Here is a 60,948-nt window from a genome sequence, read left to right as displayed (position 1 = left end):
AGCCAACAGGCGTGGCACAAACAGACAAATAACCTCGCAGTACATCAGTAGTGTGCAGAATGGCATCTCGGAATTAACAACTGGTCGATCCTTGTCACGGATGGGCTATTGCTGCAAACGACCACACAGGGTTCCACTCCAATCAGTTTAAACCAAGAAGAAGCGGCTCCAATGGGCACACAATCACGAACACAGAACAATTAAGGAGTGGAAAAACATCGCTTGGAGCATGACATTGTTCACTTTACTTGAATGGCCTGCACAGTCCCCAGACTATCAATTAGCCAACGCCCCCCTCCCTTACCAACCATGGCACTTTTTTACACAAGGTGCTTGCAAGAGCTGCCAAAGGTAACAGTGACGGATGTATATTGCCTGGCCAAGACAAGTAGCAAAGTGCCAACTTCCAGGTTGGAAAAAGGATTCAAACAGATACTTTTTCAACTATGAAGGTAAGTGTAGCCAAGTTTCCTATCAGACAAGGACGTTTACTCAAAGCTGTAAAGTGGTTTAAGACATACCTTTTACAGTAAATAGCTAACATTATGATTGTACATTCTTTTTTATTCAAAACAGTTTCGAACAGGGACAAAGTGACAGGAAAGGTCAGCATAAGGGCTTGCTACTATAGGTCCATGAGGAAAAATGAGAAACCACACAATATGAATGTAGGGCAAAAAGTCAGCTGTTTGTGACACACTACACACTTCTTCCCCCTCCCCTCTCTCGCTCTCTCTCTCCCCCGCAGAGGGGAAGAGGGGTGAAGTTGGCCATTTTATGACGGTCGTAAATACCTGCAGGGATACTCTCCCTCCCACTCTTCCAAAAATGGAAGTTAAATCTCTTTGTAACCACAGAGAGAGAAGTTGCAGTACGGTAACATAAAAAGGTTGAATAATTAAACGATATTTCTGTATTCCAACCAGTTGGAAGGGTCCGTGGGTACTGAAAGAACAATAATGTCGAATTCATTACTAATTTGTGATATAACTAACGACAGGAGAACAACATAACTGTATCTCTGAATGTGTATATTTCCCAGTGATCAGATTCACATCTAGATGTTGTGGAACTTGTATGATTAAATATGGAACTATTTGTGAGAAGATGAAATGTGATGTTAGCCTTCTAAATGAGAGAATTGCTTTTCATATAAAGTCTTAACTAGTCAGTGACCACACCCATATGAGCACAGACATTATGTCGGCGTCATGGAATGCCCCTTTTTCCCAGAGTGCATAGAACCCACTTCTAAGAAAATTAACATTAGTCAAGAAAATGTAAGGACTACCGTCCTCACATTGAAATGGCTACCACTCTAGATACCAAGTAGATGGATGGTAGCCAGACGCCATGAATGGTTAGACACTACCAGTCCAGAAAACATGAGGACGGGAGTCCCCACGTTGAAATGGTTACCACTCTATAGACCAAGCAGACTAAGGTGTGAGCCAGATATTGCAAAATGGTTTAAACTCTGAAACTATCGATCACTACAGAAGAAGTGAATCCTAGAATGTAGCCTTTCTCAGTCTGCAGCTAAAAATGTGACGAGAATACCGACAACCGCTGAAGTATCTATTCTAAGAAGATCAACTCTAAGAACTTCAGGGTACGTCGAAGTCTCCATTCTAACCACCTCTGGTGGACAACCAGAGACTTACACAACTATAGACTTCTGAATAACTACTCTCCAAATACTTTTTGTTTGATTTCACCAGAGAGAGACGACAAAGACATACAAGTGTAAACATGTACATTGCATTTCTAAAATCCGAATGAGTGGTTGTTAGGGTGCTAAATATCCATATTTACAATTAGCATATTATTCAAGTGTGTGTACCTTTGATGAACTCCTTTGTCTCTCTTCTCCCACTCTTACTTACATGCCCCTCCATTTTCACTGTGCCGTCATTTCGGGTTAGTCCACTAGGGACTTTTCATGGCATTATGTTAATTATCAATTCAACCTATGTGTGTGCGTTATGTATTTCTGTGTGATTATTTAGTTAGTTAGTAAATAAATAATTAAGCCAATTTGTATATTGCTGATTCATCATTTAGACTAGGTTTCATGCAGATATCCAAGAATTTTACGACATTCAGAATGAGACTAATAGAATGTAACTGTTAATTAATTACTAATTGATGACTGATATGTAAGAGACCTTTAGATCTTTAAGAGTTATTTCGGAAAACGGTAACTCGTTAAATAAACTTTTCCGTGGTGCCCCAGGTTACTAATGAGTTAATTGTTGCATGACTAATTTAATCACGTAATAATTAAACATTAGGAAATCGATTTTATAAAATATCATGTCATCACATTAATGATAGTCAAGACACAACATATTGATGGGAGGAATCTAACATAGAATGTGGCCTTCGTGTTGCATTCAGCCTATATGAAATTGAAAAGCAGATTACATTATAGACCCAGATTATGTTATACACCATTTGAATTGTAAACAGGAATTGTTGGTTGTGTGTGTTGATATTTGAACAAGATACATCTGGAGGGTGCCTCCATGTTGTTTCTCTGACATAGTCAGTGTAGGGTTAGTGATTACATTTCTAGTACTTGGACAACGATCCAACTAATTATAGAAATTTGACAAATAGACGCGTTGGGCCAAAGGTGCTATTTCTGTCTCTCGTATTTCAGAAGCGGGTAGACTCGGTCATTATTAACTTCTCAAGCGAGGACATAGGGCTAGCCGATTGAAATTTGAGTAGATATTAGCTTGACGAAGCGATAATTATCTCTCTGTCTCTCGCGTTTTCAGTAGCATGAGTAGACCATGGTGTATTTCGTTGTTTTCTGCAGATTCGGGTTTAAAACATCGCAAAAATACTGCAGAAAGGGTTTGAACGCAAGACGTTTTTAGTAAAACCATTCCCTTGCTGAAGGGGATCCTATGTTGTGCTGAAAATTAAATTTCTGTACAAATAGGATTAGCTGGGCATGAGATGCTAAGTTAACAAAGAGGAAGCAGACATTTTTCCTATGTTCACAGGGTGAACTGTGCTGTGCTGGCGAAAATGGAAGTTCCTCCTCCTTTGGACTCCCGTTTGATTTCAGCTTTCTGCGATCACTGTGATCAGTGATTTTTAAATAATTATTTCTATGTGACATTAACTGTATGCTCACGTTTATTGAGACGGGATACACTGTATCTTATCCAACCATTTTCAACTCATTGGATATTGTTCTCATTCGATTTTAACTAAAGTTAAAATTGCCAGACTTACCTTTTCAGGTGGACCATTTGAATGATATCCAAATTGATTGGTTTCTACTAATGAAACAATTTAAACTTTTTGACATAAACCTAAATACAGCTACGCTTTCAGGTTAATTAAAGTTTAATTCACAAATAGCCTATATAGGGTTGTTTAATCATTAACATTGATGAATCAATTAAATTTGCATTTGCAAGCACTGAGTCCAACTTCTCACGTCACTGATCCTGTATTGACAAAGTCCTGCATTCGCGGGAATGGCATTTGGTTTAAGAACCTAGGGATAAGTGACCCCTGGTGGTAAAGAATTTTTAAAAAAAAAGTTGAAATAAAAATTCCATTTAGGTCCACCATTGGCTGGATATCAGAACTGTGGAACAATCTCCTCTGATTGGATATCGTTGTCTCGTTCAATTTAACTAGGAAGTTAAAATTGCCAAACAAATCTTTTCAGGTGGATCTTTTGAATAATATACAAATTGATTGCTTCTACAAATTAGACAATTTAAACTTTTCCACATTAACCTAGATACAGCAATGCTGTCAGGTTAATTAAAGTTTAATTCCCAAATAGCCTATACAGGTATGATTAATCATTATCAAAATGTAATCAATTAAATTAGCTTTTGCAAATTACTTCACCTCTTTCTCCCACATTACTGATCCAGTATTGATGGTTCATTAACATATTTTTTTTATATAATGTATAAGCTCTCGGAGGGGGTGGTCCCCAGTCCCCCACTAATTAGTGAACCCTCACCCATATAAGGATTGATCGCTGACCAGGTCAGCGATATAAACCCTAACTGTGCCATTAAGGGTAAAACAGCACAAACTGCGACAAACGCATAACTAGATCTCTGGAAGTGTACATTCCTCAGTTATTAGTTTTCTACCTGAATGTTGTATAAAATGAATGATTAAGAATAAGACTACTTTTGAAAATATGTAATGGGATGTTAGCCTTCTAAATGAGAGAATTGTTTTTCATATAAGGTTTGAACTAGTCAGTGACCACGCCCACGTGAGCACAGACATTACGTTGGCGTCATGGACCGCCACTTTTCTCAGAAGGGTATAAAACCACTTCCAACAAAATATACAGTAGACCAGAAACATGGAGCTGTGGCTTCATGTTAAAATGGTTGGCAATTTAAATAGAAGTCAGAGAACGTCAGGACGGAGTCCTCACGTTGAAATGGCTACCACTCTATAGGCTAAGGAGACCAGACAGCGTGGAGCGTTGGCTACACAGCTGGAAATGGTTAAGCTCTGAGACAATCGATTCACCACAGAAGTGAGAAATCTTAGACTCCTTTTATCAGTCTGCAGCTGGAAATATGCATGGCTGAGGATGAAAATACCGACAACAGCAGAAGCATCTATTCTAACAGATCATGAAATTCAAATTGAAATGGTACTCTGAAAGATCAATTTCTAAAGAACATTTCTCTATGCTGACGTATCAGTTATAACAGATAACAGAGCTAATGAACCAGCTACAACCACGAAAGACATTGTGACTTCTGGGGAACATAACCAGAGACTCTCTGATGAACTGTTCTCCACAGAATGATCAAATGTTTTCAATGGAGAGACAACAAGACATACAAGAGTAAATATTTTGCAATTATTTTCTAATGAGTGGCCGTTCAAGTGCAAAGTATTAGCATGTCCATGAGTATAATTATCAACTGTGTGTGTACGATAGTGAAGGCCTTTGTCTTTCCCGCTCTTTATCTGTCCCCACCCCTTTCCATTGTCTACCAAGCCGTCATATTGGTTTAGCCCACTAGGGACTTTTCATTGCATTGTGTTAGTAACCAATAACTATACTGTTTGTGTGTTTATGTAATTCTGTGTGATTTTATTTAGTTAGTAAATAAATAATTAAGCCAATTTGAATATCACTGATTCATTATGGAGACTAGGGTTCGTGCAGATAACCAAGATTTTTACGACATTCAGAATGAGAACAGCCGAGGTAATAATCATTAATAGAAGACTAATCAATAAGATATGAAAATATCTGAAGCGTCATGTTAAGGAAATCGTAACTCTGTAAAACAAAATTTTCCGGTGGTGCCCCGACTTCCTAGTTAATTAATGTTTACATAATTAGTTTAATCAGGTAATAATTCAACCTAGCGAACTGATTTGATATAAATAAGTCTTCACATTTAATGATAGTCCAGACATGACACAATATTCTATAATAGAATTGTGTTATTTGAAGTGTCAAATTAAAAGCTTATTTAACGCATCAAATAGTGTTATATGATATGTATCTTTTTTGACACATAAAGACCCAAACGGCATTCAATGTGCTTCACCCTAATAATTTGGTCTATTTTCATCTCTTAATTTCGCCTACTGTTCTAACTTCGTGGTGCATATGTAGCCTATAACCTGTTCTAGAGAAATGTAATATTGTAATAATATAATTTAAACAGACCTTTCATTGTCTGTTTATATTGCCCCTTTATTTATCCTAAGGTTCTGATTTTTTGTACAGGGAGTACACTGTAAGAACAGCCCATGTTCTGAATTCTGTCGCTGTACATTTCAAAAGTGCTGAACAAATAGTTAGATTTACTACGTCCATCGTCGCTAGTTCATTAATGTCTTATTCGGAATTACGGATTGCCTCTTATCCGCTTGTCGTCCCCTTATGCCATAATTTGTACATCTCATTTGTCAGTAAAAAACACGTTTGTTTAAGCAAGTCAGCCATATCAGCTATGTTTTTTTAAAGGCAGTGAATGAGGCTGAATGAACTGTTTCGCTGCCAGACAAGGCTCCGCTGAAAGCCAGGTGTAGCAGTGGTAAGGTGTTGGGACTGACATTGGGACTCTGCTGTTGGGACAGCTTTATGTAGGCCCTAACAGTTTGTGGGTACCGTTTGTCACCGTTATAATGCAAATAATCTATTGTTTAGTGTTGTGTTGTGTAGTGGCTTTGCTGGCATGCATCCCACATTTTTTTCATTGCCCCATCAAGATTTACATGCTAAAATCGCCACTGCATATTGGAACCATCTTACAGATCCATGACAGTGAATCATTCTATTGTTTGGTTTTAATAAAATTGTCTGTTTTTTTCAACAACAATAAATACATGTAAATGTAATGATATCATATAATCGCCAGCATTAAAAAGACAACGCATTGCTGTTGAACCAGCCTTCGTTATAGTCAAATCAAATCAAAGTTTATTTGTCACGTGCGCCGAATACAACAGGTGTAGACCTTACAGTGAAATGCTTACTTACAGGCTCTAAGCAACAGTGCAAAAAAGGTATTAGGTGAACAAAATGTAAGTAAAGAAATAAAAACAACAGTAAAAAATAATAGTTGCGAGGCTATAACAGTAGCGAGGCTATATACAGGCACCGGTTAGTTGGGCTGATTGAGGTAGTATGTACATGTAAATATGCTTAAAGTGACTATGCATATGTGATAAACAGAGAATAGCAGTAGCGTAAAAGAGGGGTTGGGGTTGGCGGGTGGTGAGTGGCGGGACACAATGCAGAGGGTAAGGCCTAGGGTAAGGGTAGCCTATGGAGGGCTTGGTTTTTAAAAATATGAAATGCAAAATAAACAATTGTTACAGCACAATAACATCTAAATCGGAGGTTCATCGGTATTCACAGAGGTTCTCATCTCTCCTTTCATGATGGGCATGGCCACATGTAGCCTACATCATGGAGGGGGCTTTAGACATGTCCAACAATGGAGCTGTTGGCTAAAATAATGTAGGCCTGCCTACAAAACCTAGATGAAAGGGAATGTCAGGAATGTCAGATCACTGTTTTGCTCCTCTCAAGCTTGATCTTCTACTAAAGCATTGGTGATTAAGATTTATTTACAAGCGGTCTCACGAGCCAAACACTTTATCGAAGGTCTTGAGGAGCCTACTTGATTTCATTGGGCAGGACAAAAATAAACAACCTTCATTGAGAGGAGGGAAGGCTATGCTTGGTTTTAAAACAAATAAAATACATTTAGGATTTTTTGGGGGGTGTTTTATGATTCTAAATACAAAATATATAGGCACCAAAGCACATCTTGTTCAATGGGCATATGGGCGGTATGCATCGTGGCTGGATAGGCTGCGTTTCCATTGGAAGATTCATGCCATAACCAACTGCCTTACCACTAAAACCAGCTTTTGGTTGGTCTGAAATATCCCTACCAGCGCTACCTGAAATGAGCAATTTGGGTCATGTTTTTAAGGACACACTTAAAATATTTTCACCCCTCCCATCTGTGCGCAAGCATGCTGATGTTAGACAGGTAAACCTGGCTTGAAGGCTGAAAATTCCAATGCGGCAGTTTTTATATGATGAAATTGCAAGCTAACCAGCGTTTAACACTAGCGCCGCCTTAACGCCACCCTAAAATATTGCCCTATGTGTGTAGCAAAGCTAACACTGCTCATGGCTCTGAGAACATGATCCCCACAGATGAAGCATGGTTGGGGATACTATGGGGATGCTTTCAAGTGGGAGAGACTGGGAAACTGGTCAGGTTTGAGGGCAAAAAGTAGCCAAATCCAGGGAAATTCTAGAGGAAAACCTATTTCAGTCTGCAAGAGACCTGGAACTGGAGCAGAGGTTCACCTTCCAGCAGGACAATGACCCTAAACATAAAGTCAAAATTACACTGGAGTGGTTTAAAAACAACAACCTGAATTTCATCTAACGGCCCAGCCCAGACTTCAATTCCATTGAGAATCTGTGGCAAGACTTGAAAATTGCTGTTCACCAATGGTCCCCATCCAACTTGACAGAGCATGCTTGAGCAATTTTTCCAAGAAGAATGGGAAAAAATTCCAGGATCCAGATGTGCAAAGCTGGGGGATGAATAGTTATGCACCTAACATCGAAGCTCTTTCCTGCAGTCATATGACCTAGTGGCCTCATGGGGGGAATGTTAATAATATTTTTCATAATTTCATCATTTATAAACTTTATTATCAGAATATCTGGTGTTTCTACGTGAAACAGTTTTGTTATATTTCAGTCCTCTGATGTATATAAAGTGTAATATTTGAATGCAAACTCAAACTTCAATACATTTCTACTGTATATCTAACATGGTACAGGTATCTTATTTTTTTAAAGCCCATAACCATGTGTGTGAGGTGCATACTTTTGTTTCAAAGTAGATTTTAAGACTACCAAGAAAAACTCTGCGTGACCCTGAATTTGGTCCACTGCAGTAAAAGGTTAATTCCAGGTTGTAACGCAACAAAATGTGGAAAAGTCCAAAGGGGGTGAATCTTGTTAAACAATATTTTTCTGCAAACATAGTTTAAATTATCATTGTTGTTGGACAGTAACCTGGTGAAAGAGGAGATCAAACCCTTCCTCATCAACCGCAAGATCTCCCAGGCTATCGTAGGACAGTTCACAAATAATACATGCAGACAGCTTAAGTTGGTTAACTGTCTGTACTGTTTACATATGAAGTCTGTGATATTACTTGTGATGTAACAGGAAAATGTAATATTTGTATATTGTCTCAAACATTCTGTACAATATATACATGTATACATATATTAATTCAAATAGATATTATAATAAATAGAAAATACATTAACAATTTACAAAAGTTTCCTGGTTCTCATTTAATTTTAGACCTAGAGTGAACTTCATAAGTATATGGATAGTAAACAAATTTTAATCATCAAAGCTGAAAACTTTCAGGTTGGCATGTTTGCATTTTGCCTAAAATCCTTGTGCAAGAAACAGCAGGAACAATGTACTCCCTGTGAAAGTTTAAATGTTTCCCTTTCAGTTTCCCCAAAAGATGGCATCAAACATTAGCCTGACCACTAGCATGTCCTCTACAGTATTTGTAAACACAACAAACTCACTCCACCGTCTGCATCTGTACTTGATAGTAGTAGAAGTGTTTTTGTTTCATGCAAACAATGGTATTGACTTCATGCAGAGGAAATGCCTCCTTACCGTCATTGACCTTAACTGCCTGTTATGGGGATAGGTCTCTGCAGGAGTAGAGACATTTCACCTCCACCAGTCCGTGAGGTTCATCCACACAAGACTCATCCTTCACAAGTCTGTCAGCCTGGCTGCCAGCTGGCCGTTCTCCAGATCAACAAACAAGCCACACTTATACACCCTTACTGCAGCTCCTTCGTCTTGTTTCTGGCTAACATATTGCATCATCCTCATGCTCCACTCCATACTTGATTGTTGGCACACTCTCTAACCGTGATGTCCTGATGTAAATGATGCTCCTGAGTAACCATGCACTCTTCTCCTTTCCTGCACATCTCTTGGCTAAGCTTGCTGATATCCTTCCTTTCTTGTTTTGGAACCAACACCTGTTTCTTGCCTGGCCAATGGTGTCTTTTTTAATCGGATGCCTTTGCTCCCTTGTCACCTATGAATACAGTCAACACAGGGCTGGATTAATGCAGGGGCTTAGTGAGGCTGAAGCCCAAGCCCGTAGGGGGCCAGAGAGGCAGATTACATTTTTGTGTTTTTAGCCAACCAGAGGAGCCCACTCTCACTGTTAAAAATAAACCACAGAGCATAATTTAGCCAGAGGATCAACAGTAAAAAGATATATATATATATATATATAACTGCGAACAGCAGCACTCTTTTTCAAACTAGCTCATCTTGTGAAAGCCATGACGAGCGCATCGGCCATCACCGGTGAGTAGCCTATGGCTTCATCATTGGGTGAGTCATGTGCCATTGTGTGAGTCATGTGCCACGCCCACTGGAAATTGTATTTATTACACTGTTAGAAAAAAAGGGTTTCCAAAAGGGTTAATTTGGGGGGTTGTCTAGACAGGGTGCATCCTGCAGTTGGCCTGTCTCAACAGTTTAGAAGTCAAGATCATCAGTTTTCTTAAACCATAATCCTTCTGTAAGACTTACTTCTTCTAAATAGTGCTTAGACTGAGTTTTCAGTTCTCTAAGACACCAGTCCTTATCTTCTCTTTCCTCCCTCATGCTTCATGGATATGGCCTTTATCTTAAACTTCCACTATTCTTACTAAGATTAAACAAATATGTGTTGAAGACAGCATCAGCTTGATCATTCATTGATTACTAAAAGTATAGTTAATAATTACCCAGTGAATAAAGGTTCTGCTTAGTATATGATTAAGGCATGTACCACCTCTAGTGAAAGTCTACACAACCCTTGCAATCTTCACATTTTACTGAACCCTTCATGAAAGGTTTGGCTTGCATGATTAAATGTAATTCATCTCCTGTGTCCTGGCTAAATTCCCAACCTGCCCCCATTTACATCATGGCCACTTAATCATCCTCAATTGCTAATTGGCATATACATTGCATTCGGAAAGTATTCAGACCCCTTTTCCACATCCATTCTAAAATGGATTTAAAAAAAATCAAATCTACACACAATACCCCATAATGACAACGCAAAAACAGAAATACTTTATTTACATAAGTATTCTGACCCTTTGCTATGAGACCCTAAATTGAGCTCAGGTGAATCCTGTTTCCATTGATCATCTTTGAGATGTTTCTACAACTTGATTGGAGTCCACCTGTGGTAATTTCAATGGATTGGACATGATTTAGAAGCACACACCTGCCTATATAAGGTCCCACAGTTGACAGTGCATGTCAGAGCAAACACCAAGTCATGAGGTTGAAGTAATTGTCCCTAGAGCTCCGAGAAAATTCTGCAGCATTGAAGGTCCCCAAGAACACAGTGGCCTCCATCATTCTTAAATGGAAGACGTTTGGAAACACCAAGATTCTTCCTAGAGCTGCCTGCCTGGCCAAACAGAGCAATTGGGGGAGAAGGGCCTTGGTCATGGAGGTGACCAACAACCCAATGGCCACTCTGACAGAGCTCCAGAGTTCCTCTGTGGAGATGGGAGAACCTTCCAGAAGGATAGCCATCTCTGCAGCACTCCACCAATCAGGCCTTTATGGTACAGTGACCAGACGGAAGCAACTCCTCAGTAAAAGGCACATGAAAGCCCACTTGGAGTTTGCCAAAAGGAACCTAAAGGACTCTCAGACCATGAGAAACAAGATTATCTGGTCTGATGAAACCAAGATTGAACTCTTCGGTCTGAATGCCAAGCGTCACATCTGGAAGAAACCTGCCACCATCCCTGCGGAGAAGCATGGTGGTGGCAGCATCATGCTGTAGCAATGTTTTTCAGTGGCAGGGACTGGGAGACTAGTCATGATCGAGTGAAAGGTAAAAGAAGCAAAGTACAGAGAGATCCTTGATGGAAACCTGCTCCAGAGCACTCAGGACCTCAGACTGGGTGAAGGTTCACCTTCCAACAGGACAATGGGCAAACAGCCAAGACAACCCTGGAGTGGCTTCGGGACAAGTCTCAATGTCCTTGAGTTGTCCAGCCAGAGCCCGGACTTCAACCCGATCAAATATCTCTGGAGAGACCAGAAAAATGCTGATCAACAACATTCCCCGTCCAACCTGACAGAGTTTGAGAGGATGTGCAGAGAAGAATGTGAGAAACTCCCCAAATACAGGTGTGCCAAGCTTGTAGCGTCGAACCCTGATCTGTTGCACCTGTCTTTGTGATTGTCTCCACCCACCTCCAAGTGTCGCCCATCTTCCCAATTATTCCCCTGTGTATTTATACCTGTGTTCTTGGATTTACTGTTGCCAGTTCATTTTGTTTTGTCAAGCCTACCAGCATTTTTCCCTCTGCTCCTGTCGCGTGATTGTTCCTGGTTTCCCTGTGTTGATCATTCTGCCTGCCCTGAGCCTGCCTGCCGTCCTGTACCTTTGCCCCACCTATCTGTATTACTGACCCCTGCCTGCCCTTGACCTGTCTTTTTCCTGCCCCTGTCAGATTAATAAACTGTTGTTACTCAGATGTTGTCTGCATCTGGGTCTTACCTTAAATCCTGATATCCCCAAGAAGACTCAAGGCTGTAATCGCTGCCAAAGGTATTTCAAAAAAGTACTGAGTAAAAGGTCTGAATAGTTATGTAAATGTGATATTTCAGTTTTTATTTATAATAAATGAAAAAAATAAAAATCAAAACAACTTTTTTTACTTTGCCATTACTATTTAACCCATTTTAGAATAAGGCTGTAAGGTAACAAAATGTGGGAAAACTCAAGGGGTCAGAATACTTTCCGAATGCACTGTATCACTCCTCACTTCTCCACCTGATAGCTGATGTGTGGTGAGCATTCTGGCAAAAAATGGTTGACATGCATCGTACAGGTGGGTGCCACCTATTGGTGGTGGATGAGGTGAGTTTCCCCCTACTATGTAAAGCGGAGTTCACTTACCTATATCTTCTGAATCACAGCCTCCTCTTGAAGTTCCTGTTCACCCATGACTGCGTGGCCATGCACGTCTCCAACTCAATCATCAAATTTGCGGATGACACAACAGTGACGAGACACCATACAGGGAGGAGGTGAGGGCCCTGGAGAAGTGGTGCCTGGAAAATAACCTCTCCCTCAACGTCAACAAAACGAAGGAGCTGATCCTAGACTTCAGGAAACAGCAGAGGGAGCACGCCACTATCCACATTGACGGGACCGCAGTAGAGATGGTGGATAGCTTCAAGTTCCTCGGTGTACACATCACTGACGATCTGAAATGGTCCACCCACACAGACAGTGCTTCAGGAGGCTGAATAAATTTGAATTGGTCCCTAAGTCCTTCAGAAACTTGTACAGACCCACAATTGAGAGCATCCTGTCGGGCTGTATCACCGCCTGGTACAGCAACTGCAGGGCAACCGCAGGGCTTTCCAGAGGGTGGTGCGGTCTGCCCAACACATCACTGGGGGCACACTGCCCGCCCTCCAGGATACCTACAGCACCCGATGTCACAGGAAGGCCAAGAAGATCATCAAGGACATCAACCACCCGAGCCACGGCCTGTTCACCGCGCTATTATCCAGAAAGTGAGGTCAGTACAGGTGCATCAAACCTGGGACAGAGAGACTGAAAAACAGATGATATCTCAAGGCCATCAGACTGTTAAATAGCCATCACTAGCCGGCTACCACCCAGTTACTCAACCCTGCACCTTAGAGGCTGCCGCTCTATATACATAGAATGGAATCACTGGCCACTTTAATAATGGAACGCTAGTCACTTTAATAATGTTTACCTACTGCTTTACTCATCTCATATGTATATGCTGTATTCTATTCTACTGTATTTTAGTCAATGCCACTCTGACATTGCTCGTCCTAATATTTGTATATTTCTTTTTTCCATACTTTTACTTTTAGATTTATGTATTGTTGTGAATTGTTAGATACTACTGCACTGTTGGAGCTAGGAACACAAGCATTTTCCTACACCCGCAATAACATATGCTAAATATGTGTATGTGACCAATAACAGTTGATTTGATTTGACTTGACAGAGGGGCTCTGGCTCTGTCTGAATCTCTCCTTCGATGGCAGTGTCAGTGCAGGATCTGATATAAGAAACACATGTTAATATTTCATCACTTTAGTTTAATAAATTACTACATCTTAAACTTAACCCGGAACCTATTTGATGAGACAAGATGAGATAGTAGTCTTACATAGAGTAGTCTGGTGTGATGGTGTTTTGTCTTTAGGATCCTCAACGCCCTTGCTGTTTTGGTCATATTAGGTCTTGGTCATTTAAAGGTGTTGTACTGGCTGTACCCCCTCCCCATACCTCACAGTCCAGCCAACATCACTGTCCAACCACAAACATGTTTCTGCACGACTCTCTCCTAAAATAAAAAAATACAAGATTTTTGTAGAATTAGCATGTGGTACTTCCGTAGGATTTGAGCTGGCCCATCAGTATGACTATATTTACTGTATAGGAAAATCATTGGCACAGGTCAGGAGGTTAGGAGTCTTACCTATTCTTACTGGTCTAGTATCTTTCTTGGCCTTTCTGGAGGGCTGGTGCTACGTCTGCTCCTAGGAAGTGTAGCTTGGTGGTGCAGTGTTTATGCCGGTGCTGGTTGTATCCAGAAAGCCAAACAGAAGTCCAGCCACATGATTGTGCACTTCTCATCTGCCCCAGCCACACGGGTACAGTCAGCCTGGTCTCATAGACTAGACGTAACAGAGTAAACGGAAATCCTGGACACTCAAATTAGTCTGATAACAACTTGAAGCAACCACATATTTCGCCATGGAGCACATTCTGATTGGCCAGTAAGGAGCTAAGCCTGAAAACACCTACAACTTGTTAATTCATACACCAGCAAGTGCGCCGATAATTGTGATATTGAAAATTGCTGAAATATTTCTGACACACCCCTGTCTTCGGACACTGCGTTAACTAACCTCCAGATGAGCTTCAATGCCATACAACTCTCCTTCCGTGGCCTCCAACTGCACTTAAATGCAAGTAAAACTAAATGCATGCTCTTCAACCGATCGCTGCCCGCACCTGCCCGCCCGTCCAGCATCACTACGCTGGATGGTTCTGACTTAGAATATGTAGACAACTACAAATACCTAGGTGTCTGGTTAGACTGTAAACTCTCCTTCCAGACTCGCATTAAACATCACCAATGCAAAATTAAATCTAGAATCGGCTTCCTATTTCGCAACAAAGCATCCTTCACTCATGCTGCCAAACATACCCTAGTAAAACTGACTATCCTACCGATCCTCGACTTCGGCGATGTCATTTACAAAATAGTCTCCAACAATCTACTCAACAAATTGGATGCAGTCTACCACAGTGCCATCCGTTTTGTCACCAAAGCCCCATATACTACCCACCACTGCGACCTGTACGCTGTCGTTGGCTGGCCCTCGCTTCATACTCGTCGCCAAACTCACTGGCTGCAGGTCATCTACAAGTCTCTGCTAGGTAAAGCCCCACCTTATCTCAGTTCACTGGTCACCATAGCAGCACCCACCCGTAGCATGCGCTCCAGCAGATATATTTCACTGGTCACCCCCAAAGCCAATTCTTCCTTCGGCCGCCTCTCCTTCCAGTTCTCTGCTGCCAATGACTGGAACGAACTGCAAAAATCACTGAAGCTGGAGACTCTTACCTCCCTCACTAGCTTTAAGCACCAGCTGTCAGAGCAGCTCACAGATCACTGCACCTGTACATAGCTCATCTGTAAATAGCCCATCCAATCTACCTCATCCCCATACTGTATTTATTTATTTATCTTGCTCCTTTGCACCCCAGTATCTTTACTTCCACATTCATCTTCTGCACATTCTACCATTCCAGTGTTTAATTGCTATATTGTAATTACTTAATCACCACGGCCTATTTATTGCCTTACCTCTCTTATCCTACCTCATTTGCACATGCTGTGTATAGATTTTTGTACTGTATTATTGATTGTATGTTTGTTTATTCCATGTGTAACTCTGTGTTGTTATATGTGTCGAACTGCTTTGCTTTATCTTGGCCGGTCGCAGTTGCAAATGAGAACTTGTTCTTAACTAGCCTACCTGGTTAAATAAAGGTGAAATAAAAAATAAATAAAAACATGTAGCGCTACCGTCTGCACTTAGATTTACCATTGTGTTACCTTTGTATTTTTAGAGCCAAAAGAATGTCTGTTTTGAGTATCGGTTGTCAACTCTGTCAGTGGTTTGTCAATTTCATCACTAGATCATTTTTTTTGCAAATATTCTGAAGTTAGAGGTACACTATATTTAGAAAAGTTTGCTGGAGTGGTGTAAAGCTCGCTGCCATTGGACTTGTGTTCTCTAGAGTGATGAATCATGCATCACCATCTGGCAGTCCGACAGACAAATCTGGGATTTGGATTCCAGGAAAACATTACGTGCCCGAATGTATAGGGCCAACTGTAAAGTTTGGTGGAGGAGGAATAATGGTCTGGGGCTATTTCCCATGATTCGGTCTAGGCCTCATATTTCCAGTAAAGGGAAATCTTAACGTTACAGCATACAGTGACATTCTAGATGATTCTGTGCTTCCAACTTTGTAGAAACAGTTTGGAGACGGACCTTTCCTGTTTCAGGACGACAATGATCCCGTGCACAAAGCAAGATCCACACAGAAATGGTTTGTCGAGATTGTTGTGGAAGAACTTGACTGGCCTGCACAGAACTCTGACCTCAATCCCATCGAAGACCTTTGGGTTGAATTGGAATGCCGACTGTGAGCCAGGCCTAATCATCTAACATCAGTGCCATTGTGGCTGAATGGAAGCAGAAGAGTGAAGGCTATTATAGCAGCAAAGGGTAAACCAAATCCCTATTAATGCCCATGGTTTTGGAATGAGATGTTCGATAAGCAGGTGTCCACATACACTACATCACCAAAAGTATGTTTCTGCTTATAATATCCAAAATTTTTGTAGGCTATTTGTTAGTCAACTTGTCTATAATTAGATACATGTCGGTTCTCCTTTGTCATTATATGTTGCCCTAGAAGACTAAATAAACCTTTGCTCAACAGAATAATGTAATAGATCGATATAATGAATGCTTCAATCTAGTTAACATCAGTAAAGTTCTCTCTGTCATCTTTCACGGAGCAAAGACGTTTAGGGACTGGGGAGAAAATGCAATAATGCAGAAAAAAATTTCCAAATGACATCAGTTTGACCGGTTGATGTCACATCTGCTCCTGCTACGCCCTCTGGTGTTCATCCGGTGTCTTCTTGACCTGCAGTTACTCCCCCTGTATGCTCTCTCTCTCTCCCCCTCTCCCTCTCTGTGTGATTGTGTGGTTGGAGACAGGTATGCTGGAGTCAGAGCTGATCCATACCAGCTGCTACTCGTTCCATAATCAAGACCTCTACTAATACTCAGTTCTGCCACTTCCACTCTGCCAGATCGTAATCTCTGCTCAGTCAGTTCATGAGTCTAGCCATTTATTATTACTCAAGATCCTGTTACTCTGCTGTGCCTGTTTCCCTGCCTGACACCATTTATCCTCTCATTGCAGTTACCACTCTGTCTCTGGCTCCTGTCTCCTGTTTCACATCTCACCATCCAACTACCTTGCTCTGGATTTTACTCACCACCACTACCTTGGATTCCCCTTCGGGAACTGTTTACCCTGTTCTACTCAGCCAACTCAAACCTGTCTCCACATCTGTTTTTTTCTGCAACTCATCTGAGCTACCCCAGATCTGCACCCCATATCTCTCTGTGCAACAATAAATGTAATATTTTGGTTCATTCATCCCTGTTTCCTCATCTGCGTCTGTTCTTGGGTTCCCCTGTGTCGCTCCGCTTAACAGTTGTAACAAAAAAGAATGCTTTGAAAACAACCCAACGTCTTTCTGAGAAGATTTTTTATGTGTTTGAAATTCTATCAGCTTTTATGATGTTTTTATGATGAAGGCAGTACCTCCACAGATGGTATCTAACTGAGCATTGCATTCTCTCAAGATGCAGAAATACATAAATCATATTTCTCAGTCATATTTCTCAACTTTCTCAAGTCAAAATTTTTCCTACATTTGGTGTATCATTTTACTGCAATAAATGCTTAATTCTGCATGAGTTATTATTAAGGCTAATAGAGAGGTTATAGACCTAGAGTCAGTGTCCAGATTTCAGTTTCAATATAGCCCATCTAAACAGCTACAGTTCCCTTGACATGCCATAGGCCTATTTGAAGTCTTGTCTTGTGACTGTTGAATTTGTATAGCGCCTCACAATCATCACATATAACTGCCGGCACTGCTATCATCCTCTTTTACCACCAAATCTTTGCCAAACATTACTTTTATGGCCGTCCCTTCTCTTTATTTTCAACTCTCCTTTCGCAGCTTTTGTCTTGAATTAAACATCCATTTTGCCTCCTTGGCTTGACGATAACTATTTGGCAATTGGCTGTGAAGGGTATTTGGAGCATACAGTTAAAACCCTCGGCCAACAATGTTTGCGCTCCCCACAGAAATTGAATTAATATTATAAAATAATCCCCATCAAAATCTGTAAATTTAATCGAGAGATGTTTTTTTGCATGGGCTGTGTCTCAAATCACCACATCCACCAATATCGATCTCCCGCACCTGCAGTGAAAGGTGGTGAGTGGTGTTTGTAAGATAAGGAGACATCCCAAAAATCGGCCTTTTCATGAAAATGTCTGTAGCGTCCGAATGGTTTGGCCTACAAACCACTCTTTTGAAAGCTGAGGCTCTCACGAACACTATGGTTTTCTCCAACAATGCAGAGGGACAGGCCACTGTTCTGAAGATCCCTCACCCTGAAATACCAGATATTGAATACTTAGCTAGGCTATTTGCTATGGCTTGTGTTAATTCTGAGTCTATCAAATTGGACCTGGGTATAAGACAGAATGGCATAATGCTCAATTTGTTAAATTGTGTTGGACAACTGGTAGGTAGAGTGATGAGACACTCTACCTATCAACTAACCTTGTCACTAAACGTTTCTATGACTCGCTTTTCATTGCCGAAAAACATCTACACTGTAAACCCTTATGCTTTACTAGCACAGACACATTGAGTAGACTGAACTTAAATATTTCCAAATGTTTCACACACAACCACTTTAAGTGGTACTGAAACAAAACTTGATGAGAAGTTATGTGAACTTTGCATTTTTAATTTGACCTAAACAATTACACACTTTTAAGTACTTTGTAACATATTACTTTTAAGTGACAGTAGCTTAGTTGTACAAGTAGCTTGTACAGTGAGGGAAAAAAGTATTTGATCCCCTGCTGATTTTGTATGTTTGCCCACTGACAAAGAAATGATCAGTCTATAATTTTAATGGTAGGTTTATTTGAACAGTGAGAGACAGAATAACAACAAAAATATCCAGAAAAACGCACGTCAAAAATGTTATAAATTGATTTGCATTTTAATGAGGGAAATTAGTATTTGACACCCTCTCAATCAGAAAGATTTCTGGCTCCCAGGTGTCTTTTATACAGGTAACGAGCTGAGATTAGGAGCACACTCTTAAAGGGAGTGCTCCTAATCTCAGCTTGTTACCTGTATAAAAGACACCTGTCCACAGAAGCAATCAATCAATCAGATTCCAAACTCTCCACCATGGCCAAGATCAAAGAGCTCTCCAAGGATGTCAGGGACAAGATTGTAGACCTACACAAGGCTGGAATGGGCTACAAGACCATCGCCAAGCAGCTTGGTGAGAAGGTGACAACATTTGGTGCGATTATTTGCAAATGGAAGAAACACAAAAGAACTGTCAATATCCCTTGGCCTGGGGCTCCATGCAAGATCTCACCTCGTGGGGTTGCAATGATCATGAGAACGGTGAGGAATCAGCCCAGAACTACACGGGAGAATCTTGTCAATGATCTCAAGGCAGCTGGGACCATAGTCACCAAGAAAACAATTGGTAACACACTAAGCCGTGAAAGACTGAAATCCTGCAGCGCCCGCAAGTTCCCCCTGCTCAAGAATACATATATATGCCCCTCTGAAGTTTGCCAATGAACATCTGAATGATTCAGAGGACAACTGGTGAAAGTGTTGTGGTCAGATGAGACCAAAATGGAGCTCTTTGGCATCAACTCAACTCGCCGTGTTTGGAGGAGGAGGAATGCTGCCTATGACCCCAAGAACACCATCTCCACCGTCAAACATGGAGGTGGAAACATTATGCTTTGGGGGTGTTTTTCTGCTAAGGGGACAGGACAACTTCACCGCATCAAAGGGATGATGGACGGGGCCATGTACCGTCAAATCTTGTGTGAGAACATCCTTCCCTCAGCCAGGGCATTGAAAATGGGTCGTGGATGGGTATTCCAGCATGACAATGATCCAAAACACAGGGCAAAGGCAACAAAGGAGTGGCTCAAGAAGAAGCACATTAAGGTCCTGGAGTGGCCTAGCCAGTCTCCAGACCTTAATCCCATAGAAAATCTGTGGAGGTGTCATAAGCGTCGTTGAAAGGGGACCAAAATGCAGCGGGTAAAGTGCTCATCTTATTTAATTGAAGAAAAAACACTTAAACAAAACAAACGATGAAAACAGTCCAGTAAGGTGTACAGACTATACTAGAAACAACCACCCACAAACACAAGTGAAAACAAACACAACTAATTATGGCCTCCAATTAGAGCCAACCACAACCAGCTGCCTCTAATTGGAGGTCATTGCCAAAACTCACATAGATATAGAAAAACTAGATTTAAACATAAATAGGAAAACTAGAACCTAAACCCAAAATACCCGAACACACAAAACAAACACACCCCTGCCACGCCCTGACCACCGCTGAAAGCTTTGGGTTGCAGACCACCGCTGAAGGCTCTGGGTTGCAGACCACTGCTGGAGGCCTCGGACTGAGGAGCGTCGCTGGAGGCTCCTGGCTGAGGAGCGTCGCTGGAGGCTCAGGGCTGAGGAGCGTCTCTGTAGGCTCCGGACTGTAGGCCGTCTCTGTAGGCTCCGGACTGTAGGCCATCTCTGCAGGCTCCGGACTGTAGGCCGTCTCTGCAGGCTCCGGACTGTAGTCCGTCTCTGCAGGTTCCGGACTGTAGGCCGTCTCAGCAGGTTCCGGACTGTAGGCCGTCTCAGCAGGTTCCGGACTGTAGGCCGTCTCAGCAGGTTGCGGACTGTAGGCCGTCTTAGCAGGTTCCGGACGGGGAACTGTCGCCGGAAGCTCTGGACGGGGAACTGTCGCCGGAAGCTCTGGACTGGAAATGCCTGATGCGTGGGGCTGGCATAGGAGGCGCCAGGCTAGTAACACGCACCTCAAGGCTAGTGCGGGGAGCAGGAAAAGGACGTACTGGGCTGGGCAGGCGCACTGGAGGCCTGATGCGTGGGGCTGGCTTTGGAGGCGCCAGACTAGTAACACGCACCTCAAGGCTAGTGCGGGGAGCAGGAACAGGACGTACTGGGCTGTGGAGGCGCACTGGAGGAAGACTACGAGGAGCAGCAACAGGAAACACTGGGCCATGGACCCTCACCGGCGGTCTGATGCTTGCAACTTGCATCACCGGTCCTGGCTCGATGCTTGCTCTAGCATGACACCTGTGAGGAGCTTTCACCAAGGGCACCGGGCTGTAGCTGCGCACTCGCGACACCATGCGTATCTCCGCTTAACATGACGCTTGCTTGATCCGTCGCTCCCCATATTAAGCACAGGTGCTCCTTCGTGCCCTTTCCGCCAGTACCTCTCTCCGGAATTTCACGTCAAGCTCCTCGCTTGATTCCTTGACTGGCTCCTTTTTGCTCCACGGCTCTCTCCTGTACGCCCGGGAAGTTAGGTCAGGGCTCCCCCCTGACTTAGTCCAACTCCCCGTATGCCCCCCCAAAAAATGTTTTTGGGGCTGCCTCCTCACCTCCTGAAATGGAGGATATAATGCCTCATACCTCCGTCGTTCCCTCTTTGCTTGCTCCAGCTCCTCCTTCGGGCGCTGGTACTCCCCAGCCTGGCTCCATGGACCCTTGCCATCGAGGATCTCCTCCCATGTCCATGACTCCAAAAAGTTCTCCTGCTGCTCCCTTCCCAGCTGCTTGGTCCTTCGGTGGTGGGTGGTTCTGTCATAAGCGTCGTTGAAGGGGGACCAAAACGCAGCGGGTAAAGTGCTCATCTTCTTATTTTATTAAAGAAAACACACTTAAACAAAACAAACGATGAAAACAGTCCAGTAAGGTGCACAGACTATACTAGAAACAACCAAACACAAACACAAGTGAAAACAAACACAACTAAATATGGCCTCCAATTAGAGACAACCACAACCAGCTGCCTCTAATTGGAGGTCATTGCCAAAACTCACATAGAAATAGAAAAACGAGATTTAAACATAGAAATAGGAAAACTAGAACCTAAACCCAAAATACCCGAACACACAAAACAAACACCCCCCTGCCACGCCCTGACCAACTATAATGACAAATAAACCCTTTTACTGTTCAGGACGTGACAGGAGGGAGCTGATGGTTCGAGTTGCCAAACGTCAGCCTCGAAATTTGGAGAAGATCTGCAAAGAGGAGTGGGACAAAATCCCTCCTGAGATGTGTGCAAAACCTGGTGGCCAACTACAAGAAACAACTGACCTCTGTGATTATCAACAAGGGTTTTGCCACCAAGTACTAAGTCATGTTTGCAGAGGGGTCAAATACTTATTTCCCTCATTAAAATGCAAATCATTTGATAAAATTTTTGACATGCGTTTTTCTGGATTTTTTTGTTGTTATTCTGTCTCTCTCTGTTCAAATAAACCTACCATTAAAATTATAGATTGATAATTTCTTTGTAAGTGGGCAAACGAAAAAAATTTGCAGGGGATCAAATAGTGTGTATTGCTCAATGACACCCCAGAGCTAGTCATGGCATCCTCCAATATCAAAAGCTTAATTGTGCCCCTTTTTGGCAGATCACCAATGTAGGTCAGCTTGCAAAACTGTGAATCAGACAGTGAGTTTTGAAATTAAATGTCAATGGTGTAAGGAATGTCAAATTGCTGCCTCAGTAAAATTATAAATTGGTCACCCGAGGTTGGACGTTCTTGGTAGTCTCATCCTTTCAATTCCACCATCCTCCAAGATCAGTAAGTGTGATGATGCCATATCCATTTCTGCAAAACCAGAAAGAACATAATAACAATGATGTTAAGACGACTGATTTCAAGCCAGTCATTTAAGCCTAAATAAGTAGTAATGGAATTAATATGCATATACTGGAATTAAGCATATCCATAATATGTGAATGCGAAGCTGTTTTGAGTGATGTCGCTGGCCACATGCAACAAAAAGTATGGTGCCACCACATTGGAGGTGGGCACAAACTTAACCTTCAATTCCATCCAACAGAACGGCATACATAAAGTATAGGTTACACAAAACAAAAGCAGTTTTCTTTAACTAGCTAGCTACCTTTAATGTGGGGCAGCAGGTTAGCTGTATCTAGCTAGTCTGAACATCGCATATCACATTCTCATATATCAAACATGCAAACATGCAGTACAGCAAGTTCGCTTTCTACATTCCAAAAGATCAAAAACCTCTCCTGTCCCGTGCGTTGTCGTTTGCTAACAGTGGCAACGTAATCGTAAATGAGCAAGTACAATGGAAGTCATCGTGACGCTGCAAGTGAACCCTGAAAATTCTTAGCAGGAAGCAAGTAACATTAGCTAACAATCCTCTAGCCGCTGCATGGCATGACAAATCTATGCTGGGAATTTCACCATTGAATTAAATGTAAACAAAGTTCTGTGAATTTCCAAGTAAAAAAATATTACTTAAATTAGGCTATTTTCCGTACATTAGCAATATGGAGTTTCTCATCGATCATACATCAAATGCCAAAATCTGCCCTTCATGTATGCAAAGTCAGCTGGACGAAAACCTGTAAGTTATATTAGATAAGTTGTAAAATTGAAGTCAACACAAAAGTTGGTCTAATTTCCACATCATACTTTTTATTGAAAGTAATGTAATTCTGGAAAAGTTTTTGTACGTACATTGCAATTTTTATGCTCACCTGACATGGACTTGTAGGTCTACTTTGATGGCTTGGAGAAGATCTGCAAAGAGGAGTGGGACAAAATCCCTCCTGAGATGTGTGCAAACCTGGTGGCCAACTACAAGAAACGTCTGACCTCTGTGATTGCCAACAAGGGTTTTGCCACCAAGTACTAAGTCATGTTTTGCAGAGGGGTCAAATACTTATTTCCCTCATTAAAATGCAAATCAATTTATAATATTTTTGACATGCGGTTTTCTGGATTTTTTGGTTGTTATTCTGTCTCTCACTGTTCAAATAAACCTACCATTAAAATGATAGACTGATCACTTCTTTGTCAGTGGGCAAAAGTACAAAATCAGCAGGGGATCAAATACATTTTTCCCTCACTGTAAAACAATTCCCATCAAAATCCGCACTTCAAAATCATATTCCTTATGATACGTTTTTGGACTGTCTGTTTTTTCCATTTATGAATGTGTTATTCAATGTGTTTCTATGGGCTATAGTAGGAAAGGCCAAATTGAATATTTGATCAAACTTTTTTTTATGCCTACAAGGGTACTAAAATTCAAATCAAAAAGATAAATGAGCCATGGTTTGGCCATCTTAAAACAATTCCATATGTTATCTTAGTAGAACCACCCCCCCCCCAAACAAAAGCTTAGACTTTTAGAGATTAATTATTTTTCCTCAAAATAAGTCTTTCAAATAGGAACTAGTTGTTGTAGTTACACAAGATGATATTGTTAGCCTTCTTATTCTGCACGAATTGTGTGCCACTGTTGTGGACTGTGGTGACTGGTACTAGGGATATCAGTGTAGCTGTATCCCCAGGAGTAGCTGGGGATACAGCTTTGGTTATCAGTGTCATGAATGATGATCTGTGTCAGTTTTAAGGGTGAAGTACAGTTGAAGTCAGAAGTTTACATACACCTTAGCCAAATACATTTAAACTCAGTTTTCTACAATTCCTGACATTTAATACTAGTAAAAATTCCCTGTCTTAGGTCAGTTAGGATCGCCACTTTATTTTAAGAATGTGAAATGTCAGAATAATAGTAGAGAATGATTAATTTCAGCTTGTATTTCTTTCATCACATTCCCAGTGGGTCAGAAGTTTACATACACTCAATTAGTATTTGGTAGCATTGCCTTTAAATTGTTTAACTTCGGTCAAACGTTTCGGGTAGCCTTCCAAAAGCTTCCCACAATAAGTTGGGTGAACTTTGGCCCATTCCTCCTGACATAGCTGGTGTAACTGAGTCAGGTTTGTAGGCCTCCTTGCTCACACACGCTTTCTCAGTTCTGTTCACAAATTTCTATAGGATTGAGGTCAGGGCTTTGTGATGGCCTCTCCAATACCTTGACTTTGTTGTCCTTGAGCCATTTTACCACAACTTTGAAAGTATGTTTGGGGTCACTGTCCATTTGGAAGACCTGTTTGCGACCAAGCTTTAACTTCCTGACTGATGTTTTGAGATGTTGCTTCAATATATCCACATAAGTTTTCTATCTCTTGATGCCATCTATTTTGTGAAGTGCACCAGTCCCTCCTGCAGCAAAGCACCCCCACAACATGAGGCTGCCACCCTCATGCTTCACGGTTGTGATGGTGTTCTTCAGCTTGCAAGCCTCCCCCTTTTTCCTCCAAACATAAAGATGGTCATTATGGCCAAACAGTTCTATTTTTGTTTCATCAGACCAGAGACAGTTCTCCAAAAAGTACAATCTTTGTCCCCATGTGCAGTTGCAAACCGTAGTCTGGCTTTTTTATGGCGGTTTTGGAGCAGTGGCTTCTTCCTTGCTGAGCGGCCTTTAACCTCTCTGGGGTATGTGGGACGATTTCGTCCCACCTACGTAACAGCCACTTCAATCCAGTGGCGCGATTTTTGAATCGTTAGAAATGCTATAACTTCAATTTCTCAAACATATGACTATTTCACAGCTATTTAAAGACAAGAATCTCGTTAATCTAACCCCACTGTCCGATTTCAAAAAGGCTTTACAACAAAAGCAAAACATTAGATTATGTTAGCAGAGTACCCAGCCAGAAAAAATCTGACACCCATTTTTCAAGCTAGCATATCATGTCACATAAACCCAAACCACAGCTAAATGCAGCACTAACCTTTTATGATCTTCATCAGATGACACACCTAGGACATTATGTTATACAATACATGCATGTCTGTTCAATCAAGTTCATATTTATATCAAAAACCAGCTTTTTACATTAGCATGTGACGTTCAGAAAAAGCATAACCACCGCAAACTTCCGGGGAATTTACTAACAGTTTGCTAAATTACTCACGATAAACGTTCACAAAAAGCATAACAATTATTTTAAGAATTATAGATACATTACCCCTCTATGCACTCGATATGTCCGATTTTAAAATAGCTTTTCGGATGAAGCACATTTTGCAATAATCTAAGTACATAGCCCGGCATTACAGGGCTAGCTATTTAGATACCCACCCAGGTCAGCCTCCACCAAAATCAAATTTCCTATAAGAAAAATGTTCTTACCTTGCTTGTTCTTCATCAGAATACACTGCCAGGACTTCTACTTCAATAACAAATGTTGGTTTGGTCCCAAATAATCCATCGTTATATCCAAACAGCGACGTTTTGTTCGTGAGTTCTAGACACTATCAGAATGCTTCTTCACGGTCCCGCGCGTGGCGCATTGGCGTGTCAAAAATGTCTAAATATTCCATTACTGTACTTCGAAGCATGTCAACCGCTGTTTAAAACCAATTTTTATGCCATTTATGTCGTAGAGAAGTGATAATATTCCGACCGGGAGTATGCATTGAGCCTAAACAGCCGAATAAAATTTCTCCTCAGAAGCGACTCATGCACGCGCATCATTCAAAGGTCCTCTCAGCATCCACTTACAAAAGGCGATAATATGTTTCAACCTGAGGCTCCCTCGTAAACCTTCAGGGTTTTCGCGGGCTCTGAGAGCCTATTGGAGCCCTGGGAATTGTCACGTTACAGCTAAGATCCTTACTTTTCAATAAAAAGATGCAAGACGCACGACTCCTTGTCAGACAGGGTACTTCCTGCTTGAAACCTTGTCAGGTTTTTGCCTGCAATAGGAGTTCTGTTATACTCACAGACACCATTCAAACAGTTTTAGAAAATTCAGAGTGTTTTCTATCCAAACCTGAACAATAATATGCATATTCTAGCTTCTGAGTTGGTGTAGGAGGCAGTTAAAAATGGGAACATATTTTTTCCAAAATTCTCAATACTGCCCCCTAGCCCAAACAGGTTGCCTTTAAGGTTATGTCGATATTGGACTTGTTTTACTGTGGATATAGATACTTTTGTACCAGTTTCCTCCAGCATCTCCTCAAGGTCCTTAGCTGTTGTTCTGGGATTGATTTGCACTTTTCGCACCAAAGTACGTTCATCTCTAGGAGACAGAACGCATCTCCTTCCTGAGCGGTATGACGGCTGCGTGGTCCCATGGTGATTATACTTGCGTACTATTGTTTGTACAGATGAATGAGGTACCTTCAGGCATTTGGAAATTGCTCCAGACTTGTGGAGGTCTACCATTTTTTTCTGAGTTCTTGGCTGATTTTGCTCGATTTTCCCATGATGTCAAGCAAGAGGAACTGAGTTTGAAGGTAGTCCTTGAAATACATCCACAGGTACACCTCCAATTGACTCTATCAGAAGCTTCTAAAGCCATGACATAATTTTCTAAATTTTCCAAGCTGTTTAAAGGCACAGTGTGTATGTAAACTTCTGACCCACTGGAATTATGATACAGTGAATGATAAGTGGAATAATCTGTCTGTAAACAATTGTTGGAAAAATTACTTGTGTCATGCACAAAGTAGATGTCCTAACCGACTTGCCAAAACTATAGTTTGTTAACAAGAAACTTGTGGAGTAGTTGAAAAACAAGTTTTAATGACTCCAACCTAAGTGTATGTAAACTTCCGACTTCAACTGTAGGTCTGAGAATCAGCAGTGTGTAGACCATCCATACTCAATTGGCGGACTGCGGTCCAGAGCCGGTCCCATAACGGGGTCAATACAGACAGCATTTTTTTGGGGGGGGGGCCTAGGTCGGGCTTCGACTCTGGTATTATATAAACACCCATAAGACATGTAAAACTGCGTAGAATTTAAGGAAATTGGCTTTAAAACTGCACATTTTTCTCTCCGCCAACAACAGTGTGTGAAAGTTTGGGGTTGCATGGATTGCGAGATGAGGGATTGTTAACTGACGATATTCATTTAGACCTTTGCCAAAATTACCAACTTGTTAACTTGTGTGACCTGACCTTCTCAAATAGGTCTTGAGGACCCCTGTTGTTGACTGTGTATGTACAGTACCAGTCAAAAGTTTGGACACATCTACTCATTCAAATGTTTTTCTTTATTTTTACTATTTTCTACATTGTAGAATAATAGTGAAGACATCAAAACTATGAAATAACACATATTGAATCATATAGTAACCAAAAAAGTGTTAAACAAATTATAATATATTTTATGAGATTCTTCAAAGTAGCCACCCTTTGCCTTGATGACAGATTTGCACACTTGATGACAGTTTTGCACAGTCTTGGCATTCTCTCAACCAGCTTCACCTGGAATGCTTTTCCAACAGTCTTGAAGGAGTTCCCACATATGCTGAGCACTTGTTGGCTGCTTGTCCTTCACTCTGTAGTCCAACTCATCCCAAACCATCTCAATGGGGTTGAGGTCAGGTGATTGTGGAGGCCAGGTCATCTAATGCAGCACTCCATCACTCTCCTTCTTGGTCAAATAGCCATTACACAGCCTGGAGGTTTGCTGGGTCATTTTCCTGTTTAAAAAAAATTATAGTGGGACTAAGCTCAAACCAGATGGGATGGCATATCGCTGTAGAATGCTGTGGTAGCGATGCTGGTTAAGTGTGCCTTGAATTCTAAATAAATCATTGACAGTGTCACAAGCAAAGCACCCCCACACCATCCCACCTGCTCCTCCATGCTTCACGGTGGGAACCACACATGTGGAGATCATCCGTTTACCTACTCTGCGTCTCCAAAAGACATGGCAGTTGTAACAAAAAATCTAAAATTTGGACTCATCAGACCAAAGGACAGATTTCCACTGGTCTAATGTCCATTGCTGGTGTTTCTTGGCCCAAGTAAGCCTCTTCTTGTTATTGGTGTCCTTTAGTAGTGGTTACTTTGCAGCAATTCGACCTTTAAGGCCTGATTTACACAGTCTCCTCTGAGCAGTTGATGTTGTCTGTTACTTGAACTGGGAAGCATTTATTTGGGCTGCAATTTCTGAGGCTGGTAACTCTAATGAACTTATCCTCTGCAGCAGAGGTAACGCTGGGTCTTCCTTTCCTGTGGCGATCCTCATGAGAGACAGTTTCATCCTAGCGCTTGATGGTTTTTGCAGCTGCAGTTGAAAAAACTCAAAGGTCTTGACATTTTACGGATTGACTGACCTTCATGTCTTAAAGTAATGATGGACTGCTCAAACGCATCAACTTCTTTGGGATAGGGGGTGGTATTTTCACGTCCAGATGAAAAGCGTGCCCAAAGTAAACTGCCTGCTACTCAGGCCCAGAGGCTAGGATATGCATATAATTGGTAGATTTGGATAGAAAAAACTCAAAAGTTTCTACAACTGTTAAAATAATGTCTGTGAGTATAACAGAACTGAAATGGCAGGTGAAACCCCGAGGACTAACCATCCCCCCCCAAAATAAATTCATCCTACCACTGATTTCAATGGCTGGCACTTTTATAATAGGGTGAAATCGTGCCCGATTGCAGTTCCTAGGGCTTCCACTCGATGTCAACAGTCTGTAGAAAGAGTTTCAGGCTGGTTTTTGGAAAAATGAGCCAGAAATTGTAATTTTTCTAGGTGACTCCAATTTTGGCTATAGTGTTTCCAACTTGTGACTGAGAGCGCATTCTTTGGTATTTTTCTCTGGTAAAGACAATAACAATTCTCCGTCTTAAATTTGATCGTTTATTTGTGTATTAGGGTAGCTAAGGATTGATTATAAACGTTGATTGACTTGTTTGGATAAGTTTATTGGTATCGTTTGGGAATCATTTTGTATGCATTTTGAAGGAGGGAAACCGAGTGGATTATTGACTGAAGCGCGCCAGCTAAACTGAGTTTTTATGGATATAAAGAAGGACATTATTGAACAAAAGGACCATTTGTAATGTAACTGAGACCTTTTGGAGTGCCAACAGAAAATCTTCAAAGGTAAGGCATTTTCTATATCGCTATTTCTGACTTTCATGTCGCAACTCCCTGGTTGAAAATGATTTGTTATGCATTTGTGTGCTGGGCGCTCTCCTCAGATAATCACATGGTTTGCTGGATTAACAACAAGCTAAGCTTTATTTTGATGTATTGCACTTGTAATTTCATGAAAGTTTAATATTTATAGTATTTTAATTTCAATTTGGTGCTCTGCATTTTCACCGGAAATTGTGGAAATGGGACGGTAGCGTCCCACTAATCCGCAAGAAGTTAAGAAGAAAAGAAATTCCACAAATTAACTTTTAACAAGACCCACCTGTTAATTGAAATGCATTCCAGGTGACCACTTCATGAAGCTGGTTGAGAGAATACCAAGAGTGTGTAAAGCTGTCATCATGGCAAAGGGTGGCTACTTTGAAGAATCTCAAATATAAAATATATTTTTTAAATGTAACACTTTTTGGTTTACTACCTGATTTCATATGTGTTATTTAATAGTTTTTATGTCTTCAATATTATTCTACAATGATAAAAAAAGAAAAACCCTTGAACAAGTAGGTGTGTCCCAACTTTTAACTGGTACTGTATGTCTATGTGGGAATAGTTGGATACCTGGTTGCCATGCTCACCAATCTGAAATTCCCGCTCTACCTGGCCTACTCTCGACACATGGTGTTTGTTAGTGTGTGAGGGAGGAGGGAGAGAAACTACTGTGTAAAACTGCTGTTTAAAAGTAATTCAAGTGCTCTTTGAAAATGTGAAAGTATTTCTACTTTGCCTTTATCTTCACCAAACAAATGAAAGCACATTTCTTGTCATTGTTATCTAAATGTATATAATGTATTATTTAGGCCACAGATGGGCTGATAAAAAAAACTGTTTTAATAATACTTGTGCTGCAGTGTGGATATAACTGCTTCATCAGGGCCATATGGCAGAAAGGGTGTTGTATGTGAAGGATGAGGGGTGCAGTAGATCTCAGATAGGGGGAGTGAGGCCCAAGAGGGTTTTATAATCAAGCTTCAACCAGTGGGTCTTGCGACGAGTATACAGAGATGACCAGTTTACAGAGGAGTATAGAGTGCAGTGATGTGTCCTATAAGGAGCATTGGTGGCAAATCTGATGGCAGAATGGTAAAGAACATCTAGCCGCTCAAGAGCACCCTTACCTGCCAATCTATAAATAGGTCTCCGTAATCTCGCATGGGTAGGATGCATCTGGTGACTCACTAGGGAGATGTAGGATGCATACTCTCTCCACGCAGTCACACTGTTCTTTTTGGTTGTGGCAATTTGGGTGTTCTTTGTGTTCATTTGTTTTGGCACCTCTCTACTCACCTCATTATCACTATCTATGCACACATCAACTCACTGACTACACACACCATTGTTAATTGTATATAGTTTACTTTCGTTAATAAATATATTTGTTATTACGTTATCTCCATGTTGTCTCCCTCTTTGTTACGGGCTACGAGCCGGTTCGGAACATAGGCTAATAAAAAAACAACTTCAATAATTCAAGTGCTGCAATGTGGATATAACTGCATCATCAGGGCCATATTTCAGAAATGTCACCTATGTATTTCATTACAAAGGTTATTGTGAGATGATTGCAAACCAACTTGCTGATTGATGTCACTTTGAGAGAGAGTTTGTCACATTAACAATGTACCGTTGCTACAGCACAGGCATTTTGAAAAGTAACGTTTGAACCAAGGTATCTGAGTGATCTAATCAGCCTGTCAGAGAGCCTGAGTGTCTCTGCATTTCTATTTTACACCTAATGAATTCTGTGTTTCATATTATATTTCTGTTTTTGAGTGTTTATGCTAAATAATAAACAATGTTTGAGTCTCTCAGTAGTATTGCTGATCTAATCAACCGAAAACTATTGTCTCTCCCTTTATAAGGAAGTTATTCAAACCATTCTTACCTGGCATGATTATATGGTCTGACAGGTCTTTATATAAGTTGGCTTGTCAGACTGGTTGACAGGATGGGCACATTTTTCTTTCATCGGCTTTTAACACTTATATTTATCCTGCTCTCTCTCTTGCTCTCCCTCTCTCGCTCTCAATTCAATGAAAAGGCTTTATTGGGATGAAAAGTGTTAAACACATACATTGCCAAAGCAAAGATATAGAAAGGAACCAAATCAATGATGATGCTGGTAGATAAGATCTCTGCCCATCTTCCGAAAACATCTGAAACCCTCTTTAAAGAGTATCTTATATAAATCCCATGGCAGGAACATTTACTTGCTACAATTGTGATATGTTATTGTTTAAACCTGTCTGGGCTAGGGGGCAGTATTTTCACGGCCGGATGAAAAACGTACCCAATTTAAACAGGTTACTACTCTGGCCCAGAAACTAGAATATGCATATTATTAGTAGATTTGGATAGAAAACACTCTGAAGTTTCTAAAACTGTTTGAATGGTATCTGTGAGTATAACAGAACTCATATGGCAGGCAAAAACCTGAGAAAAATCCAAGCAGGAAGTGGAAAGTCTGAGAATTGTAGTTCTTCTTTTGACTCTCTATCAAAACTACAGTGTCTGTGGGGTGACGTTGCACTTCCTAAGGCTTCCATTGGCTGTCTAAAGCCTTCAGAAAGTGGTTTGAGCATTCTCCTGTCACTGGGCAGAGTATAGGAGCTCAGTTACTGAGTGGTCTGCCTGGCAACAAATGGATTGGATATGCGCTGTCACGCGAGCGCGCCGTTCCTTCTTTTTCTTCTTGAATGAATAAGCTATTGTCCGGCTGGAATATTATTGCAATTTTACATTAAAAATACCATAAAGATTTATTTTAAACAGCGTTTGACATGCTTCTAAGTACGGTAATGGAACATTTTTACTTTTCGTCTCTGGTTCCGCGCTCGCGCATCATGCCTTTGGATAAGTGATCTGTACGCACAAACAAAACGGATGTATGTGGACATAAATATGGAGTATTTTGAACAAAAACAACATTTCTTGTGGAAGTAGCAGTCCTGGGAGTGCATTCTGACAAAGATTAGCAAAGGTAAGACAATATTTCTAATACTAATTCTGAGTTTAGGTTGCCCCAAACTTGGCGGGTGTCTGAATAGCTCGCTGTGATGGCTGAGCTATGTACTCAGAATATTGAAAAATGTGCTTTCTCCGTAATGCTATTTTAAAATCTGACACAGCGGTTGCATCCAGGAGTAGTCTATCTATAATTCTTTAAATAATTTTTATATATTTTGTCAACGTTTATGATGAGTATTTTTATGAATTCACCGGAAGTTTTTGGTGGGAATACATTTTCTTAACATCACGCGCCAATGTAAAATGCTGTTTTTGGATATAAATATGAACTTTATCGAACAAAACATACATGTATTGTGTAACATAATGTCCTAGGAGTGTCATCTGATGAAGATCGTCAAAGGTTAGTGCTTCATTTAGCTGTGTTTTGGGTTTTATTGACACATATCCTTGCTTGGAAAATGGCTGTGTGATTATTTTTGTCTATGTACTCTCCTAACATAATCTAATGTTTTGCTTTCGCTGTAGCCTTTTTGAAATCAGACAATGTGGTTACATCAAGGAGAAGTGCATCTTTAAAATGGTGTAAAATAGTTGTATGTTTGAGAAAGTTGAATTGTGACATTTTGTTGTTTTTCAATTTGATGCCCTGATATTTCACTGGCTGTGTCCCGCAGGTGGGAGGCTAGCATCCCAAGTAGCCCAGACAGGCTAACCTAGCTACAGTATCTTAAGATGAATGCACTAATATAAGTCACTTTGGATAAGAGTGTCTGCTAAATTACTAAAATGTACATTTACACTGAACAAAAATATAAAAGCAACATGCAACAATTTCAAAGATTTACAACTCATATAAGGAAATCAGTCAATTGATATACATTTATTAGGCCCTAATCATGGATTTCACATGACTGGGAACACAGATATGCATCTATTGGTCACAGACACCTTAAAAAAAGTGTGGGCGTGGATCAGAAAACCAGTTGGTATCTGGTGTTACCACCATTTGCCTCATACAGCGCGACACACCTTCACATAGAGGTTATCAGGCTGTTGATTGTGGCCTGTGAAATATAGTTTTTCTGAATTTTTCCGACATAACATAGGTACAGCAGATCCCCTTATTGTATGGGAACCCTTATTTTATTTAACCAGGCAAGTCAGTTAAGAACAAATTCTTATTTACAATGACTGCTTTCCAAAAGGCCTCCTGCGGGGATGGGGCTGGGATTGAAGATAAATAAATAAAATAAAAATGTGAGAAAACACACAACTACATAAAGAGAGACCTAAGACAATAAAGCATGGCAGCAACACATGGCAGCAGCACAGAACAGGGTACAAACATTATTGGGAAGAGACAACAGCACAAAGGGCAAGGAGTTAGAGACAACAAGACATCACGCAAAGCAGCCACAACTGTCAGTAAGGGTGCCCATCAATGAGTCTTTGAATGAAGAGATTGAGATAAAACTGTCCATTTTGAGTGTTTGTTGCAGCTCGTTCCAGTCGCTAGCTGCAGCGAACTGAAAAGACGAGCGACCCAGGGATGTGTGTGCTTTGGGGACCTTTAACAGAATGTGACTTGCAGAACGGGTGTTGTATGTAGAGGTTGAGGGGTGCAGTAGATCTCATATAGGGGGAGTGAGGCCCAAGAGGGTTTTATAAACAAGCTTCAACCAGTGGGTCTTGCGACGGGTATACAGAGATGACCAGTTCACAGAGGAGTATAGAGTGCAGTGATGTGTCCTATAAGGAGCGTTGGTGGCAAATCTGATGGCAGAATGGTAAAGAACATCTAGCCGCTCAAGAGCACTGTCATGACGTTGACCTCTTTGAGGACAGGGAGCACAGTTGACCCCCTCCCCCTTGCACCATCACCCTCCTTCTGCACCTTCTCCCTCTGTCTCCTACACCCAGGCTGCTGTGGTCAGAAGGCGGTCATAAATTCCAAAGGGAATGTCTTGCCTCATGGCCACAGTTTTGAGACAGAGTGGTTTCATAGAGAGACAAAGGAATTCTTCCACCTCACAGGACGGGGGAACTGAGCGACATTTAAGTTCTGGAGAAGGTATAAAAGATCGGTGAAGAATCCAGCTACGAACTGGTCCAATGTTGTGAAACTCATGAGAGACAATACGGCCATATTACCATAATAATGTTTATATGATAGCCTCAGCTATGAGATTTACATCTAAATGGTTGTATAAAATTAATGAATAAGGATAAACCTATTTGGAATATGTTGGGATGCTTGTAAGATGTTCATGTGAGAGAATTGTATTTTCTACTTAAAGTTTTACCAAGTCACCGGCACACCCCCAGGGACACAGACAGGACAAGGCGTCATGTGACAGCCTTTTCTACGTTCAGTATATGAACCCCCACCCAGGGTTTCTTTCCCTGGGACCAGCTTACCTCAATAACGAGAGGGCCAAGGTTTGACCATGCATTCCTCTACTGAACTTTTACCATACCACATGGATAAACCATTAGACTATCGATACAGAATAATAACAAGTCTTTGATATTAATTACTAGTCTGCAGCTAGGAATTCGGTATCATTGAACGCGAAGACCGATGAAACATCCATTCTATAACAACATTAACCTGTTGGGGCTAGGGGGCAGTATTTTCACGGCCAGATAAAAAACGTACCCGATTTAAAATGGTTACTACTCTTTTCCAGAAATGAGAATATGCATATAATTAGTATATTTGGATAGAAATCACTCTAAAGTTTCTAAAACTGTTTGAATGGTGTCTGTGAGTATAACAGAACTCATATGGCAGGCCAAAACCTGAGAAGATTCCATACAGGAAGTGGCCTGTCTGACAATTTCTGGTCCTTCTGTTGACTTTCTATCGAAAATACAGTATCTCAGCTGTTACGTGACACTTTCTAAGGCTTCCATTGACTCTCTGAAGGCGCCAGAAAGTGGATTGGGGCGTCTGCTGTCTCTGGGCAAGGTTCAGGAACTCTGTTTGTGAGTGGTCAGCCTAGTGGCTCAGAGACAGGAGATGCACGGTCACGAGACTACTCCATTTTCTTCTTCACCTGTTTGAATTAATACAAGGTTGTCCGGTTGGAATTTTATTGCTATTATACGAGGAAAATCGCATAAAAATTGATTTTAAACAGCATTTGACATGCTTCTAAGTACGGTAAAGGAACATTTTGAATTTTTTTGTCACGAAATACGCCCGCGCGTTACCTTTTTGATAGTGACCTGAACGCACGAACAAAATGGAGGTATTTGGATAATAACTATGGATTATTTGGAACCAAAACAACATTTGTTGTTGAAATAGAAGTCCTGGGAGTGCATTCCGACGAAGAACAGCAAAGGTAATCCAATGTTTCTAATAGTAATTCTGAGTTTACTGAGCCTCAACCTCTGACACCGCGATTGCATAAAGGAGTTCTGTATCTATAATTCTTAAAATAATTGTTGTGTATTTTGTCAACGTTTATCATGAGTAATTTAGTAAATTCACCGGAAGTTTTGGGTGGGTATGCTAGTTCTGAACATCACATGCTAATGTAAAAAGCTGGTTTTTTATATAAATATGAACTTGATTGAAAAAAACATGCATGTATTGTATAACATAATGTCCTAGGAGTGTCATCTGATGAAGATCATCAAAGGTTAGTGCTGCATTTAGCTGTGGTTTGTGTTTTTGCGACATATATGCTTGCTTTGAAAATGGCTGGGTACTCTCCTGACATAATCTAATGTTTTGCTTTCGCTATAAAGCCTTTTTGAAATCGGACAATGTGGTTGGAATAACCTCTCTAGGGCAGGTGGCACCAAATCGCCCCACCTACGTAACAGCCAGTTGAATCCTGTGGCGCGATATTCAAATACCTTAGAAATGCTATTACTTCAATTTCTCAAACATATGACTATTTTACAGCTATTTAAAGACAAGACTCTCGTTAATCTAACCACACTGTCCGATTTCAAAAAGGCTTTACAACGAAAGTAAAACATTAGATTATGTCAGCAGAGTACCCAGCCAGAAATAATCAGACACCCATTTTTCAAGCTAGCATATAATGTCACAAAAACCCAGAAGACAGCTAAATGCAGCACTAACCTTTGATGATCTTCATCAGATGACACACCTAGGACATTATGTTATACAATACATGCATGTTTTGTTCAATCAAGTTCATATTTATATCAAAAAACAGCTTTTTACATTAGCATGTGACGTTCAGAACTAGCATACCCCCCGCAAACTTCCGGGGAATTTACTAACAATTTACTAAATTACTCACGATAAACGTTCACAAAAAGCATATCAATTATTTTAAGAATTATAGATACAGAACTCCTCTATGCACTCGATATGTCCGATTTTAAAATAGCTTTTTGGTGAAAGCACATTTTGCAATATTCTAAGTACATAGCCCAGCCATCACGGGCTAGCTATTTTGACACCCAGCAAGTTTAGCCTTCACCAAAATCAGATTTACTATAACAAAAATGTTATTACCTTTCCTGTTCTTCGTCAGAATGCACTCCCAGGACTTCTACTTCAATAACAAATGTTGGTTTGGTCCCAAATAATCCATCGTTATATCCAAACAGCTGCGTTTTGTTCGTGCGTTCACGACACTATCCGAAATGGTAAATAAGGGTCACGAGCATGGCGCATTTCATGACAAAAAAATTCTAAATGTTCCATTACCGTACTTCGAAGCATGTCAACCGCTGTTTAAAATCAATTTTTATGCAATTTATCTCGTAAAAAAGCGATAATATTCCGACCGGGAATATGCGTTTAGCTAAATAGAGGAAAAAAAAGAAAGACGGGGGCGACCAGTGCACGCGCCTAATGCCCATTGTCTACTGATCGGCCACTTGACAAAGGCGATAATGTGTTTCAGCCTGGGGCTGGAATGACGACATTCAGCTTTTTCCTGGGCTCTGAGAGCCTATGGGAGCCGTGGGAAGTGTCACGTTACCGCAGAGATCCTTTGTTTTGGAAAGAGATGTCAAAGAAAGCCAATAAATGGTCAGACAGGCCACTTCCTGTAAAGGAATCTCTCAGGTTTTTGCCTGCCATATGAGTTCTGTTATACTCACAGACACCATTCAAACAGTTTTAGAAACTTTAGGGTGTTTTCTATCCATATCTAATAAGTATATGCATATTCTAGTTACTGGGTAGGAGTAGTAACCAGATTAAATTGGGTACGTTTTTTTCCGGCCGTGTAAATACTGCCCCCTAGCCCTAACAGGTTAACCTCTTATGGACAGACGTTCCGCTAGCGGAACCCCGTTCCACCTGCAGAACCCCTAGCCAACTGCCAATGGCATCGCATCGCGCGAAATACAAAACCAACTAAAATACCACAATTCAATTTTCTCAAACATATGACTATTTTACACCATTTGAAAGATAAGACTCTCGTTAACCAGGATGTTGGTAGGTTTCTGCGGTCCTATTGCCAGGACTGGACGGGGGAGTGGGCGGCTTTCATCCCCTGGACAGAGATAGCCCAAAACTCCCTCCCCCACTCCTCCACTAACCTATCTCCTTTTCAGTGTGTACAAGGTTATCAGCTGGTCCTGGCACCGTGGCATCAGAGCCAGATTGAGGCACCTGCAGTGGATGAATGGTTTCGGCGCTCGGAGGAGACATGGGACATTGCCCATGTGCGCCTGCAACTGGCCATCAGGCGGCAGAAGGCAAGCGCCGACCGCCACCGCAGTGAGGCAATGGTGTATGCACCTGGGGACCGGGTCTGGCTCTTGACCCGAAACCTACCCCTTCACCTGCCCTGCCGGAAGCTGGGTCCGCGGTTTGTGGGGCCATTTAAAGTCTTGAGGAGACTGAACGAGGTTTGTTATAGGTTACAGTTCCCCCCTGATTACCGTATTAACCCCTCATTCCATGTGTCTCTCCTCAGGCCGGTGGTGGCTGGTCCGCTCTGGCAGTCTGAGGTGCGGGAGGTTCCTCCGCCCCCTCTGGACATAGAGGGGGCCCCAGCGTATACTGTGCGAGCCATCATGGACTCAAGGCGTCAGGCGAGTGGCCTTCAGTACCTCGTGGAGTGGGAGGGGTATGGTCCAGAGGAGAGATGCTGGGTGCTGATGGAGGACATCCTGGACCCTTCCTTACTGCAGGAATTTCACCATCTCCACCTGGATCGTCCTGCGCCTCGTTGTCCCCGAGGCCGGGGGCGGCGCGCTGCTGGAGCCGCTCGTCAGGGGGGGGGGGGGGGGTACTGTCACAACTTCCGCCGAAGTTGGTGCCTCTCCTTGTTCGGGCGGCATTCGGGCGGTCGACATCACCGGCTTTCTAGCCGCCGCCGTTTTCTATTTGTTTTGTCTTGATTGTACACACCTGGTTTCCATTACGTTATAAATTATTCCCTATTTAACCCTCTGGTTCCCACATGGTTTTGTGCGTGTTTGTTCTTTGTTAAGTGGTAGCTCTTTTGTGTCGAGCTGGAATATTTTTCCCTGTATGGAATTAGTTGTTATTTATTCGAGTAAAGTACGTTTTTACTCAGTTCTGTGTCCTGCGACTGACTCCGTCCTATCCGCTGCATAATGACACTTCACACAAAAGCAGTGCAGGATCCCCCATCATTGGAGGAAAGGAAGATTTCAAGACAGGCAGTTCAGACAAGTCCGAAACACACAAGTGTGAAGCAAAGACCAAGATCATTAATGGAAGAAAACTCACTGTAGTAGACACACCTGGATTCTTTGACACAAACATCCCTGAAGAGGAGCTGAAACCTGAACTAGTGAAATGTATTGTAGAGTGTGCTTCGGGGCCACATGCCTTTCTCATTGTGCTTAAAGTGGACAGGTACACAGTCCACGAAGAACAAGTCATTACTTAAATTGAGGAATGTTTTTCAAATGTGGCCTTCAAATATGCCACAGTTCTCTTCACTTTTGGATACCAGCTCAAAGGTACAACCATTGAGGACTTTGTGAAAACTAATGATAAACTGAGTGAGCTTGTGGAGAAATGTGGTGGCCGCTGTCATGTCATCGATAAATAATTCTGGAACAACAGTCAGCAGGATCAGTACAGGAGCAACCAGTATCAAGTAGCAAAACTAGTCAACACCTTGGAGAATATGGTGAGAGAGAACGGAGGAGGGTGTTACAGCAACGAGTTTCTCGAGCAGTAGAGGAAGAAATACAAGCAGATGTCAACACGTTGGCCTGTGGGTAAGGTTTATGACCCCCCCCCCATAAATACCTTTCTCCCTTCCCCTCTCTTACTGACCCTACTGAAGGACTGCTGTCCTGTTAAATATAGAGAGTCTGGGAACATCAAACAAATGGGGAAAGGAACCATATTTTGGTAATAAAACCAGTTGGAAATATGCTTTGGAACGTAATGAGTATGGATGTCAGTTCAGTTGTCATCTGAGACATTATGACTGATGACAGGACGACATAAACTGTACCTGGGAAAGTATCCACCCTCTAGTTATCAGAGTCACATGGAATTGTTATGCAATTGAAATGTTTGATATTGAAATTGTTTGTTAGGAGATTAAATGTAATTTTAGCTTCCAAATGAGAGATTTGGGTTTTCATAAGGAAAGTGCCCTGCTTGATCAGTGGCCCACCCCTGTGAAGAGGAGGGGTTATAAACGATGAAACACATCCTTCCCCCCTCTCCACTATATAAGCCTTTGACGAAAAGATAACCACGTTGTTCCAGTACGTGAGGTCTGCAGCCTCTACGTTAGAAGGACACACATGTCAAGTACAGAACTAAGCCAACCTCGGCGTGAGCTTTGGTGGCGAATGGTATGAACTTTGAGCTTATTCACTACAGAAGTGATACTTCCTAGCCGTTGAGTTAGCAGCGGCCGCTGTAGACGTGGGCTAGGAAAGGATGGACGACGGTTCCAGTCTAACAGACGGACAAAGATACCACCACGTATCCAATTTACCACCAGAGACATTCTTCCGAGGACAGGAAGATTTGTTGGCCAACCCGGCCAGCATCTACGACCAATCTACCGAAGCGCAGCTCAGAGTAAATATTTATTGCATTTTCCTTTTCCAAACGGGCGGTAATTTAGAATGCATAAGATAATGTATTTACGATAGCATAGCTGCTGTTTCTTTGTTCCTAAATCTTCCCGCTCTTTCATTCAAGCCCAACCCCCTTTCCTTTGTGTAACCAGCCATGATACAGGTTCCGTCCACCAGGACGTTTTCTGTATGACATCATATGTATTCGGTGTATTTGTAATTCTGTGTGATAAGTTTAGGTATTTAGTAAATAAATAATTAAACCCAATTTTGTATTGCTGATTCAACTTGTTAGCCAGGGTTCGTGAAGATAACCAAGAATTTACAACTTTCATTATGAGACTGAAAATTAGATAAGGGTTAATATTGACTGCTATCGATGTAAAATATTACTAAGTATTTTAAGAGTTTATTCGGAAGATAACAGCTGTATAAACGTTCTTCCGTGGTGCCCCGACTTTCTAGTTAATTACATTTACATGATTAGCTTAATCAGGTAATATTAATTACAGAGAAATGATTTTATAGGTTAGCATGTCATATCACTTAATCCGGCATAGCCAAAGACACGACACAGAGATAAAGATTATTGGGAAGTCAAATGGCCATATGTCAGTGGAAAAGATAAAAGAAATGGCCAAAGATATAGTGTGGAAGAAATTCCTGAGCAAATTGACAGGGGTAACAACAGGTCAAATACTTAGATATTTCATTGGGGTTGCAGTGCCATTATCATTAGTAGTTTTGGGGAGAAGTGCGCGAGCAAGACTAGGAGCATTAGTAATTGCTGCAGGATGGTTTGCTTGGGCAGCAATAGGTGGGGGAGTAAAAGGAGCTGCTGCAGCAGAGGATGCAGAGACACCAGGAAGAGACAGAAAAAAAGCAGCTAAGGCTATCTGGGAGGAGGCTAATTGTATTTTGGGTACAGTCAAACGTTTGTCAGGGCCAGAGGGGTACAGCAAACTGAGTTTGAGTGAATAAAATAATTAGCAGGACTGCTAGCTATTCAGAAAAAAACCACACAGGTTTTTACATTTGAGTGAATTTGAGTGAAATGAGTCAATGAGTGATAACAATAGTTTACTATAGGACTACTATACCACAGTAGAAGATGTTAAAACCTGTTGCCTTGTGAAAATCAAGTGACTGTTCAAACCATTCAAAAATATTCAGACAAATCAAACGTTATAACAGGTCAATGTTTTAACATAATTAGAGTAAGACATTTTCTTTATGAATGTTTTAACATAATTGCATTAGCGAATGTTTGATTTGAATGTTTTAACAGAATTACGGTTGCAAATGTTTTAATTTTAAAATTGTACCTTTATTTAACTAGGCAAGACAGTTAAGAACAAATTCTTATTTACAATGACTGCCTACGCAACCATTAGAGTAGAAACTGCCAGATTTTTATACATTTACATTTTAGTCAGCAGACGCTCTTATCCAGAGTGACTTACAGTAGTGAGTGCATTAACTTTTTTTTCTCCGTACTGTATGTTTGGCTAAAATTATTATATTTTGAAATTCTTCAATAATTTGTATTGTACTTTCATAATAAATTATGCAATGAATAATAAAAATCCATATTTGAATGATTATAACGCTGTATGAGTTGATAGAACTGGAGAAACAGAGAAGTGGTTCATCAATTCTTATTTACCACAACATAGATGTTATATCAGGGTGTCACAGCTTAATAGCTGTTAGTTTATGTAAGTAAGGTCCGTGACATCAGCTTAGTAGCAATTACCAGCATTGTGGAAATAACTGTATTTACTCATTCGTCCTGTTTTGTTATGGTCACTATGATATCTTTTATATTTACTTGTATTTTGTTCACAATTTGTTGTATTTTTCTTTGTACATTACAACAAGCAATTATCAAATCCATAAGAGGTATTTAGAGCAGATTAGAGTTGTCCTTATTCAGTCTTATTCGAAGGGCAGTTCTACCTTGAGGGCAGAAACATGTGATTGATTAAGTTTAAGAAAGAAATGTCATTTTGTAAGTTTAAGCAAGCAATTCAAAATGTTAAAAGAGCAGCTCTTCCTAAAGAACATAAATTAATGTGATTGGTTATATACAGTGCCTTCAGAAAGTATTCATAAACCTTGACTTATTCTACATGTTATGTTACAGCCTGAATTCAAAATGGATTAAATATTGTTTTTAAATCTCACCCATCTACACACAATACCCCAATATGACAAAATTAAAATATGTTTTTGGAAATGTTTGCGAATGTATTTTAATTTAAATACAGAGAGATTTCATTTACATAGGTATTCACACCCCTGAGTCAATGTTAGAATCACCTTTGGCAGTGAATACAGCTGTGAGGCTTTCTGGGACAAGTCTGAGTGCTTTGCACACCTGGATTTTACAATATTTGTACATTACTAGTATAAAATCATGCTCTGTCAAGTTGGTTGATCATTGCTTGACAGACATTTTCAAGTCTTGCCATATATTTTAAATCTGATTTAAATCAAAACTATATCTAGGCTACTCAGGAACATTCAATGTCGTCTTGGTAAGCATCTCCAGTGTATATTTGACCTTTTGTTTTAGGTTACTGTCCTGCTGAAAGATGCATATATTTATTTATTTTTACCTTTAATTAACCAGGAAAACCCCTCTTTTTCAAGGGAGACCTGGCCAAGAAGGCAGCAGCAATCAGTACATTACAGAATTAAAACATACAACAATACTATACAACACAACAACATGATCCAGCCTAAAAAAGTATTTACACTCCTCTGTAACAGAGTCTCCCATCAACGTTTTAACTTCATTCAGCAGCACTAACATATCTAGATGAAGCATGGATTGTAGGCTATTCCATGCCTCTGGTGCATAAGACGAGAAGGTAGTGTTGCCTAGTATTGTAAATGTCCTGTGGACTTTAAGTTGCAACCACCTAGCAGACCGGGTATGGAGATGATTGTGGACGACAGGAAAAAGAGGACCGAGCACGCCCCCATTCTCATTGACGGGGCTGCAGTGGAGCAGGTTGAGAGCTTCAAGTTCCTTGGTGTCCACATCACCAACAAACTAACATGGTCCAAGCACACCATGACAGTCATGAAGAGGGCAGGACAAAACCTATTCCCCCTCAGGAGACTGAAAAGATTGATACATAAGAACCTGACACTGATTTGATAAGCTTCCAGAACTTGGTAGGGTTGTTTACGTTCTCTGTGACTGCATTTAGATATACATTTGTCTCCCAGTGTAATTCTACTGATACACTTTTGTGATGCAACAAAGAATTTGTCTAAACAAAATGTTTTACACAACTATTGTGTGGTGTCTCCACAACACTTGCGTAATTTTATTTGTTCAGACAAACAAAAGTGTGGTATGTGAGTTGTACAACTTGAGTGTATACAGGGCCTTGTGTTTACACATTCAATGTGGTCCTGTTAAGGAAGACTTAGTCTTCGTGTCTGGTTGAGGTGCCTCTGTTAATGTGCACTGTCAGTGTATTTCTACTGTACACCTAATAAACTCTGTGTCTCATTTTTTCATTTTTTCTTGGAGTGTTTATTCTAAGAACTGTGTATTTTAGTTGTATTACAGTCTCGTCAGAGTGTTTATATTTCAACAAACCTCAAATAGTTATTTATTGGATTTCCTAATTATAACTAGGAACTAAGTACATTTGTTATACTTCTGAACATTTGCAACTGATCTTAATTCATCAGCACTGCCACTTCCTTTGGTGATGGGAAATAAAAACAAAACACAAAACTTCATATAGTAATCCAGTTTTACTATATAGTAAAATAGAAATATAGGTTTTCTTTTCCAAACGTGCTAGCAATTTTTACAACTGCTCGCTGGACATGTGGGTAGTGGGTGTGGACCCATTGGGCGTTGGGTGTTGTCCTGTACGTCAGCTTGAAAGGAACAGTCATACATTTTTGTAAACAACAGCTGGTGCACAATATCTAAGGAAGTCTCGAGCTATTGCTCGCCTGAGGTAGAGTTTCTCATGATAAGCTGCCGACCACACTACCTACCGAGCGAGGTTTCATCTATATTCTTTGTAGCTGTTTACATACCACAACAGTCAGAGGCTGGCACTAAGATAGCATTGAATGAGCTGTATTGCACCATAACCAAACAAGAAAACGCTCACCCAGAGGTGTCGCTCCTTGTAGCCGGGGACTTTAATGCAGGGAAACTTAAATCAGTTTTACCAAATTTCTATCAGCATGTTAAATGTGCAACCAGAGGGAAAATAACTCTGGACCACCTTTACTCCGCATAGAGATGCATACAAAGCTCTCCCTCAGCCCCCATTTGGCTAATCTGACCATAATTCCATCTTCCTGATTCCTGCTTACAAGCAAAAATTAAAGCAGGAAGCACCAGTGACTAGATCAATAAAAAAGGGGTCAGATGAAGCAGATGCTAAGCTACAGGACTGTTTTGCTAGCACAGACTGGAATATGTTCCGGGAGTCCTCCAATGGCATTGAGGAGTATACCACATCAGTCATTGGCTTCATCAATAAGTGCATCGATGACGTCGTCCCCGAAGTGACCGTAGGTACATACCCCAACCAGAAGCCATGAATTACAGGCAGCACCCATACTGAGCTAAAGGCTAGAGCTGCCGCTTTCAAGGAGCGGGACTCTAACCTAGAAGCTTATAAGAAATCCCGCTATGCCCTCCGACGAACCATCAAACAGGCAAAGTGTCAATACAGGACTAAGATTAAATCGTACTATACCAGCTCTGACGCTCGTCGACGGTGGCAGGGCCTGCAAACCATTACAGACTACAAAGGGATGCATAGCCGAGAGCTGCTCAGTGACACGAGCCTACTGGACGAGCTAAACTACTTCTATGCTCGCTTCGAGGCAAATAACACTGAAACATGCATGAGAACACCAGCTGTCAACATTCACAAGGCCGCAGGGCCAGACGGATTACCAGTATGTGTACAGCGAGCATGCGCTGACCAACTAGCAAGTGTCTTCACTGACATTTTCAACCTCTCCCTGTCTGAGTCTGTAATACCAACATGTTTTAAGCAGACCACCATAGTGCCTGTGCCCAATAACACTAAGGTAACCTGCCTAAATGACTACGGACCTGTAGCACTCACGTCTGTAGCCATGAAGTGCTTTGAAAGGCTGGTCATGGCTCACAACAACACCGTCATCCCAGAAACCTTAGACCCACTCCAATTTGCATACCGCCCGAACAGATCCACGGATGATGCAGTCTCTATTGCACTCCACACTGCCCTTTTCCACCTGGACAAAAGGAAGACCTATGTGAGAATGCTATTCATTGACTACCAACGCTCAGCGTTCAACACCATAGTGCCCTCAAAGCTCATCAATAAGCTAAGGACCCTGGGACTAAACATCTCCCTCTCCAACTGGATCCTGGACTTCCTGACGGGCCGCCCCCAGGTGGTAAGGGTGGGTAACAACACATCCGCCGCGCTGATCCTCAACACAGGGGTCCCTCAGGGGTACGTGCTCAGCCCCCTCCTGTATTCCCTGTTCACTCATGACTGCATGGCCAGGCACGACTCCAACACCACCATTACATTTGGCAATGACACAGCAGTGGTAGGCCTGATCACCGACAACAACGAAACAGCCTATAGGGAGGAGGTCAGAGACCTGGCCGTATGGTGCAAGACAAAGGAGATGATTGTGGACTACAGGAAAAAGAGGACCGAGCATGCCCCCATTCTCATCGACGGGGCTGCAGGGTAGCAGGTTGAGAGCTTCAAGTACCTTGGTGTCCACATCACCAACAAACTAACATGGTCCAAGCACACCATGACAGTCAGGAAGTGGGCACGACAAAACCTATTTCCCCTCAGGACACTGAAAAAATTTGTCATGGGTCCTCAGATCCTCAAAAGGTTCTACAGCTGCACCACCATCGACAGCATCCTGACTGGTTGCATCACTGCCTGGTATGGCAACTGCTCGGCCTCCGACCGCAAGACACTATAGATGGTAGTGCGAATGGCCCAGTACATCACTGGGGCCAAGCTTCCTGACATTCAGGACCTCTATACCAGGCGATGTCAGAGGAAGACCCTAAAAATTGTCAAAGGCTCCAGCCAACCTAGTCATAGACTGTTCTCTCTGCTACCACACAGCAAGCGGTACCGGAGCGCCAAGTCTAGGTCCAAGAGGCTTCTAAACAGCTTCTACCCCCAAGCCATAAGACTCCTTAACATCCAGTCAAATGGCTACCCAGACTATTTGCATTGCCCCCCCCCCCCCTTCTCGCATCTCCACACCACTGCCACTCTGTTGTCATCTATGCACAGTCACTTTAATTAACTCTAACTACATGTACATTCTACCTCAACTAACCGGTACCCCTGCACATTGACTCTGTACCGGCACCCCCCGTATATATTGTAGTTTTTTACTGCTGCTCTTTAATTACTTGTTTTATCTCTTGTTCTTATCTGTATTTTTTTTTAACTGCACTGTTGGTTAGGGGCTCGTAAGCATTTCACAGGTCTACGACCTGTTGTATTCGACGCATGTGACTAATAAAATGTGATTTGATTTGATGCATACACACACACACGATAACATACACACTATACACACATTGATTTAGTGCTGTAGATGTGTGGTAGTGGTGGAGTAGGGGCCTGAGGGCAAATAGTGTTTTGTGAAATCTGTGAATGTATTGTAATGTTTTACAAAATTGTATATACTGCCTTAATTTTGCTGGACCCCAGGAAGAGTAACTGCTGCCTTGGCAGCAGCTAATGGGGATCCATAATAAATACAAATACAAACTCAGTAACTCAGCTTTTTTTAATGAAATCTTCGGAAATGTGTGGTGTTTCAAATCCACTATCCGAGGAAACAAATATGATCTTAGTCTCTGTGTCATCTGTCTGGTGTAATTTCAGAAGAAGCCAACTACTCAAAGTCCTAGGAGGATCTTAGCTTTGGCCCAATGAAAAGGGATGATGCTGAGACAAACGAGTGGTGAGCTGTGAGACTGACAGTAAACACCAATGCCACCAGAGGGAGTTGACATCAAGGAGGACATGGCTTATCCTTTCAGCCTGACTTCAAGGAGTGCATCTGAATAAATTGTATTTCCTTGATTCCTCTCGTCCTCTCTCCTTGCCTCCTTCTCAAAACGCAATGGAGAAGAAGAGATAGGGGAGGAACCTCAGATCTTCTGCACCAATGTGCTTTAAGGAGGAGACTAGGAGGGAGGATGGGAGGAATCAAGGAACTACAATTGACATTCAACCCCGGGGCTTTCTATCTCCTCAGTACTATGTGTATACTGACTAGCCTAGTACAAGTCACAGCTAGAAGAGTTTTCTCTCTCTGACTGTCATATCATCATTAGTGTGAGAATAAATGTACTGGAGTAGAACATGTGACTAGGAGGGCGATGTGGTAATCAATTAACAGGCCTAGCAACCAAAATAAGCTGGGTTGTATTTATTAGTGCATAATGTAGCAAACATGTATTGCACCATAGCAAAAGGTTTTACACTGTAGCAAAAGGTTATACACCGTAGCAAAAGGTTTTACACCGTAGCCAAACGTTTTGTAATGGAAAACAAGTTTATTTTTGAACCAATTGAGGAAGTCCCTCCCCGTTTCAACCCATTTGCTTTAGTTTCGTCCTAGTGAATATGACGACCCTGCTCTCAAGCATATAACAATTTACTGAAAGTCATGTTGATGGAATGTGTTTACCAGACTAGGAGAGTATGTCCTCAGGTGCAGACAGAAAATAACTGGCTGGGAACCATTTCCAAGAACTGCTCTCATGTATAGAAATGTAAAACCGAAAGTCATGTTAATAGTTTCAGTTTCACAGTTCTGGATGTTCTGTGAATCACCTGGCCCTAAATCTCTCTTTGTTTCTTTATGTTCTTGCAGAACACTGGATAAGGACAGGATAACGCTGATCCCCTCCTCAGACACAACTAAAGACTCTGAACAAGTGAACTGCTACTGTATTCCTACTGTATTAATACTGTATTACAGTACATATCCCCCACTCCCCTGTATAACACCTCCCACCATGCCGTTGATAGTACTGCTCATCTCCCAGCTGCTGTGGGTGCGTGTGGCTGCCCTGATGTTCTCCTGCGTCATCTTCAGTGTGGCAGCCCACGGGGCCTCCCTCTCTGGGGTGGGAGACTGGTGTGTGTTCTGCTGGGCTTTCAGCTTCACTAGAACCCTGCTGGTGCTGCTGGTGGAGCACTTTGGTCTCCAGGCCCGAGCCCCCGTCTCCTGGAATAACTTTCACATCACCATGGCATGCTACGCCACCCTTCTCTGCCTCTCTGCCTCCATCATCTTCCCGTCTACTTCCTCAAGGGCCAGCAGAACTAAGGGGAGGCCCTGACAGACACATCGCCTCCAATGTCTTCTCCTGCCTGGCCACGCTGCCTACCTGTGGGAGGTGACCCTGACACGGGCACGGCCAGGCGAGGTGACGGGCTGCATGGCCACGGCTCCAGGCCTGCTCAAGGTGTGAAAGACCTTCATGGCCTGCATCATCTTCATGCTCGTCAGCGACCTGGTGTCGTACGATCAACACGCAGCTCTCAAGTGGTGCATAGCAGTCTACTATATCTGGTTCATCCTGTCTGTGGGTGTGGTGGTGCTGTGTGTTGGGGAGTGTATTGGCTGCCTCCCATTCCCCTTTACACGCATCCTGTCAGCCTACGGTCGCCTGGCTGTTGTCATGTACCTGACCGCCACCATCATCTGGCCCGTGTTCCAATTTGACCAACGTTACAACCGCCCCCAAGCCTGGCAACACTGGTGACAGTTGACGTGCTCACCACTCTCAACTTCCTGCTCTACCTGGCTGACCTGGCCTACTCCGCACACTTGGTGTTTGTCAGTGTGTGAGAGAGGAGAGAGGAGGGAGAGGAGGAGGGAGAGAAGCTGCTGTGTAAAATGTATTCAGTTGCTCTTTGAAAATGTGAACGTTTATCTTTATCTTCACCAAGCAAATGAAAAGACAGCTCAATAATATCTGACTGTAGATAATGTATTAAGTGGGCTACAGTTAGGATAATATATATATATTTTTAAAAGGTATCTATGTGATGTGATCAGCCTGTCAGAGTGTCTGAGTGTCTGTTTGAGCTGCTCTGCTAGTGTGTTGCTAGTGTTTTGAAGCTAAGACAACACAGGAGTGGCGTCGGGACAACTCTCTGAATGTCCTTGAGTGGCCTAGCCAGAGCCCGGACTTGAACCCGATCTAACATCTCTGGAGAGATCTGAAAATAGCTGTGCAGCAACGCTCCCCGTCCAACCTGACAGAGCTTGAGAGGATCTGCAGAGAAGAATGGGAGAAACTCCCCAAATGCAGGTGTGCCAAGCTTGTAGCATCATATCAAAGAATCTTGAGGTTGTAATCACTGCCAAAGGTGCTTCAACAAAGTACTGAGTAAAGGGTCTGAATAATTACAGTTGAAGTCTGAAGTTTACATACACTTAGGTTGGAATCATTAAAAAAAAATTAAACCACTCCACAAACTTCTTGTTAACAAACTATAGTTTTGGAAAGTCGGTTAAGTCGGCGCACGTGACAAAAAAACTTTGATTTGATTTGATTTGAAGTAGAGCTCCTACCACTGAACCTATTGCTACCCCTGTCAATTTGATCAGGAGTTTCTTTCACACACTTTCTTTAGCCTGTTTTCCCATCTTTTCCTCTGACATCTGGCCCTTTGATTCCTTTCTAAGAATCTCTATCTCTGCTTGTATTTCTCTCTCTAAATCTTGGAGGACCTCATTGGTGTAGCACCCTCCTCCATTCTGTCTCACCATCTCCTCTATGGTGTTGAGTAGCTCTGCTACTTGGTACTGGTTGTTCCTGTACTCATCCTGCTGACTGTTGTTCCAGTATTTGTTGTCAATGACGTGACAACGGCCACCACATTTCTCCACAAGCTCACTAAGTGTCTTATTAGTTTTCACAAAATCCTCAATGGTTGTACTTTTGAGCTGGTAACCATAAATTAATTGGACTGTAGAATTTTGTAAGGTCTCTGGTGACAAATATTCCTCAATGTTTGTGATGACTTGTTCCTCGTGGACTGTGTACCTTTCCACTCTAAGCACAATAAGAAAGGCATGTTTCCCCGGAGCACACTAAAGAATACATTTAACTACAAACTTGTTTTTCAACCACCACAAATTTCTTGTTAACAAACTATAGTTTTAGCAAGTCGGTTAGGACATCTACTTTGTGCCTGACACAAGTCATTTCTCCAACAATTGTTTACAGACAGATTTTTCACTTATAACTCAATGTATCACAATTCCAGTGGATCAGAAGTTTACATACACTAAGTTGACTGTCCCTTTAAACAGCTTGAAAAATTCCAGAAAATGATATCATGGCTTTAGAAGCTAATTGACATCATTTGAGTCAATTGGAGGTGTACCTGTGGATGTATTTCAAGGCCTACCTTCAAACCCTTTGCTTGACATCATGGGAAAATCAAAAGAAATATGCCAAGACCTCAGAAAAAAATTGTAGACCTCCACAAGTCTGGTTCATCCTTGGGAGCAATTTCCAAATGCCTGAAGGTACCACGTTGATCTGTACAAACAATAGTACGCAAGTATAAACGCCATGGGACCACGCTGCTGTCATACCGCTCAGGAAGGAGACACGTTCTGTCTCCTAGAAATGAATATCCTTTGGTGCGAAAAGTGCAAATCAATCCCAGAACAACAGCAAAGAACCTTGTGTACATGGGGACAATGGGGACAAAGATAGCACTTTTTGGAGAAATGTCCTCTGGTCTGATGAAACAAAAATAGAACTGTTTGGCCATAATGACCATCGTTATGTTTGGAGGAAAAAGGGGGAGGCTTGCAAGCCGAAGAACACCATCCCAACCGTGAAGCACGGGGGTGGCAGCATCATGTTGTGGGGGTGCTTTGCTGTAGGAGGGACTGGTGCACTTCACAAAATAGATGGCATTATGAGGGAGGAAAATTATGTGGATTTATTGGAGCAACATCTCAAGACATCAGTCAGGAAGTTAAAGCTTGGTCGCAAATGGGTCTTCCAAATGGACAATGACCCCAAGCATACTTCCAAAGTTGTGGCAAAATGGCTTAAGGACAATGAAGTCAAGGTATTGGAGTGGCCATCACAAAGCCCTGACCTCAATCCTATAGAAAATGTGTAGGCAGAACTGAAAAAGCGTGTGCGAGCAAGGAGGCCTACAAACCTGAATCAGTTACACCAGCTCTGTTTGTCACGTCCTGACCAGTATAAGGGTTATTTGTTATTGTAGTTTGGTCAGGACGTGGCAGAGGGTATTTGTTTTATGTGGTTCGGGGTGGTGGTTTATTTAGTAGGGCGTTTGATTTATTATTTCCGGGTTTTGGTTTATGTTCTATGTTTTGTACTTCTATGTTCTTTCTGGTTTGGTGTATTTCTATGTGTAGGTTAATGGGGGGTTGGACTCTCAATTGGAGGCAGGTGCTTTCTCGTTGCCTCTGATTGAGAGTCCTATATATGGGTAATTGTTTGGTTTAGTGTTTGTGGGAGATTGTTTCTTGTTTTGCGTGTGTGAGCATAACAAGACTGTTTTGTTGATCGTGAGTTCTTATTTTGGTGTTTTCTTGGTTAAAATAAAATACAAGATGAGCATCCACATTCCTGCTGCGTTTTGGTCCTCCATTGCCGATGACAACCATGACACTGTCAGGAGAAATGGGCCAAAATTCACCCAACTTACTGTGGGAAGCTTGTGGAAGGCTACCTGAAACATTTGACCTAAGTTAAACAATTTAAAGGCAATGCTACCAAATACTAATTGAGTGTATGGAACCTTCTGACCCACTGGGAATGTGATGAAAGAAATAAAAGCTGAAGTAAATCATTCACACTACTATTATTCTGACATTTCACATTCTTAAAATAAAGTTGTGATCCTAGTTTAAATGTATTTGGCTAAGGTAACTTCCAACTTCAACTGTATATAAATGTGACATATGTGTTTTTATTTTTAATACATTTGCACAAATTTCTAAAAACCTGTTTTTGCTTTGTCATTTTGGGGTATTGTGTGTAGATTGATGGGGGGGGGAACAATTTAATCCATTTTAGAATAAGGCTGTAATGTATCAAAATGTGTAAAAAATCAAGGGGTCTGAATACTTTCCGAATGCACTGTAAATCACAGTGGCAAGACATATGAACTAACAGGTTGTAGAGAAAGCAACGCAATTATCACAACACATAGGTTGTAATATGGCTTTTTTTCCGGTTTGAGTTCCCCAGTGATTTTACCCACAGACTGCTACTGATGAAACCCTGTACAGGAGTCAGAACCCAGGCCTATTTAGGACAACTTGTTCAATAAAATAGCATGATCAACAATCAAATCAAATCAAGCTATATAATCATAGCACATTTGAGACATGAATGCAATGCAATGCACATCACAGGAAAAAATATATATATATATATTTTAATATTTACTACACATCAAGCATAAAACAATTAAATTAAAATATTACAGCTGAAAGACTAGAAAGCACTCTAAGGAAAAGCAAAGCTAAAAAAGTGTGATTTAAAATCCCTTAGAAATATGTCCACAGTTTGGGCCCCCTCAAGGTCCTCTGGCAGGCTATTTCAGAGGCAGGGGTTATAGTAACTAAAGGCTGCCTCTCCATGCCTCTTGGTCCTAGGCTTTGGGATAGTTAAAAGGCCAGTGCCAGAGGACCTGAGGGACCTACTGGGTACATCATTTAAAAGCATGTTTGATATATATTGGGGTGCACAACCATGGATAGATTTGAAAACCAATAGAATCATCTTAAAATGTATTCTAAAACTCACAGGCAGCCAGTGCGGAGACTTTAAAACTAGTGTAATGTGTGCTCTCAATCTGATCTTGGTCAGTACCAGTGCTGCAGCATCCTGTATGTTTTTGCAGTTGACTAATGGCTTTCTTGGGTAGACCTGACAGGAGAGCATTACAGTAGTCAAGCTTACTTGTAATACAAGCATGGATGAGTCTCTCTGTATCAGCCTGAGATAGAAACGGCCACACTTTGGCAATGTTCCTCATGTGGTAAAAATCTATTTTGGACACATTTCTAATGTGTGATTCGAAATTGAGTTCAGAATCAAAAATAACACTGAGGTTGTTAACCTGGTATTTTATTTTTATTGCCCGTGAATTAAAATGTGCGGCCAGATTCTGTCTCTGTGCTTTGGCTCCAATAAAAAGTATCTCTGTCTTGTCTTGATTTAGCTGGAGGAAGTTGTGAGCCTTTCAAGTTTTTAAATCACTAATACATTCTAATCATTTATCTGTGGAGCTAAAATCCTCTGGTGACACTGAAATGTAAAGAGCATCAAACACGGCAGAAAAATAAACTTTAGAGTCTTGTTTCTCATGGTCTGAGCATCCTTTAGGTGCCTCTTGGTAAATTCCAAGCGGGCTGTCACGTGCCTTTTACTGATGAGTGGCTTCTGTCTGACCACTCCACAGTAAACGCTGGATTGGTGGAATGCTGCAGAGATGGTTGTCCTTCTGGAAGGTTCTCCCATCTACACAGAGGAACTTTGGAGCTCTGTCAGAGTGACAATTGTGTTTTTGGTCACCTCCCTGACCAAGCCCTTCTTGCTCAGGTTTGCTATTGATGTGCTTGTTTTTGTATTGTGCAGGGCTCATTTGTAAAAGAGACTTTATTCTCAATATGACTTCCCTGTTGAAATAAAGGTAAATAAATATGCCACTGGTGTTGGAAAGTATCAGTGTTAAAAGGGCAAAAATGTGAAAAGTGTAAATTAAACACTTTCTGGTGGTTCTCATAAAAACACTTCAAAATGTAAAATGAAACACCCACAGTGTTCAATTTACTGATCGGATTTTGATATGTAAAAACCAAGTCCCTTTCTAATCTTGAAATCATGAGGGGTAGGGAGGAGGGCTTTATAGGTTTGATTGAGTTCAGGATCAGTGTTAGGCTGCACTGATTGAGGAACCTTGTAAAGGGATTGATACTTTTAGTCTCTCTCTCTCTCTCTCTCTCCCGTGAGTGCTTGTACAAAAAGGACATATTTGAGATGACATTATGGGGTGGTTTCCCGGTCAGAGCTCGGTCTCTGTCTCTCTCTCTCGTCTGATCCAATGCTTTTTTCAGGAGAGTTGAATCCTCTCTACTTCCGTATTCCCAAGCTTGTTTAGTACTGATACAGAAGTAGAGAGAAGAGAAAGTTGGAAGGGACGACACAGGGACTGACTCCCCCCCCTTATGAAAAATGATTGCAGTTAGAGTGCAGTATATGTGGCAAATACTGCATCCAAAATAAGACAGTTTTTTTTACTGCAGTAATTTTGTAGTGTAACTTCAGTTAGAGTGCAATTTTAACTGCAGTACACAGAAGTTATTCTGGAATTACTGCGTCCAAAATACCACAGTCGACTGCAGTTACTGCACTTTTACTGCAGTTTCATTTCCCTCTCTCTTTCTCTAATCCCCCCTGTCTCTCTCTCTCTTTCTCTCTCTCCCTCTCTCTATCTCTCTCTCTGTAAAGCAGGATGTGATGATAGATTGTGAAACAGCCAGGCATGGGCTGGGCAAGTGTCTGACTCACCTGTGTGTGTGTGTGTGTGTGTGTGTGTGTGCGCGTGTGTGTGTGTGCGCGCGTGTGTGTGTGTGTGTGTGTGTGTGTGTGTGTGTGTGTGTGTGTGTGTGTGTGTGTGTGTGTGTGTGTGTGTGTGTGTGTGTGTGTGTGTGTGTGTGTGTACGTGTGCGCATGTGTGCCTGCGCATGTGCCTGGGTGGGCGCGTCACACTTATCTTTACGGCAAGGAGGGATCATTACAGATGAATACTACACTATACAAAGATACATTATCTCAGGAATGCTGTGCTCCTAACATTCATATGTGCAAACCAAGAGTTACTACTTTGAGAGATTTTTATTCAGCCACATTCGACATAACACATGCAGGATACAACACGCCATCTCTTCCTCATAGCGGAAAACCTTCAGACACAGCTAATCAGATTGTTTAAGTTCACATTCTGTAATTAGAGTAGAGGATACTTGTCTTTATGAGAAGATGTCTTCATTGTCTGGTGAGTGTCTGTTAAATAGAACATATTTTATATTTTAGATGACATTATGGGGCGGTTTCCCGGTCAGAGCTTTAATTAAATCAGGACTAGGCTAATTCTGCTACTATTGCTTATCTTCAGAGTACTGACTTCTAGACTATGGAGTCCTTGACTAGAGGAACGAGGTGCAGGTGGTCATTACCTGAGGTTGTTTCAGAAGCCTCGGATGGGCTACAAATATTTAATTGTCAAAAGTTGGAAAAGTGGCAGGTTCTAGGTCTGGGTTGGGCATGCAGAGTGAAACAGAAGCAAAGAACAAAATACTTTCATTTACACATTTATATGGTTTAGTGGATTATATGGGATAGTTCATGATTTTGGCAGTGAGGCCATTTATCTACTTCCCCAGAGTCAGATGAACTTGTTTTGCTAAGTAGCATTAGTGCAATGACTGGAATTCTATGGGAACAGCTAGCATGCTAGCTTTTCCTGTAGACTTCCAATCATAGCGTTAACACTAGTTAGTATTATCTTGCGAAACTACCTATTAACTTCCTTCATATTCGACGCAGATACATAAAAAAGGTATCCACGAGTTCATATGACTCTGGGGAAGTAGATACAATTAGTAGATACAAATGATGATGCCGAAAAGTCACATTAAAGTTTGATCCTGGCATTAAAAATGTTGTATTTAGCCTGAAACAAATGATACAAATGAGAAATGTACAGGAGGAGCCTCACCATAGAGATACTCTCTCTATATATATATAGAGAGAGAGAGAATCTAAGAAGATCCATTTAGTTAACAAAGTTGGACATTTTCTCTGAACTTAAACTTAAACTTTAGATACAATATAACAGAAAGACAGGAGTTGCTCAGAGAGCTCCTATGTTCCTTTACTCTTTTGGATCAAACCAATAGTTAAGTTTACTCATATAGAAAAATGTTGCACTTGTTCGACAAGGATGGACAGTGAGTATCTTCTTATACATTGTTTATAGTTTTTGGGGGAATTGTGTCATGTAGTTTAGTTGATTTATATAGTTATTGTTAATTAACTTTTAAGCACTTATTTTCATTAAAGGGGCAACCAGCAGTTACTTTTGGAGGTTTAAATTAATGATATGTATCCATTGATTATTGACGAATATAACTTATGAGCCTCATGAGCTTAGTTCAACTGTCGTACCCCATCAAAACCCAAAATGTACACGCTTGTTTCACTCCAATGTTTGTAAACAATGTAAATGTCATCAAATATTGTTTATCCTCAAACCATGGTTAAAGCTATGATATTTGTCAGACAGTAACTCTCTCTATGAATTTGAGAGTGATTACACTTCCCCGGGCCCACCCCTCAGCTGTTTACCAAAGCAGAGGTGGGGTGCGACTTTGTTATTTTTATATTAAGGACTCTAGCTTTAAAGTATTATTTAAGGTACACTTCTTTACAAGAAATTAGTTAACAATTAATGGGATCCTTTATAGATATTTGTGATTATACATGTATATTACTATAAGCAATATGTACAGTGTGTCCATGAAAATACATTTAAGTCATAATGATAACTCCTCCCTACAGAGTCAAACCAAAGGAGGATTGTGCTGCTGGGGAAAACAGGATGGGGCAAAAGCAGTGCAGGAAACACCATCTTTGGAGGAGGAGATGAATTGTTCAAGATAGACAGTTCAGCCAAGTCCGAAACACACAAGTGTGAAGCAAAGACCAAGATCATCAATGGAAGAAAACTCACTGTAGTAGACACACCTGGATTATTTGATACAGTCGTCTCTGAAGAGGAGCTGAAACCTGAACTAGTGAAATGTATTGTAGAGTGTGCTCCGGGGCCACATGCCTTTCTCATTGTGCTTAGAGTGGACAGGTACACAGACCAGGAGGAGCAAGTCATCACAAAAATTGAGGAATGTTTTTCACCAGAGGCCTTCAAATATGCCATAGTTCTCTTCACTCATGGTTACCAGCTCAAAGGTAGAGCCATTGGTGATTTTGTGAAAACGAATAAGAAACTGAGTGAGCTTGTGGAGAAATGTGGTGGCCGCTGTCACGTCATTGATAATGAATTCTGGAACAACAGTCAGCAGGATGAGTACAGGAACAACCAGTATCAAGTAACAGAGTTACTCAACACCATAGAGGAGATGGTGAGAGATAACGGAGGAAGGTGCTACACCAACGAGTTGCTCGAAGCAGTGAAGGGGGAAATAAAAGTAGAGATAGAAAGTCTTACAGAGGAGTCAAAAGGCCAGAAGTCACCGGAAGAGATCAATAAACAGGCCATTGAAAATGTGTGGAAGAGACTCCTGATCAAATTCTCAGGGATAGCAACAGGTACAATAGTGGGAGCTCTCCTTGGGGTTGCAGGGGCAGTAGCATTAGTGCTCGTTGCTCTTTATCATATACCACAATTAACTCAACTTGCGGCAGGAGGACCAGGAGCAATAATAGCAGTAAACATAGCTGGAGGATTTGTTGCTTGGGGAGCAATAGGAGGGGGGATAGTTGGAGCTGCTGCAGCAGAGGATGCAGAGACACCAGGAGAGGCAGCAGAGAAAGCAGCTGAGGCAGTATGGGAGGTGGGTAAAGGTATTTTGGACAATGTAAGAGGTGTGTCAGTGGGGTACAGCAAACTGAGTTTGTGTGAAGAAAATATGTAGCAGAAGCACTCTAGGTATAAAAATACACAGGTGAAATGAGTGAATGAGTGATCACAACATGTTTCAATAGTTTACTAAACACATCAGCCACTACTATATGACAGAAGAAAAACTGTTCAAACAAATAATAAACATTTCAGACAAATCAAACCTTATAACATGTCAGTGGTTTAGCAGAATTACAGTAGAAAATGTTTGATTTCAAAGTTAACAGAATTACAGTAGCGCATTTTTCATTTCAATGTTTTACAGAATTACAGTAGCAAATGTTTAATTTTTTTTCTTTTAATTATTTTAAATTAGCAATGTAAATGATGTAATGAGTAAAATGACACATTACATATAACATGAATGATAATAACATGTCAATATAACACTGTATGAGTTGAAAGAACTGGAGACAGAAGTGGCTGATAAAATCGTATTTCCCAAGGCATACATTTGATGTCAGGGTTTCCCTTTTTACAGCCTAATAGCTTATAGTTCATGGAAATGTAGTCAGTGACATCACCTCAATTGTAGAAATATTGACTTTATTTACAAAAAACCTTAATGACTTTTTATGACTACTTTGATAAAAAAATGTATTTACTCTTTTAAATGATTAGTGTTGGATCTTGTTCTGGCTTGTATTCCATACTCTGTTTATTATAATTGCTTGCAAAAACAATAAAAGAGCTCAAATCCAATTTTATTGGTCACATACACATGTTTAGCAGATGTTATTGTGGGTGTAGCGAAATGCTTGTGCTTCTAGTTCCGACAGTGCAGCAATATCTGGCAAGAAATATCTAACAATTTCACAACATCTACCCAATACACACAAATCTAAGTAAGGAATGGAATTAAGAATATATAAATATATGGACGAGCAATGTCAGAGCGGCATAGCCTAAGCTACAGTAGAATAGTATAGAATACAGTATATACATATGAGATGAGTAATGCAAGATATGTAAACATTATTCAAGTAACATTATTAAAATGACTAGTGTTCCATTTATTAAAGTGGCCAATGATTTCAAGTCTGTGTATGTAGGCAGTAGCTTCTCTGTGCTAGTGGTGGCTATTTAACAGTCTGATGGCCTTGAGATAGAAGCTGTTTTTCAGTCTCTCGGTCCCAGCTTTGATGCACCTGTACTGACCTCGCCTTCTGGATGATAGCGGGGTGAACAGGCAGTGGCTCAGGTGGTTGTTGTACTTGATGATCTTTTTGGCCTTCCTGTGACATCGGGTGCTGTAGGTGTGCTGGAGGGCAGGTAGTTTGCACCCGGTGATGCGTTGTGCAGACTGCACCACCCTCTGGAGAGCCTTGCGGTTGTGGGTGGTGCAGTTGCCATACCAGGCGGTGATAAAGCCCGACAGGATGCTCTCAATTGTGCATCTGTTAAAGTTTGTGAGGGTTTTAGGTGACAAGACAAATTTCTTCAGCCTCCTGAGGTTGAAGAGGAGCTGTTGCGCTTCTTCACCACAATGTCTGTGTGGGTGGAACATTTCAGTTTGTCAGTGATGTGTACGCCTAGGAACTTAAAACTTCCCACCTTCTCCACTGCAGCCTCGTCGATGTGGATGGGGGATGCTCCCTCTGCTGTTTCCTGAAGTCCTCGATCATTTCATTTGCTTTGTTGACGTTGAGTGAGAGGTTATCTTCCTGGCACCACACTCCCAGAGCCCTCACCTCCTCCCTGTAGGCTGTCTCGTCGCTGTTGGTAATCAAGCCTACTACTCTTGTGTCGTCTGCAAACTTGATGATTGAGTTGGAGGCTTGCTTGGCTACGCAGTCATGGGTGAACAGGGAGTACAGGAGGGGGCTGAGTACGCACCCCTGTTGGGGCCCCAGTGTTGAGGATCAGCGAAGTGGAGGTGTTGTTTCCCACCTTCACCACCTGGGGGCGGCCCGTCAGGAAGTCCAGGACCCAATTGCACAGGGTGGGGTTCAGGCCCAGGGCCTCAAGCTTAATGATGAGCTTGGAGGGTACTATGGTGTTGAATGCTGAGCTATTGTCAATTAACAGCATTCTTACATAGGTATTCCTCTTGTCCAGATGGGACAGGGCAGTGTGCACTGTGATGGCGATTGAATCGTCTGTGGACCTACTGGGGCGGTAAGCAAATTGGAGTGGGTCCAGGGTGACAGGTAAGATGGAGGTGATATGATCCTTGACTAGTCTCTCAAAGCACTTCATGATGACGGAGGTGAGTGCTACAGGGCTAATTGTTCACAATCTGTTGGA

General features: G+C 41.5%; 1 protein-coding gene, 2 long non-coding RNA genes and 1 pseudogene across 3 annotated transcripts; 3 read left to right on the top strand and 1 right to left on the bottom strand.

Moving 5' to 3' along the window:
* The first annotated feature begins 364 nt into the window (after positions 1-364).
* Positions 365-17,484, top strand: LOC115194480 (uncharacterized). Its single transcript, XR_003878371.1, has 2 exons — positions 365-452; positions 17,157-17,484. It is a non-coding gene; the product is annotated as an uncharacterized LOC115194480 (long non-coding RNA).
* On the bottom strand, positions 9,537-12,658 carry LOC115194479 (uncharacterized). Its single transcript, XR_003878370.1, has 2 exons — positions 12,546-12,658; positions 9,537-9,653 (listed from the first exon to the last, which is right to left on the bottom strand). It is a non-coding gene; the product is annotated as an uncharacterized LOC115194479 (long non-coding RNA).
* A 31,394-nt stretch (positions 17,485-48,878) lies between the features above and the next one.
* Positions 48,879-49,837, top strand: LOC115194476 (myeloid-associated differentiation marker homolog; annotated as a pseudogene).
* A 5,929-nt stretch (positions 49,838-55,766) lies between these two features.
* On the top strand, positions 55,767-59,417 carry LOC115194475 (GTPase IMAP family member 7). The gene is made up of 2 exons (XM_029754193.1): positions 55,767-56,055; positions 57,621-59,417. Exons 1-2 carry the CDS (start codon positions 56,040-56,042, stop codon positions 58,712-58,714), a joined length of 1,110 nt encoding a protein of 369 aa, XP_029610053.1. The 5' UTR covers positions 55,767-56,039; the 3' UTR covers positions 58,715-59,417.
* The last annotated feature ends 1,531 nt before the right edge of the window (positions 59,418-60,948 follow it).

The sequence above is a fragment of the Salmo trutta genome, chromosome 5, assembly GCF_901001165.1.
Source record: "Salmo trutta chromosome 5, fSalTru1.1, whole genome shotgun sequence".
Lineage (NCBI taxonomy): Eukaryota > Metazoa > Chordata > Actinopteri > Salmoniformes > Salmonidae > Salmo > Salmo trutta.
This window is presented reverse-complemented; position numbering and strand designations above follow the sequence as displayed.